The sequence below is a fragment of the Nicotiana sylvestris genome, chromosome 2 (assembly GCF_000393655.2).
Source record: "Nicotiana sylvestris chromosome 2, ASM39365v2, whole genome shotgun sequence".
NCBI lineage: Eukaryota > Viridiplantae > Streptophyta > Magnoliopsida > Solanales > Solanaceae > Nicotiana > Nicotiana sylvestris.
Window position 1 is genome coordinate 82,142,801 of NC_091058.1, and position 72,089 is coordinate 82,214,889.

Genomic DNA, 72,089 nt, shown 5'->3' on the forward strand with positions numbered 1-72,089 from the left:
TACCCAGTAAGCATCCCGTCTAATCTCGGAGAAGTAGAGACGAGAGGTCGACTTGATACTTACTAAGGTCAAATAATATGAGAAAAGAATTTATAATAAGCATGGATATCACAATCTAATAACATTGTATGGCAGGGAATAACAGTTCTTCTTCCAAATAATATCATGGGTATCCATTTACGTTTCAAGGCATACATGAAGTTCAGCCCACAGAGAAATACTAAGTAAAGCATGTGCAAGTAACACCAAGGGACGTACGACCCGATCCAACATAAAAGTAAATTGTGCACTGCCGAAGGTCGAACGGCTCGAACCATAGATGCATCTATTACCCCGCTCGTTAATGACACGTGTGACACGGTCAAATATAAATAAACTCATCAACAAGCAGACAATAATGTATATCTGGGGAGTAGTTATTCACAGGAATATTCATGTTTTCTTTCAAACGACCAAGCAGGATAAAGTTCCTCTACTAGTCTCATTTACCTTAATCAACATGATTTATACGAATCCGAATATAACATCAAGTTACAATAATATCACATAGAACAGGCTTTTGGGCCTTAGACTATCCGGACTTAACATAATAGTAGCTACGCACGGACTCTCGTCACCTAGTGCGTATGTAGCCCCCACATATAATAGCAATTAATTTAATTATTATACCTATGGGGACAATTCCCTCTTACAAGGTTAGAAAGGCGACTCACCCCGCTCCACAGTGCACTTCCAATATCAAGAACGAGTCCAAGACCTCAGTTCGGATCCGAACGATCCCAAACTAGTTAAATGAGGTAGGAACTAGTCAATATAAACTCACAAGATCGAATTCTAACTATTTAAACAATTTCCCAACCTTTAACACAAGTTTCCAAAAATCCGACCCCGGGCTCGCATGCCCAGATTCTGAAATCTTTTGAAGGAAGTTGTTCTCTATAACCTAAGGATCAATAATATATGATTTCTAATTCATTCCATAACAAATTTTGTGGTTAACTCTAACTTTTATTAAAAACCCAAGGTTTTGCTCTAACCCCTTGATTTACCTAAATTCTAGTGTTTAATCTACCTAAAACACAAGTATTAAACTAAGAATTAGTGGGATAGACTTATCTCAAGATGCTAGGTGAAAGTTTCTTCTCAAAAGCTCCCAAAATCGCCAATGGAGGAGTGAAAAGTGGTAAAAATTGACTTAGAATCGTATTAAATGAAGCTCACTGCTTTAGCGATTTCTGCATCTGCAGTCAGGGGACTGCATCTGCGAGAAAGGACCGCATCTGTGAAAAGGGTCCTAAAGGGTGGGATCGCTTTTGCGGTTTGGCCTAGCCTTCCCTGGGCCGCATCTGCGATAGATGGACCGTATCTGCGGTCTAGCACCTGCTGTCCACCAACCGCAGGTACGGTTATGACAGAAGCAGCTTCAGCACTTCTCAAAAATTTCAACTTCACTCGAGCTTCGTCCGATTGACGCTCGGGGTTTCCAGGTCCCGCCCGAACATACCGACGAGTCTGAAGTCACAAAACGGACCTACTCGAACCTTTGGAACGCCCGAAACAACGCTAAATCTAAGAATCACCCCCTAAAACCAATTGAATCAAACATATGAACTTCAAGTTCTTAATTTTCCTCTAACGGGCCAAAACGCCCTTAAACTACTCGGATTGACACCAAATTTTGCGGGCAAGTATTAAATGTTATTTTGGACCTATACCGGGCTTCAGAACCAACATACGAGCTTGATACCCATGGGATCAATTATTAGTTAGTTTCTTTAAATCCTTTAAACTTCAGATTAATAATTTCTAATAAAAAATTCGCTACTCGGGCTAAGGACCTTGGAATTCGATTCCGGGCATACTCCCAGGTCCCATATTTTCCTACGGACCCTCCGAGACCGTCAAATCACGAATCCGGGTCCGTTTGCTCAAAATATTGACCAAAGTCAAACTTAGCCTTTTAAGAAAATCCTAAGGAATCAAATGGGCATATTTCACTCCAGACTCTTCCAAATCCCGAACCAACCATCCCCACAAGTCGGAAATTAGCTATAGCAAGTGCGGGAAGTTTTATTTTAAGGGAACGAGGTTCTAAAAGGCAAAACGACCAGTCAGGTCGTTACATTCTCCACCTCTTATACAAATGTTCGTCCTCGAACGGACATAGAAAAGTACCTGAGCTGTTGAATAAATGTGGATATCTGCTCCGCATGTCCTCCTCAGACTCCCAGGTCGCCTCCTCGATTGGTTGGCCCCTCCACTGGACCCTCACCACAGAAATCCTATTGGACCTCAACTGGCGATCCTATCTATCAATAATGGCAACTGGCTCCTCCTCATAATCCAAACTCTCATCCAGCTAAATAGTACTAAAGTCTAACACGTGGGATAGGTCGGCATGATACTTCCGAAGCATTGATACATGAAAAAATGGATGAACTCCCGATAAGCTGGGGGGTAAAGCTAGCTCGTAAGCAACCTCCCCAACTCGGCTCAACACCTCAAATGGGTCAATAAACCTTGGTCTCAGCTTGCCTTTCTTCCCGAATCTCATAACGCCCTTCATTGGCAAGACTTTCAAGAGGACCTTCTCGCCAACCACGAATGATACATCACGCGCCTTCTGATTCGTGTAGCTCTTCTATCTAGACTGAGCTGTGCGAAGCCTTTCCTGAATCAACTTTACCTTGTCCAAGGCATCCTGGACCAAATGTGTACCGTATAACTTAGCCTCACCAGGCTCAAACCACCCGATAGGAGAACGACAACGTCGACCATATAAAGCCTCGTATGGAGCCATCTCTATGTTAGACTGATAGTTGTTGTTGTATGCAAACTCCGCCAAGGGCAATAATTGATCCCACTGCCCTCCAAAGTCAATCACACATGCTCTGAGCATGTCCTCCAAAATCTAAACTGTCCGTCCCAACTGCCCGTCGGTTTGTGGATGAAATGCCGTGCTAAGCTCCACACGGGTTCCCAACTCACCCTGAACAGCTCTCTAGAAATGCGAGGTGAACTAAGAGCCTCTATCTGATATGATGGAAACAGGAACACCGTGCAATCGGACTATCTCCCGAATGTAGATGTGAGCATACCTCTCTGCTGTATAAGTAGTCGCCACCGGAATAAAGTGGACCGACTTGGTCAACCTGTCAACAATGACCCACACTAAATGAAACTTTTGCTAAGTCCGGGGCAACCCAACTACGAAATCCATTGTAATGCGCTCCCACTTCCACTCTGGTATAGGTATCTACTGAAACAGGCCAACCGGCCACTGGTGTTCATACTTGACCTGCTGACAATTCAAACACCTAGCTACATACACCACTATGTCTTTCTTCATCCTCTGCCACCAATAATGCTGCCTCAAGTCACGATACATCTTTGTAGCTCCCGGATGAATGGAATACTGCGAACTGTGTGCCTCCTCTAGAATCCTCTTTCTTAGACCATCAACATTAGGAACACATAGACGACCCTGGAGCCACAAACCACCATCCTCGCCAATAGAAACCTTTGTGGCACCTCCCTGAAGCACCGTCTCTCTAAGAATTGTCAAATGTGGATCATCGAACTGTCGGGCCTTGATCTGCCCCAATAATGAAGACTGAGCAACCACACACGCAATAACTCGTCTGGGCTCTAAAATATCCAACCTTAAAAGTCTGTTAGCCAAGGATTGGATGTCCAGAGCTAGTGGCCTCTCCTCCGCTGGAATGAATGCCAAGCTACCCATACTCTCATCATTCCTGCTTAAGGAATCCGCGACCACATTAGGCTTGCCCGGATGATAAAGAATGGTGATGTCATAATCCTTCAGTAACTCAAGCCACTTGCGCTACCTCAAATTAAGATCCCTCTATTTAAACAAATGTTGTAAGCTACGATGATCCGTATAAACCTCACATGACACCCCATACAGATAATGCCTCCATATCTTAAGGGCATGAACGATCACGGCCAACTCTAGATCGTGCACAGGATAATTCTTCTCATTAACATTCAGCTGGTGCGAAGCATAGGCGATAACCCGCCCCTCCTACATCAATACACATCCCAATCCAACGTGCAAAGCATCACAATATACCGTATACATCCCTGAACCGAAAGGCAACACAAGAACTGGTGCTGTAGTTAAGGCTATCTTGAGCTTCTGAAAGCTCACCTCACAATCATCGGACCAATGGAAAGGAGCACCCTTCTGGGTCAATCTAGTCAGAGGTGATGCAATAGATGAAAATCTCTGCATGAATCGTCTGTATTAACCTGCTAATCCCATGAAACTCCTAATCTCGGTCACCGAAGTAAGACGTGGCCAACTCTAAACTGCCTCAATCTTCTTGGGGTCTACCTTAATACCCTCTCCTGACACAATATGCCCTAAGAATGCCAATGACTCTAGCCAGAACTTACACTTGGAGAACTTAGCATATAGCTTCTGCTCTCGCAAGGTCTGAAGCACTACCCTCAAATACTACTCGTGCTCCCCCAGGCTACGGGAGTATATCAAGATGTCGTCAATGAAGACGACAACAAATGAATCAATGTAAGGCCTGAATACCCTGTTCATCAAGTCCATGAATGTTGTTGGGGCATTGGTCAAGCCAAATGACATTATCAGGAACTCATAGTGGCCATATCTAGTCCGGAATGCAATCTTCGAAACATCCGAGTCCCGAATCTTCAGCTGATGATACCCTGACCTCAAGTCAATCTTGGAGAACACCCTAGCACCCTGCAACTGGTCGAACAAATCACTGATACGAGGCAACAGATACTTATTTTTTATGGTGAATTTGTTCAACTGGCGGTAATCAATGCACATCCACATAGTTCCATCCTTCTTCTTCACAAAAAACATTGGTGCACCCCAGGGCGATACACTGGGTCTAATAAACCCCTTTGCTAACAACTCCTCAAGCTGCTCCTTCGGAGCCATACGGTACGGTGGGATAGATACAGGCTGGGTGCCTAGAGCCAAATGCAGAAATCAATATCACGATCTGGTGGCATGCCAGGAAGATCAGAAGGAAACATATCAGTGAACTCTTGAACTACTGGAACTGAATCAATTGTCGGAGACTCTGCGGTGGTGTCTCGAACATAAGCCAAATAAGCCAAACACCCCTTCTCGACCATTTGCCGAGCCTTCAGGAAAGAGATAACTCGACTAGATGTATCAACTGTGGAACCCTTCCACTCCAAACTCGACAACCCTGGCAGCTAAAATAACAATCTTGGCATGGCAATCTAGGACGGCGTGATATGGGGATGACCAATACATGCCCATGATGATCTCAAAGTCGATCATATCAAGCAATAGGAGGTTTGCCCTAGTCTCAAAACCACAGAATGTGACCACACAGGACCGGTAGATCCAATCCACAACCACAGAATCACCCACTTGAGTGGACACATGAATAGGAGTGCCCAAAGGCTTAGAAGAAATAACCAGGAAATGAGCAAACAAAGATGATACATATACATATGAATAAGTAGACCCTGGGTCAAATAAAATCAAAGCATTTCTACCGCCGACAGAAATAATACTATTAATGACTGCATCTGACGCCAATGCATCTGGCCTGGCCGGAAGGGCACAAAATCTGGCTGAAGCGCCAGCTGGCTGGCCTCCACCTGACTGAGCACTAGCTAGCTGACCTCTCCCTGCCTGGCCTCCACCTCTAGGATGGCCCTTACCTGTCTGCCCTCCACATCTAGGTGGTGGGGAAGTTGGTGCTAAAATCATAAACTGTTGACCCTGCTGCACTACCTTTCCCTGAAGTTTGGGGCAGGTCCTCTTCAGGTGACCCCCGATCTCACACTCGTAGCATACTCTCAGTACCATAGCCTCTACCTTGAAGTCTGATCCTGTTGACCCGAATACCCACTGGAAGAGCCTTAGATGGCCGGTAGGCGATACAAACTCTCTGTCACATCACTGAAGTGAGTACTGGGAGAATCCTGATGACCAGCATACCCGCCGGAGGAACCCTGAACAGCTAGTGGGCGGTAAGAACTCTCCGGCATTGCATTGAAATAAGGCCTCACTGGAGCAGCTCGGGAAGGGGGTGGTGGTGCTGAATACGGGGGCCTAGCTGGGGCACCTCTGAACTCTCCCGAAAATCGGGCCCTCTTGTCCTGCTGAATCTGCTCTCTACCCCTCTGGTGATACCCCTCAATCCTACGAGCAATCTCTACCACTAGCTGATAGTCAGTACTCATCTCCACCTCTCGGGCCATGCTAGCTCGAATAACGGGGTGCAATCCCGCAACAAATCTCTACACTCTCTCTATATCTCTGGGAAGTATCAGGAGTACATGGCGAGACAACTCAGATAACCTCACCTCATAATCGGTCACAGACATCTGACCCTACTCAAGATGCTCAAACTGGTACCGTCGCTCTTCCCTCTCAAAGGGTGGAATATACCTATCCAAGAATAACTGGGTGAACTGACCCCAGGTGAGGGAAGGAGAACCTGTTGGCCTGCCGAGAACATAGGACTGCCACCATCGACGGGCCCTGCACTCCAACTAAAAAGTAGTGAAGTCAAGTCCATGCGACTCCAATATCCTCATGTTGTGCAGTTTGTCCTTGTATCGCTAGTGCATCTAGGGCCCCGGCGCCCAAATCAGCTGGAGAGGCCTAGCCTGATCTAAGAAGTGCTAATTCGGTTCGGATAGACTTTATTCAAGAATTCCACTGCCCCGGGAATCAATAAGAAAACAAGTGCTAAGTTTCAGATCGGTGAATAAACCGAAAGGAAAGAAGAGACCTTTCTCGCTCAGCGCCTGTCAATGAAATCCTGGGCATCCTCATGACGCTCACCCCTAAAGATAGGGGGTGAAGTCTAGTCCATCTATCCAATAACTTCTACGGGTCACCGTCCGCAGCTGGTCTGAGCTGGGGCGCCACTGGAGCAACTGGCTGGGCCCCATCTGCGGGTAGTGAACCCGAAGTCTAATACACTGCAGCTGCAAATCTGGGAGCCTGAGCAGTAGTGGTTTGTGCTCCCCCTCCTGCCTGTGATGTAGCTGGATCTGCTGGAAATAAACCAGCCTGAGTCATAGAATCCATGGACCACAGCATACGGCCTATGACCTCCTGGAATCTCGGTACTGTCATAAAGTCCGTCGGAGTAGGCTCAGCTACGGGTACCTCGCCCTGCTCCTCGATGATAGGATCTCCCACGGGATCTATTGGTGGTAATACTGGGACAACTCTAGGACGCCCTCGTCCCCTACCATGGGCTGGTGCCCTCTCCCGGCCTCTGCCTTGGCCTCTAGCAATGGGGGGAGCAGCTCTGCCCAGGTCTAGAACATCAGCCATTCGTGTCCTCACCATCTATGAGAGAATAGAAGAGGGAAATTTAGTATACCAACCACTGTACGATAGGAAATGAATAAAGAGTAGTTTTCCTAACACCCTACAGCCTCTCGAAGATAAATACAGACGTCTTCGTACTTATCCACAAGACTCTATTAGGTTTGCCCATGACTTGTGAGACCTACATGAACCTAGTGCTCTGATACCATGTTGGCACGACCCATTTCCATAATAGGTCATGATGGCGCCCAACACCATTACCGGGAAAGCCAACACGGAAAATACTAAATAAGCTCTCATCTACTTTTATCCAAAAATAGATTCAATGATTCCTTAAGTTGCAATAAAATCAGAAATGATCAGTAAAGCCGAAAATAATCATGCAACCCCAAAAATAATACGGTCTACTAATGTGTGTGCCAAGACTTGGTGTCACAAGCTATGGGCAACTAGTAGAATATACAAAAAATCACACTATCCTACTGTCCGAAACAGAATAGACAGCAAAAATACATAAGAGAGACTCCTTCAGGATGCTGACCAGCATGGGAAGGGAAGCAGCTCACCGTAGAAGTCTCAGAATCTGCTCAGTGATGCGCACTAGACTGATAGCCAGATACACCTACCTCAGATCCTGTACAATTAAGTACAAAAGTATGGTATGAGCACATAAATAATATGTACCTAGTAAGTATCCCGTCTAATCTCAAAAAAGTAGAAACAAGAGGTCGACTTGATACTTACTAGGGTCAAATAATATGAGAAAAGAATTTATAATAAGCATGGATAGCACAATTTAATAACATTGTATGGCAGGGAATAACAGTTCTTATTCCAAATAATATCATGGGTATCCATTTACGTTTCATGGCATACATGAAGTTCGGTCCACAGAGAAATACTAAGTAAAGCATGCGCAAGTAACACCAAGGTACGTACGGCCCGATCCAACATAAAAGTAAATTGTGCACTGCCGAGGGTTGAACGACTCAAACCATAGATGCATCTATTACCCCGCTCGCGAATCACACGTGCGACGCAGTCAAATATAAATAAACTCATCAACAAGCAGACAATAATGTATATCTGGGGAGTAGTTATTCACAAGAAAATTCAAGTTCTCTTTTAAATGACCAAGCAGGATAAGGTTCCTCTAGTAGTCCCATTTACCTTAATCAACATGATTTATACGAATCCAAATTTATCATCAAGTTACAAGAATATCACGTAGAGCATGTTTTTGGGCCCTAGACTACCCGGACTTAACATAATAGTAGCTATGCACGGACTCTCATTACCTAGTGCATACGTAGTCCCCACATATAATAGCAATTAATTCAATTATTATACCTATGGGGACAATTCCCTCTTACAAGGTTAGAAAGGAGACTCACCTCGCTCCACAGTGCACTTCCAATATCAAGAACAAGTCCAAGCCCTTAGTTCGGAGCCGAACAATCCCAAACTAGTTAATGAGGTAGGAACTAGTCAATATAAACTCACAAGATCGAATTCTAACTATTTAAGCAATTTCTCAACCTTTAACACAAGTTTCCTAAAATCCGACCCCGGGCCCACGTGCCCGGATTCTGAAATCTTTCGATGGAAGTTGTTCTTTATAACCTAAGAATCAATAATATATGATTTCTAATTCATTCCATAAAAAATTTCGTGGTTAAATCTAACTTTTATTAAAAACCCTAGGTTTTGCTCTAACCCCTTGATTTATCTAAATTCTAGTGTTTAATCTACCTAAAACACACGTATTAAACTAAGAATTTGTGGGATAGACTTACCTCAAGATGCTAGGTGGAAGTCTCTTCTCAAAAGCTCCCAAAATCGCCAATGGAGGAGTGAAAAGTGATAAAAATTGACTTAGAATCGTATTAAATGAAGCTCACTGCTTCAGCGATTTCCGCATCGTCGGTCAGGGGACCGCATCTGCGAAAAGGGGCCTAAAGGTTGAGACCGCTTTTGCGGAGCCGCTTCTGCAATTTAGCCTGGCCTTTCCTGGGCCGCATCTGTGATAGATGGACCACATCTGTGGTCTCGCACCTGCGGTCCACCAACCGCAGGTGAGGTTATGACAGAAGCAGCAGCTTCAGCACTTCTCAAAAATTTCAACTTAGCTTAAGCCTCGTCCAATTGATGCTCGGGGCTCCCGGATCCTGCCCGAACATACCGACGAGCCTGAAATCACGAAATGGTGGACCTACTCGAACCTTTGGAATGCCCGAAACAACGCTTAATCGAAGAATCACCCTCTAAAGCCAATTGAATCAAACTTATGAACTTGAAGTTCTTAATTTTCCTCTAGCGGGCCAAACTGCCCTTAAACTACTCGGATTGACACCAAATTTCGCGGGCAAGTCTTAAATGTTATTTAGGACCTGTACCTGGCTTTGGAACCAACATACGAGCTTGATACCCATGTGATCAATTATTAATTAGTTTCTTTAAATCCTTAAAACTTCAGATTAATAATTTCTAATAAAAAAAATCGTTACTCGGGCTAGGGACCTCAAAATTCAATCCCGGGCATATGCCTAGGTCCCATATTTTCCTACGGACCCTCTGAGACCGTCAAATCACGAATCTGGGTCTGTTTTCTCAAAATGTTGACCAAAGTCAAACTTAGCCTTTTAAGAAAATCCTAAGGAATCAAATGGGTATATTTCACTCCAGACTCTTCCACATCCCGAACCAACCATCCCCACAAGTCGTAAATTAGCTAAAGCAAGCGCGAGAAGTTATATTTTAAGGGAACGGGGTTCTAAAAGGCAAAACAACCAGTCGGGTCGTTACAAGTAGAGAGTTTTAAAATTATCATAATAGAAGTTATATCATGGATAAGATCAAAGAACCAAAATCTTATGGAATATTTATATAATATCTGGTGTGATGACCCAAAAGGCCATCACTTGTGTTACAAGTAAATTCAGTGTTCTGAGGCCTAAAAACCTCTTTTTTACCTCACCTTGATTTGCGTGTGTGATCCGAACCCATATCTGAAAAGCCTTCTATGTGAAAAGATGAGAAATAGAAATTTCTAGAGTTAAAAATTTGATATTTTGGGTTACTTTTGTCAATATTTTGAGTAAACGAACCTGGATCCATATTCCGATGATCCCGAGAGGTCTGCAGTAAATGCCCAGAAATGAATTCTGAGGTCCCAAGCCTTAGAAATCATTTTTTGAAAAAAATTATTTTGCTGAATTATTTAAGAAATGAAAAAATAATTAATGTTTGAAACCATTGGTATCAAGCCGATATTTTGGTTCTGGAGCCCAGTACATACTTGTTATAATATTGTAAAGATAATTGTGAAATTTGGTGAAAAACATAGTTTATTTGACGTGAGTTGGACTTCCGGTTGAAGAGTTATGAACTTTGAGAGTTCTTGATGAAAATATTGAGTTTTGAGGTTTAATTCATGATTTTACATGTTATTTTGATGATGTGATCGCACAAGTAGGTCCATATGATGTTTTTGAGCTAGTATGCACGTTTGGTTTAAAGTCCCGAGGGCTCGAGTGAGTTTCGGGTAGGTTCCGGGATGTTTTAGGCTTAAAACATAGCTGTTGCAGGTCCAGAAATGTTGCAGATCTCTGAACCTGCCATTGCTGACCGCACTGATCTTGTGCTGATCGCGGAGGGGCCTTTGTGGTTGCACTCCTTTTTGTGCGGTCTGCGGTGAGGAAGAATTTTATTGGTCTGACTTCGGAAGCTTATATCGTTTGATCTACAAAGAATTTTGAGATGATTCAAAAATGAAAGTTGTGTAGCCCTTCATGTCTAGTTTTTAGAAAGGAAAAGAAATCAAAATTTGGATATCTGTAAAAAACGTTATGGCCAAAACACTAAAGTATGTCACTGCAGTCAATATTGTGAGCTCCACGGTCGCACTCCTTTTTGTATAGTCAACACAGAGGGTCTGATATGGGTATATTTAAACGGGATTTTAGTTATTTATCATTTTTAATAATCCCAAAAACATAAGAGGCAATTTTTCAAACAACCTTTCTTCTCCAAAACATTAGTAAGTGATTTCTAACTCATTTACGGACCGGATCCGTGTTCCGATGATCCTGGGAGGTCCGCAGTAAAATATAGGACTTGGGCGTATGCCCGAAAATGAATTCCGGGGTCCCAAGCCTTAGAAACAAAGTTTTGAGAGAAATTGTTTTGCAGAATTATATAAGAAATGAAGAAAAGAATAAATGTTTGAAACCATTGGTATCGGGCCCATATTTTGGTTCCGGAGCTTGGTACAAACTTGTTATAGTATTTTAAAGATAACTGTGAAATTTGGTGAAAAACGGAGTTTATTTGACATGAGTTGCACTTCCGGTTGAAGAGTTATGAACTTTGAGAGCTCTTGATGAAAATGTTGAGTTTTGAAGTTTAATTCATTATTTTACAGGTTATTTTGATGATGTGATCGCACGAATAGGTCCATATGATATTTTGAGCTAGTATGCACGTTTGATTTAAAGTCTCGAGAGCTCGAGTGAGTTTCGGGTAGGTTCCGGGATGTTATAGGCTTAAAATATAGCTGTTGCACATCCAGAGATGTTGCAGATCTCTGAACCCGCCAGTGCTGACCGCATTGATTTTGTGTTGACCGCGTAGGGGCCTTTGCGGCCTCACTCCTTTTTGTGCGGTCCGCGGTGAGGAAGAATTTCACTGGTTTGATTTTGGAAGCCTATATCTTTTGATCTACAAGGAATTTTTAGATGATTCAAAAATGAAAGTTGTAGCCCTTTCGTGTCTAGTGTTTAGAAAGGTAACGAAATTATAATTTGGACATCTGTAGAGTAAGTTATGGCAAAAATACTAAAGTATATCACTGCAGTCATTGTGAGCTCCGCGGCCGCACTCCTTTTTGTGCGCCCGCACAGAGGGTCTGAGAGGGGTATATTTAAATGGGATTTTCAGTTATTTATCATTTTTCAAAACCCCAAAAATATAAGAGGCGATTTTTCAAACAATGTTTCTTCTCCAAAATATTAGTAAATGATTTCTAACTCATTTTCTTTACTCCTTAACTTCCTTTTACAAGATTTCATCCTAGAATCTAGGGTTTTCATGGTGGAATTGGGGAATTTTGGGTAAAACCTAAGAATATTGAAATTTGTGGATTTAGGCCTCAAATTGAGGTCGGATTCCAAAACCAATTATATATTTGGGCTCGGGGTGAATGGGTAATCGGGTTTTGGTCCGAATTTTGGGTTTGGACCAAGCAGGCCCGGGGTCGATTTTTGACTTTTTGGGAAAACTTTAGAAAACTTATTTCCATGCATTAGAAATGTTTCATTTAGCACTTATTAATATTATTAAGTAACTTGTGGCTAGATACGAGTGAGTTGGTGGTGGAATCAAGAGGTAAAGCAATAGTTGAGGCTTGAGTTGTGTTCGTGGCATCGAGGTAAATAATTGGTCTAACCTTAGCTTGAGGGATTAGGAGTTATGTCTTATTTTCTATGTGCTAATTGTGGAGTACGACGTATAGTCATGGTGATGAGTATCTATACGTCTGTGTCCAGCATGCCCGTGAGTCTTATATTGTAATTGTTGTGATCCATAGAGATTTATTGTGCTTCATATGAGGATTATCATTATTGTTCCCTTTCCGGGATGTTGTTGTCATATTGTTGTTCCTTTGCCAGGATGTTGTTGATATATTATTATTCCCTTGCCGGGATTCTATTATGATTGGTATTGATAAATGAAAAGGGAGCGGGTTGCACGCTTGCAACAGTAACATGAAATGGGAGCAGGTTGCACGCCTGCAATAGTAACATATGAAATGGGAGCGGGTTGCACGCCTACAACGCTAACATATGAAAAGGGAGCGGGTTGCACGCCTGCAACAAAAATATATGAAGTTGGAGCGGGTTGCACGCCTGCAACAAAAATATATGAAGTAGGAGTGGGTTGCATGCCTGCAACGGTAATATATGAAATGGGTGTGGGTTGCACGTCTGCAACGGTACAATATGAAATGGGAGTGGGTTGCACGCCTACAACGGTACTATATAAGATGGGATCGGGTTGCACGCCTGCAATGATATTACATGTGTACTTGTTCTTCTTCATTCCGTGTCTTTACTGGTAATTGATTTATAGCATTCCTTACATTTTTCTAATGTTGTTCTGTTGTTATCTGTTACTCCCCGCAACATGTTTCCCCTGCCCAACTTTAGTCATAATTATTTGCTTCTATTTCCATTGTATATGATTTAACTACACAGGTTTATTTGGTAGTCTGGTCCTAGCCTTGTCACTACTTCACCGAGGTTAGGTGAGGTACTTACCAGCACATGGGGTCGGTTGTGCTGATACTACACTCTGCACTCTTTTGTGCAGATCCCAGTGCTATAGATTTCGGACCGCAGTGAGATTGCTATTTTTTGTTCATCAGGCGACCCGAGGTAGTCCTGCAGGCGTCCGCAGGCCTTAACGTCTCATTCTATCTACTATTCCTATTTCTTTTATGTATTTCCATAGACTATGTTGTATTTATTTCTTTCAGACCTTTATTTATAGTACTCCTAGATAGTGTGTGATGTTGTAACACCAGTCTTGGGTAGATTTGTTATGGAATGGTATTTGCAGTATTATTAAACTTGAAATTTAATTTTCCGCCTAGTAAATTTTATTGATTGATAACTGTTGGTTCTTAATTGTTAATGGATTTAGAATGGAAACAAGGTAAATAATTCAATTAGTTTTCTTACCTAGCTTTCACTAGTAGGCGTCATCATGACTCTCGATGGTGGAAAGTCCGGGTCATGACAAGTTAGTATCAGAGCTCTAGGTTACATAGGTCTCACAACTCACAGACAAGCTTAGTAGAGTCTGAGGGATCAGTACGGAGACGTCTGTACTTATCCCCAGAGGCTACAGAGTTAGGAAAAGTTTCACTTATATTCTTCTCCGTCTTGCGATTTTGTTCTCTCAATGCTAAATTGAAACCTCTACTCTTGTCCTTTCGCTAATGGTGAGGTCACGTACGACTTCTTTTGCCAAGTAGCAGCACAGGCTAGTGATAGATCAACTACGTCTTTGGAGGCTTTGTAGAGGTTGGATAAGTTTCACCAAGCTCTTCACTACCACTTTCAGCGATGCATCTTGTAAGGATCCCCAGGATTATCTAGACAACTGTCATGTGGTTCTCAGGAACATGGGGATAGTGGAGACCAATAGGGTCAACTTTGCTACTTTTCGCTTATTTGGATCCGCCAAGACTTGGTGGAGAGACTATTGCTTGGCTAGACCATCCGGATTGCTAGCTTTGACTTGGGAGCAGTTTACTCAACTATTTCGGGAGAAGTTTCTCCTTATCACTCTGAGAGAGATCTACCGGAGGTAGTTCGAGCTTCTCCAATAGGGTTTTATGACTGTCACTCAGTATGAGACTAGATTCATCGACTTGGCCCGTCATGCTCTTATCATATTTCTCACCGAGAGAGAGAGGGGGTGAGGAGGTTCATTGAGGGACTTATTCAGCCTATTTTACTTCAGATGGCTAAGGAGACAAGGAGTAAGATTTCTTTCCAAGAGGCGGTCAATGTGGCCAGGAGAGTTGAGATGGTTCTGTCACAGGGAGGTGGTCAGGGGTCTGACAAGAGGCCTCATCGTTCAGGCAGATTCAATGACTCCTCGTCTGGAGGCAGAGATTCTTTTGGTAGAGGCCATCCTCCTAGGCCTTTTCAGTCAGCACTTCAGGCCTCTCACAGTGCCCTAGGTGGTCGTGGTTCTCACATGCAGTATTTCGATCAGCAGTCCTACAATGCATCACCAGCTCCTATCAGTGCACTTCTGATTCAGAGTTTTCAGGGTTGCCAGCCCCAGCAGCCGAGGGCTTGTTTTACTTATGGCGACATGAGGCACATTGCTAGATATTGTCCTCGAGCATCGAGCAACTCTCAGCACCCTGGTTCTCGTACCATGGTTCAGGCACCGAGTATTCCACTACCCGCCCAGCCAGCTAGAGGTAGAGGTAGAGGAGCTAGAGGTAGAGGTAGAGTTGTTAGAGGTGGAGCTCAGACCGCTTGAGGTGGAGACCAGCCACTTGCAGGCCATCCCAGAGAGGTAGTCCAGGGTGGTAGGGCCCAGCCCCAATGTTATGCTCTTCTAGCCAGGCCTGAGGCTGAGACTTCCGATGCAGTTATCATAGGTACTGTTCTGGTTTGTAGTACGGATGCATCAGTGCTATTTGATCCATGGTCTGCATACTCTTATGTGTCATCTTATTTTGCGCCGTATCTGGTCATGCCTAACGATTATTTGAGTGCTCTTATTTATGTGTCTACACCGGTGGGTGATTCTATTGTAGTAGATCGTGTTCATCACTCTTGTGTAGTTGTGATTGGGGGTCTTGAGACCCGAGTAGACTTATTATTGCTAGACATGGTTGATTTTGATGTCATATTTGGGATGGACTGGTTATCACCTTACCATTCTATCTTGGATTGTCATTCCAAGATTGTGACCTTAGCCTTACCGGGTCTACCTCGTCTTGAGTGGAGAGGGACTCCTGGTCATTCTACTCGTAGAGTTATCTCATATATGAAGGCTCGGCGTATGGTTGAAAAGGGGTGTTTGGCTCATTTAGCATATGTTCGTGATTCTAGCATTGAGGTCCCTTCTATTGATTCGGTGCCAGTAGTTCATGAGTTCCCTAGGGTATTTCTTTTAGACCTTCCAGGTATGCCACCCAATAGGGATATTGACTTCTGCATTGATTTGGCTCCGGGCACTCAACCCATTTCTATCCCGCCGTATAGTATGGCCTCGCCTGAGTTGAAAGAGTTGAAGGAGTAGTTGCAAGACTTGATTGAAAAGGGTTTCATTAGACCTAGTGTTTCGCCTTGGGGTGCACGGGTGTTGTTTGTTAAGAAGAAAGATAGGTCAATGAGAATGTGTATAGATTACCGACGGTTGAACAAGGTTACAATCAATAATAAGTACCCATTGCCGAGGATTGATTATTTGTTTGATCAGCTTCAGGGTGCCAAGGTATTTTCGAAGATTGACTTGAGATCTGGCTACCAGTTGAGGATTAGGGCATCCGATGTCCCTAAGACAGCTTTCCGCACTCGGTACGGACATTATGAGTTCTTGGTGATGTCATTCGGGTTGACAAATGCTCCAGCAACTTTTATGGATTTGATGAACCGATTGTTTAGGCCTTACTTGGATTCATTTGTGATAGTCTTCATTAATGATATTTTGATCTATTCCCGCAACCGGGAGGAGCATGAGCAGCAGCTTAGAGTAGTTCTCTAGACTTTGAGAGACAGTCAGTTGTATGCCAAGTTTTCAAAGTGTGAGTTCTGGTTGAGTTCAGTTGCATTCATGGGTCATGTTGTATCATTAGAGGGTATTCAGGTAGATCCGAAGAAGATAGAGGCAGTCAAGAACTGGCCTAACCAGAATTAGCTGCAGAGATCCAGAGTTTCTTGGGATTGGCGGGCTACTATCATCGGTTTGTGGAGGGGTTTTCATCTATCGCAGCCCCGATGACCAGGTTGACCTAGAAGGGTTCCCAGTTCAGGTGGTCGGACGAGTGTGAGGCGAGCTTTCAGAAGCTCAAGACATCCTTGACTACAGAGAGTGTTGGTTTGCCCGCAGGTTCAGGGCCTTATACAGTTTATTGTGATGCATCTCATATTGGACTTGGTGCAGTGTTGATGTAGAATGGCAAGGGTATTGCATATGCTTTGCGTCAGTTGAAGATTCATGAGAAGAACTATCTGGTTCATGATTTGGAACTAGCAGCCATTGTTCACGCATTGAAGATTTGGAGGCATTATCTATATGGCGTGTCATGTGAGGTGTTCACGGATCACAAGAGTCTGCAAAACTTGTTCAAGCAGAAGGATCTAAATTTGAGGTATAGAAGGTGGTTGGAGATATTAAAGGACTATGATATCACCATCCTATATCATCCGGGAAAGGGAAATGTGGTGGCCGATGCTTTGAGTAGAAAGTCAGCCGGTATAGGTAGTCTTGCATATATTCCAATCAATGAGAGACTGCTTGCCTTGGATGTTCAGGATTTGGCCAATCTGTTCGTGAGGTTGGATGTTTTTGAGCCCAGCCGTGCGTTAGCTTGCACAGTCGCTTGTTCTTCATTATTGGAGTGTATCCGAGATCGGCAGTTCAATGATACTCATTTGTGTGTCCTTAGGGACACGGTGTAGCACGGAGGTGCCAAGCATGTTACATTAGGAGATGATGGAGTTTTGAGGCTGCAGGGTCGAGTTTGCGTGCCTAATGTGGATAGGCTTCTAGAGTTGATTTTAGAGGAGGCCCATATTTCCCGGTACTCTATTCATCCTAGCACCGCTAAGATGTATCAGGATTTGCGGCAGCATTATTGGTAAAGGAGGATGAAGAAAGATATCGTTGCATATATGGCTCGGTGTTTGAATTGTCATCAGGTTAAGTACGAGCATCATAGGCCTCGTGGTTTGTTTCAGATGATTGAGCTTCCCGAGTGGAAGTGGGAGCGGATCACTATAGATTTCGTTGTTGGACTCCAATAGACCCAAAGGAAGTTTGATGCAGTATGGGTTATTGTTGAAAGGCTGACCAAGTTAGCACATTTCATTCTTGTGGCAGTCTCCTATTCTTCCGAGAGGTTAGCTGAGATCTATATCTGGGAGATTGTTCGTCTTCATGGTGTGCCCGTGTCTATCATTTCGGACAGAGGTACGCAGTTCACCTTACATTTATGGAGGGCAGTTCAGCGAGAGTTGGACACACAGGTTGAGTTAAGCACAGCATTTCATCCTCAGATGGATGGGCAGTCCGAGCGTACTATTCAAATTTTGGAGGATATGCTCTAAGCGTGTGTCATTGACTTTGGAGGCTCGTGGGATTAGTTTTTGCCTTTAGCAAAGTTTTCCTACAACAACAGCTACCAGTCGAGTATCCAGATGGCTCCTTATGAGGCTTTGTACGGTAGGCGGTGTCGATCGCCGGTTGGATGGTTTGAGTCAGGAGAGGCTCGGTTATTGGGTACGAATCTAGTACAGGATGCCTTGGACAAGGTCAGGATTATTCAGGATAGGCTTCGTATAACTCAGTCCAGGCAAAAGAGTTATGCCGACCGTAGGGTTCGTGATTTGGCTTTCATGGTCGGTGAGCGGGTATTACTTCGAGTGTTACCTATGAAGGGCGTGATAAGATTTGGGAAGAAGGGCAACCTTACCCCTAGGTTCATTGGCCCGCTTGAGATTTTTGATCGAGTGGGGGAGATGGCTTACAGACATGCATTGCCACCGAGCTTATCAGCCATGCATCTAGTGTTCCATGTGTCCATGCTTCGGAAGTATCACGGCGATCCATCTCATGTGTTAGATTTCAGCACTGTCCAGTTGGACAAGGACTTGTCCTACGAGGAGAAGCCGATAGATATTCTAAACCGGCAGGTTCGTTAGTTGAGATCGAAGAGTTTCCCTTCTGTTCGTGTTTAGTGGAAAAGTCTGCCTGCTGAGGCATTGACCTGGAAGTCCAAGTCTAATATGCGAAGCCGTTATCCCCATATTTTTCCCGACTCAGGTACTTCCTTCTTATGTCCGTTTGAGGATGAATGGGGTTTTTAGAGGTGTTGAAAGTAAATTCAGCGTTCTGAGGCCTAAAAACATCCTTTGTACCTCATCTTGATTTGCGTGCATGGTCCAGACCCATATCTTGAAAGCCTTCTATGTGAAAAGATGAGAAATAGAAATTTCTAGAATTAAAAATTTGATTTTTTTGGGTGACTTTGTTAACATTTTGAGCAAACGGACCGGATCCGTGTTCCGATGATCCTGGGAGGTCCGCAGTAAAATATAGGACTTGGGCGTATGCCCGAAAATGAATTCCGGGGTCCCAAGCCTTAGAAACAAAGTTTTGAGAGAAATTGTTTTGCAGAATTATATAAGAAATGAAGAAAAGAATAAATGTTTGAAACCATTGGTATCGGGCCCATATTTTGGTTCCGGAGCTTGGTACAAACTTGTTATAGTATTTTAAAGATAACTGTGAAATTTGGTGAAAAACGGAGTTTATTTGACATGAGTTGCACTTCCGGTTGAAGAGTTATGAACTTTGAGAGCTCTTGATGAAAATGTTGAGTTTTGAAGTTTAATTCATTATTTTACAGGTTATTTTGATGATGTGATCGCACGAATAGGTCCATATGATTTTTTGAGCTAGTATGCACGTTTGATTTAAAGTCTCGAGAGCTCGAGTGAGTTTCGGGTAGGTTCCGGGATGTTATAGGCTTAAAATATAGCTGTTGCACATCCAGAGATGTTGCAGATCTCTGAACCCGCCAGTGCTGACCGCATTGATTTTGTGTTGACCGCGTAGGGGCCTTTGCGGCCTCACTCCTTTTTGTGCGGTCCGCGGTGAGGAAGAATTTCACTGGTTTGATTTTGGAAGCCTATATCTTTTGATCTACAAGGAATTTTTAGATGATTCAAAAATGAAAGTTGTAGCCCTTTCGTGTCTAGTGTTTAGAAAGGTAACGAAATTATAATTTGGACATCTGTAGAGTAAGTTATGGCAAAAATACTAAAGTATATCACTGCAGTCATTGTGAGCTCCGCGGCCGCACTCCTTTTTGTGCGCCCGCACAGAGGGTCTGAGAGGGGTATATTTAAATGGGATTTTCAGTTATTTATCATTTTTCAAAACCCCAAAAATATAAGAGGCGATTTTTCAAACAACGTTTCTTCTCCAAAATATTAGTAAATGATTTCTAACTCATTTTCTTTACTCCTTAACTTCCTTTTACAAGATTTCATCCTAGAATCTAGGGTTTTCATGGTGGAATTGGGGAATTTTGGGTAAAACCTAAGAATATAGAAATTTGGGGATTTAGACCTCAAATTGAGGTCAGATTCCAAAATCAATTATATATCCGCGCTCGGGGGTGAATGGGTAATCGGGTTTTGGTCCAAATTTTGGGTTTGGACCAAGCAGGCCCGGGGTCGATTTTTGACTTTTTGGGAAAAACTTTAGAAAACTTATTTCCATGCATTAGAAATGTTTCATTTAGCACTTATTAATATTATTAAGTAACTTGTGGCTATATACGAGCGAGTTGGTGGTGGAATTAAGAGGTAAAGCGATAGTTGAGGCTTGAGTTGTGTTCGTGGCATCGAGGTAGGTGTTTGGTCTAACCTTAGCTTGAGGCATTAGGAGTTGTGTCTTATTTTCTATGTACTAATTGTGGAGTACGACGTATAAGCATGGTGACGAGTATTTATACGTCGGTGTCAAGCATGCCCGTGAGTCTCACAACCCAAAATCCACTAAGGGTCGTGATGGCACCCAACACCATTGTCAGGCAAGCCAACGCGGAAGTATTAATAAATTCTTATTTTACTTACCCAAATCGGTTACAACATTTCTTAATTTGCAATTAAAACAGGTGATTATAAGCAATATTTAATAATAATTATACAACCCAGAAGAACTGTCTACTAATGTGTGTGCCAAGACCTGGTGTCACAAGTAGTGCGCAACTAGTAGAATGTACAAAAGAATAATACTATCCTACTTTCCGGGATAGAATAGACAACAAAAGTAAAGAGAGACCCCATCAAGTTGTTGAACGGCACAGGAAGGGAGCAGCTCACCGTGGAAGTCTCGGTCTATGAATCAGGGGCGCGGACCAGTCTGATAGCCAGATATACCTGCCTCAGATCCTGTACAATTAAGTACAGAAGTGTAGTATGAGTACATAAACAATATGTACCCCGTAAGTATCCCGTCTAATCTCGAAGAAGTAGAGACGATAGGTCGACTTGATACTTACTAAGGTCAAATAATACAATGAAGTGTTACACTAAGCATGGAAGTCACAAATAATCAACAGTTTTTAGCAAGAGGTAATATGTCATGTTCTTAACAATTTTACAATTAGCCATTTACATTTCAAATATTTAGCCGGTCAAGTCATGGATAAGATTTCACATAGATATCATGCGCACACTATGTCGAGGTCGACGACCCAATCCAACAGAAAATAAATTGTGCACTGCCAGAGGGTCGAATGGCGCGAACCATAGATGCATCTATTTCTACCGAGGCGATTGGCCCGATCCACAAATATCAATTAATATTAAGAAAACACATGAATGTGCATTTAATTCCAAGTAAATTCATACAAGTGTCCAACAAGTGTATACATTCGCTTATATTCCTTTCCAAGTCTCTAGCATGCCCTAAGGGATCACATTAGCAAGAAAATATAGAGACATTCACAAATATAACATGATACGGGTCATAGACTACCCGGGCAGTTAACATAATAGTAGTTACGCACGGACTCTCGTCACCTAGTGCATACGTAGCCCTCGAATTTAGTGGCAAATTACTCAATTATTACACCTATGGGGACAATTTCCTCTTACAAGGTTAGAAAGGAGACTCACCTCACTCCAATGTGCACTTCCAATATCACGAACGAGCCCAAACCCTCAATTCGGAGCCGAACGATCCAAAACTAGTTAAATGAGGTAGGAACTAGTCAATATAAGCTCACAAGATTGAATTCTAGCTATTTAAGCCATTTCCCAACCATTAATACAAGTTTCCTAAAATCCAGCCCCAGGCCCACGTGCCCAGATTCCGAAATTTTCCGAAGAAAGTTGTTTTCTATAACCTAAGGATCAATAATATATGATTTCTGATCCATTTCATAACCAATTTCGTGGTAGAATCTAAGTTTTATTAAAACCCTAGGTCTTGCTCTAACCCCTTGATTTCTCCAAATCTTTAGGTGTTAATCTACCCAAAACTCAAGTGTTAAACTTAGAAATAAGGGGGATGGACTTACCTCACGATGTTATGTGGAAATCCCTTCTCAAGACCTCTAAAATCGCTTAATACCAGAGTGCTAAATGGTCAAAAATGGCTAGAGCTCGACTTAAATGAAGCTCACTGCTTCAGCAGTTTCCGCATCTGCTGTCAGGGGACCACATCTGCGAGAGGAGAACGCATCTGTGGAATTGGCTTCTGTGGTTTGACCTGGCCAGCTCTGGGCCGCATCTGCGAGGCTTCGACCACTTCTGCGGTCTCACACATGTGGTCGACCAATCGCAGGTGCGGTTATAACAGAAAGAGGTGCTTCAGCACTTCTCCAAATTCTCAACTTCACTCGAGTCTCGTCCGTTTGACGCTCGGGGCTCCCAGGCCCCGCCTGAACATACCGACAAGTCTGAAATCACAAGAAGGACCCACTCGAACCTTGGGAACACCCAAAACAGCAGTAAATCTAAGAGTCACCCCCTAAAACCAAATGAATCAAACTTATGAACTTCAAGTTCTTAATTTTCCTCCAACGAGCCGAAACGCCATAAAACTACTCGGATTGACACCAAATTCTGCGGGAAAGTCTTAAATGATATATCGGACCTGTACTGGGCTCCAAAACCAATATTAATTAGTTTCTTTAAATCTTTAAAACTTCAGATTAACAATTTCTGATAAAAATTCATTACTCTGGCTAGGGACCTCGGAATTCGATTACGGGCATATGCCCAGGTCCCATATTTTCCTACGGACCCTCCGGGACCGAAAAATCACGAATCCGGGTCCGTTTGCTCAAAATGTTGACTAAAGTCAAACTTAGCCTTTTAAGAAAATCCTAAGGAATCAAATGGGCATATTTCACTCCAAACTCTTCCAAATTCCGAACCCACCATCCCCGCAAGTCATAAATTAGTTAAAGGAAGCACGGGAAGTTTTATTTAAGGGAACGGGGTTCTAAAAGGCAAAATGATCAGTCGGGTCGTTACATTCTCCACCTCTTAAACAAATGTTCATCCTCGAACGGACATAGAAAAGTACCTGAGCTGCTAAATAAATGTGGATATCTACTCTGCATGTCCTCCTCGGACTCCCAGGTCACCTCCTCGACTGGTTGGCCCCTCCATTGGACCCTCACCGCAGAAATCCTGTTGGACCTCAACTGGCGATCCTGTCTATCAATAATGGCAACTGGATCCTCCTTAGAACCCTAACTCTCATCCAGTTGAATAGTACTGAAGTCTAACACGTGGGATAGGTCGGCATGATGCTTTCGAAGCATCGATACATGAAAATCTGGATGAACTCCCGATAAGCTAGGGGTATAGCTAGCTCGTAAGCAACCTCCCCAACTCGCCTCAACACCTCAAATGGGCAAATAAACCTTGGGCTCATCTTGCCTTTCTTCCCGAATCTCATAACACCCTTGATTGGCGAGACTTTCAAGAGGATCTTCTCGCCAACCATGAATGATACCTCACGCGCCTTGTAATCCGCGTAGCTCTTCTGTCTGGACTGAGCTGTGCGAAGCCTTTCTTGAATTAACTTCACCTTCTCCAAGGCATCTTGTACCAAATCTATACCGTATAACTTAGCCTCACCAAGCTCAAGCCACCTGATAGGAGAACGACAACGTCGACCATATGAAGCCTCGTATTGAGCCATCTCTATGCTGGACTGATAGCTATTGTTGTACGCAAACTCCGCCAACGGCAAGAACTGATCCCACTGCCCTCTAAAGTCAATGACACATGCTCTGAGCATGTCCTCCAAAATCTGAATTGTCCGCTCCAACTGCCCATCGGTTTGTGGATAAAATGCCGTTCTAAGCTCCACGCGGGTCCCCAACTCACCCTGAATTTCTCTCCAGAAATGTGAAATGAACTGAGGGCCTCTATCTAATATGATGGAAATAGGCACACCGTGCAACCAGACTATCTCCCGAATCTAAATCTGAGCCAGTCTCTCTGAAGTATAAGTGGTCACCACCGGTATGAAGTGTGCCGACTTGGTCAATCTGTCGATAATGACCCACACTGAATCAAACTTTCGCAAAGTCTGCAGTAAGCCAACTACGAAATCTATGGTAATGCTTTCCCACTTCCACTTTGGTATAGGCATCTGCTAAAGTATGCCACCCGGCCTCTGGTGTTCGTACTTGACTTGTTGGTAATTCAAACACCTAGCCACATACTCCACAATGTTCTTCTTCATCCTCCGCCACCAATAATGTTGTCTCAAGTCACGATACATCTTCGTAGCTCCCAGATGAATGGAATACCACGATTTGTGTGCTTCTTCTAGAATCCTCTCCCTCAGACCATCCACATTAGGAACACATAGACGACCCTGGAGTCGTAAAACACCATCCTTGCCCATAGAAACCTCCTTAGCACCTCCCTGAAGCATCGTCTCTCTGAGAACCGCCAAATGTGGATCATCAAACTGCTGGGCCTTGATTTGCCCCAATAATGAAGACTGAGCAACAACACATGCAAGGACTCGGCTGGGCTTCGAAATGTCCAACCTCACAAGTCTATTAGCCAAGGATTGAATGTCCAAAGCTAGTGGTCTCTCATCTGTTGGAATGAATGCCAATCTACCTATACTCTCTGCCTTTCTGCTTAAGGCATCCGCGATCATATTTGCCTTGCCAGATGATAAAGAATGGTGATATCATAATCCTTTAGTAACTCAAGCCACCTGCGCTGCCTCAAATTACGATCCCTCTATTTGAACAAATGCTGTAAGTTGTAATGATCCATATAAACCTCATATGGCACCCCATACAGATAATGCCTCCATATCTTAAGAGCATGAACGATCGCGGCCAACTCTAGATCGTGCATAGGATAATTCTTCTTATGAACCTTCAGTTGTTGTGAAGCATAGGCAATAACTCGCCCCTCCTGCATCAATACATATACCAATCCAATGCGTGAAGCATCACAATATACCGTATACATCCCTGAACCGGAAAGCAACACAAGGACCAATGTTGTAGTCAAGGCTGTCTTAAGCTTCTGAAAGCTCGCCTCACAATCATTGGACCACTAGAAAAGAGCACCCTTCTGGGTCAATCTAGTCAGAGGTGATGCAATAGATGAAACGCCCTACACGAATTGTCTGTAGTAACCTGCTAACCCCAGGAAACTCCTAATCTCGGTCACCGAAGTAGGACATGGCCAACTCTGAACTACCTCAATCTTCTTGGTCCACCTTAATACCCTCTCCTAACACAATATGCCTCAAGAATGCCACCAACTCTAGCCAGAATGCACACTTGGAGAACTTAGCATATAGCTTCTGCTCTCGCAAGGTCTGAAGCACTACCCTCAAATTCTGCTCGTGCTCCCCCAGGCTACGGGAGTATATCAAGATGTCGTCAATTAAGAAAACAACAAATAAATCAATGTAAGGCCTGAATACCCTGTTCATCAAGTCTATGAATGTTGCTGGTGTGTTAGTCAAGCCAAAGGACATCACCAAGAACTCATAGTGGCCATATCTAGTCCGGAATGCAGTCTTTGAAACATCCGAGTCCCGAATCTTCAGCTGATGATACCCTGACCTCAAGTCAATCTTGGAAAACACCCTATCACCTTACAAATGGTCGAACAAATCATCAATACAAGGCAACATATACTTGTTCTTGATAATGACTTTGTTCAACTGGCGGTAATTAATGCACATACGCATAGTTCCATCCTTCTTCTTCACAAATAACACAGGTGCACCCCAAGGTGATACATTGGGTCTAACAAACCCCCTTACTAACAACTCCTCAAGCTGCTCTTTCAACTCCTTCGGAGCCATACGATACGGGGGGATAGATACAGGCTGGGTGCCTGGAGCCAAATCAATGCAAAAATCAATATCACGATCCAGTGGCATCCTAGGAATATTAGAAGGAAACACATCGACAAACTCTCGAACTAATGGAACAGAATCAATCGTCGGAGACTCTGCGGTGGTGTCTCGAACATAAGCCAAATTAGCCAAACACCCCTTCTCGACCATTTGCCAAGCCTTCAGGAAAGAGATAACTCGACTAGATATATCAACTATGGAACCCTTCCACTCCAACCTCGGCAACCCTGGCATTCTAAAAGTAACAGTCTTGGCATGGCAATCTAGGACGGCGTGATATGGGGATAACCAATCCATGCCCAGGATGATCTCAGATTCGATCATATCAAGCAACAAGAGATCTGCACTAGTCTCAAAACCACAGAATGTGACCATATAGGACTGGTAGATCCGATCCACAACCACAGAATCGCCTATATATGTGGACACATGAACGGGAATGCCCAAAGGCTTAGGAGAAATAACCAGTAAATGAGCAAACAGAGATGATACATATGAATAAGTAGACCCTGGATAAAATAATACTGAAGCATCTCTACCACCGACAGAAATAATACATGTGATGACAGCATCTGAGGCCAATGCATCCAGCCTAGTCGGAAGGCATAGAATCTGGTTGGAGCATCGGCTGGTTGCCCTCCACCAGACTAAGCAGTAGTTCGCTGACCCCTGCCCGTTGCCCTTCACCTCTAGGACGGCCCCTACCCATCTGCCCTACACCTCTAGGTGGCGGGGCAGTCGGTGCTAAAATTATAGGCTGCTGAAACTGTTGTACTGCCTTGCCCCAAAGCTTGGGGCAGTACCTCCTCATATGGCCAAGATCTCTACACTCGAAACAACCCCATGGTACGGCAGCCTGCTGTCTTGATGGTTGACCCTGATGGACTGTAGACCTACTGGAAGAAGCCTGAATAGCCGGTGGACGGTATGAACTCTCCAGCATAGCACTGAAATAAGAATTAGAAGAGCTTGAGGACTTGAATACCCCCGGAGGAACCCTGAATAGCTGACGGGCGATATGAGCTCTCTGACATGGCACTGAAATAAGGACGCGCTGGAGCACCCCGAGCAGGCGGTGGTGCTGAATATGGGGGCATACTGGGCTGACCCCTCCCAAACTGACCTCTACCCCTAGTCGGGGCACCTCTAAACTCTCCAGAGAATCTAGCCCTCTTATCTTGCTTCATTTGCTCTCTACCCCTCTGGCGATATCCCTCAATCCTGCGAGCAATCTCTACCACTAGCTGATACTCTGTACCCATCTCCACCTCTCGGGCCATGTTTGATCGAATACCGAGGTGTAACCCTGCAACAAATCTCTGCACTCTCTCTGAATCGTGGGAAGTATCATGAGTGCATGGCGAGACAACTCAGAAAACCTTGCCTCATAACCGGTCACAAACATCTGACCATGCTCAAGATGCTCAAAATGTTACCGTAGCTCTTCCCTCTCAGAGGGTGGAATGTACCTATCCAAGAATAACTATGCAAACTGACCCCAAGTGATGGGAGGAGAACTTGCTGGCCTACCTAGAATATAGGACTTCCACCATCTACAGGCCCTGCCCTCAAGCTGAAAAGTAGTGAAGTCAACTCCATGCGACTCCAATATCCTCATGTTGTGCAATCTGTCCCTGCACTTATCTATGAAATCCTGGGCATCCTCATGACGATCGCCCCCGAAGACTGGAGGGTAAAGCCTAGTTCATCTATCCAATAACTTCTGCGGATCGCCATTTGCAACTTGTCTGGGCTGGGGTGCCACTGTAGTAACTAGCGGAGCCCCATCTGCGGGTAGTGCAGTCGGAGTCTGATACACTACAGTTGCATGTCTAGGAGCCTGAGCAGTAGGGGTCTATGCTCCCCCTCCTGCCTGTGATATAGCTGGATCTGCTAAAAATAAACTAGCCTGAGTCATAGAATCCATGAACGATAATATACGGGCCATGACCTCCTGGAATCCCGTTGTTGTCATAAAGTTCGCCGGGGTAAGCTCAGTTGCGGAAACCTCGCCCTGCTCATCAATGATAGGATCTCTCATGGGATCTGCTGGTGGTACCACTGGGATAACTCTAGGACGCCCTCATCCCCTACCTCGGGCCGGTGCCCGGCCTCTACCTTGGCCTCTCGCAATGGGGGGAGCAGCTCATCCCATGTCTGGAACATCAGCCGTGCGTGTCCTCGCCATCTGTAAGAGAATAGAAAAGGGAAATTTAGTATACCAACCACTGCACGATAGGAAATGACTAAAGAGTAGATTTTCCAAACACCCTATAGCCTCTCGAAGATAAATACAGACGTCTCTGTACCGATCCGCAAGACTCTATTAGGTTTTCCCATGACTTTTGAGACCTACGTGAACCTAGTGCTCTGATACCATGTTGTCACGACCCAAAATCCACTAAGGGTCATGATGGCGCCCAATAGAGTTATCATGCAAGCCAACGCAGAAGTATTAGTAAATTCTTATTTTACTTACCCAAATCGGTTACAACATTTCTTAATTTGCAATTAAAATAGGTGATGATAAGCAATATTTAATAATAATTATACAACCCAAAAGCATTGTCTACTAGTGTGTATGTTAAGACCTGGTGTCACAAGTAGTGGGCAACTAGTAGAATGTACAAAAGAATAATACTATTCTAATGTCCAGATAGAATAGACAGCAAAAGTAAAGAAAGACCCCATCAAGCTGGTGAACGGCACAGAAAGGGAGCAGCTGACCATGAAAGTCTCGGTCTATGAATCAGGGGCGCGTACCAGTCTGATAGCCAGATATACCGTCCTCAGATCCTGTACAATTAAGTACAAAAGTGTAGTATGGGTACATAAACAATATGTACCCCGTAAGTATCCCATCTAATATTGAAGAAGTAGAGACGAGAGGTCAACTTAATACTTACTAAAGTCAAATAATACAATGAAGTGTTACACTAACATGGAAGTCACAAATAATCAATAGTTTGTAGCAAGAGGTAATATGTCATGTTCTTAACAATTTTACAATTAGCCATTTACATTTCAAATATTTAGCCGGTCAAGTCATGGATAAGATTTCACATAGATATCATGTGCACACTATGCCGAGGTCGACGGCCTGATCCAATAGAAAATAAACTGTGCATTATCAGAGGGTCGAATGGCACGAACCATAGATGCATCTATTTCTACCGAGGCGATCAACCCGATCCACAAATATCAATTAATATCAAGAAAACACATGAATGCGCATTTAATTCCAAGTAAATTCATACAAGTGTCCAACAAATGTATACATTCGCTTATATTCCTTTCCAAGTCTCTAGCATGACTTAAGGGATCACATTAGCAAGAAAATATTGAGAATTCAAAAATATAACATGATACGGTTCCTAGACTACCCGGACAATTAACATAATAGTAGGTACGCACGGACTCCTATCACCTAGTGTGTAGCCCCCACATTTAGCAACATATTACTCAATTTTTACACCTATGGGGACAATTCCCTCCTACAAGGTTAGAAAGAAGACTCACCTCGCTCCAAAGTGTACTTCCAATACCACGAACGAGCCGAAATGCTCAATTCAGAGCCGAACGATCCAAAACTAGGTAAATGAGGTAGGAACTAGTCAATATAAGCTCACAAGATCGAATTCTAGCTATTTAAGCCATTTCCCAACCATTAATACAAGTTTCCTAAAATCCGACCCCGGGCCCACATTCTCGGATTCCAAAATTTTCCAAAGAAAGTTTCTCTCTATAACCTAAGGATCAATATATATTATTTCTAATCCATTTCATGAGCAATTTCGTGGTAGAATCTATGTTTTATTAAAACACTAGGTCTAGCTCAAACCCCTTAATTTCTCTAAATCTTTAGGTGTTAATCTACCCAAAACTCGAGTGTTAAACTTAGAAATAAGGGGGATGGACTTACCTCACAATGCTAAGTGGAAATCCCTTCTCAAGAGCTCCAAAATCGCACAATACTTGAGTGCCAAATGGCCAAAAATGGCTGGAGCTCGACTTAAATGAAGCTACTGCTTCAGCAGTTTCCGCATATGCGGTCAAGGGACATGTAACCACCCGACCGGTCATTTTGAGATCTAGCACGTCCATCAGTGGTTTGAGGCCATGAGCAGCATCACTTCAGGTATTATGACTTGTGCGCATAGTCGGAATTTCATTTCGGGTAATTCGGAGTTGATTTGGAAAGAGAATTTTCATTTTGGGAGCTCTAAGTTGAATGAATTGACTAAGATTGGATTTAAGAGTAAACGACCTCGGAATCGGGATTCGAAGGTTCCAGCAGGTTCGTATGATGATTTCGAAGTTGGGCGTATGTCCGGATCGGGTTTTGGAAGACCTGGGAACGTTTTGGCGCCTATTGTGGAAGTTAGCATTTTGGAAGAAATTTCATAAGTTTGGGTTGAATTGCATTTTAGTGTTATCGATGTTCGTTTGGGATTTCGAGTCTGGGAGTAGCTCCGTATGATGATTCTGGAGTTGGGAGCGCAATCGGAAGTGAATTCGAAGGTACGTAGGTCATTTTGGAGTCATTTGGCTAAAGATAGAAATTATAAGGTTTTTTGAGAAGTTTGACCAAGATTTGACTTTTTGATATTAGGGTCGGATTCCGATTCCGGAAGTTGGAGTAGGTTCGTAATATCAAATATCACTTGTGTGCAAAATTTGAGGTCAATCGGATATGATTTAATAGGTTTCGGCATCGAATATAGAATTTTGAAATTCTAAAGTTCATAAAGCTTGGATTGGAGGTCGATTCATGGTTTTAGCATTGTTTGATATGATTTGAGGCCTCCAGCAAGTCCGCAATGTGTTTTGGGACTCGTACGTATGATTGTCTGGGGTCCCGGGGGCCTCGGGTGGATTCCAGGTGGATAACGGATCAAAAATGGAATTTTTTAAAGGCTGAAGTTGCTGGTTGCTGGTATAACCGCACCTGCGAGAATTGGGCCGCAGGTGCGGAGCCGCAAAAGCGGCTAGAGGCGCCGCAGATGCGGTTTGGGCCAAAAGTTAAGGGGATCACAGATGCGGTCGAGCAGCCGCAGAAGTAGGACCGAACCTGTGGCGGTTGAGTCGCAGAAGCGGAAGGGAGGGCCTGGTGTGATATCCACAGAAGCGGTAGAAGTGTCACACCTGCGGAACCGCAGAAGCGGTCGAGGGACCGCAGGTACGGAAGTGCTGAAGGCAGAATGGTTCTTTTAAAAATCGGGATTTGGCCATTTTCTCTCATATTTTTTGGCTTGGGCGATTCTTGGAGAGTTTCAGGAAGGGATTTTCATCATCAAAGATAAGGTAAGCTAATCCCACATATCTTGAGTTAAATATATCGACTATGTATGGATTTTAGCATGTAAATTGGTAGAACACTTGGGGTTTGAGGGAAAACCTAGAAAATTCAAATTCTTGGAAGTTCACCACGATTTTGGGTATGAAATTGAGAGTAAATTATATATTTGAGTTCGTGAGTCTATGGGTAAACTTTATCTTCAAAAAAATTGAAATCCGGGCAGGTGGGCCAGAGGGCAATTTTGTCAACTTTTCGATCGGTGTTAGGGATTGTTATAAATTGGATTGTAATGAGTAATTGAACACATATTAATGGATTCGCATAATTATTGGCTAGTTTTGGAGCATTGTGCATCGATTCGAGTCTTCGGAAGAGCGTGGAATGCCAGTTATGAATCTTTAGAGCGAGGTGAGTCTCCTTTCTAACCGTGCAAGAGGGAATTATCCCCATAGGTGAAATAATTGGTTATGTGCTCCTATTTGTGGGGTCTACGTACGCACGAGGTTACGAGAGTCTGTGCGTAGCTACTAATATGTGTAAGTCCGGGTAGTCTAGGACCCAAAAGCATGCTATACTTGGAATATCTGTAATCTTATTGACAGTTGAATTGCTTAAATCCTATCGAATTGGTAAATAAATTTCTAAAAGGATTAAACTTTATTTCTTAAATCGTTAAAAGTGAATTGGCTTTTATTTGGATAAATGTTCCCCGATAAATTCTTTATTTGATGTTTGAGCATGTATTTCTATGTGTACCTGCATCGCATGTATGATTCGCGAGCAGGGTGATTGTTTATTTAAATTTGACCACGTCGCATGTATGGTTCGCAAGCGGGGTAATAGATGCATCTACGGTTCACATCGTTCGACCCTCGGCAGTGCACATTTTACATTTTTGTTGGATCGGGTCGTACGACCTCGGCATGATTTTCGCATGCTTGTATTGCTTGCCTTGAAACTTATCGAAGTTGTTGTTGCCTCGTCCTGGCTTAAGAATATATGTATGAACGATGAAAATAAATTTGAAAATTTCCTCTAAAAGAGAGAATTGTTTACTTGCTTCAACCTATCGGATTGTAATCATGTTTATAAAAATTCACGATTAAATTTATTATTGGTATAACATTATTGGACCACTAGTAATTGCCGAAGTCAACCTCTCTCTCTACTTTTTCGAGAGTAGACGTGATACTCATTGGGTACACGTTGTTTTCGCACTCATACTACACTTGCTGTGCATTTTTGTTGAACAGGTTAATATGTGGCTAGTGGCTTAGTGGTATAGCGGCATGGTTGATACGGAGACTCAGTTGAGTTGCATTTATCGAGACGACCGTAGCCAGAAGAGTCTCCTTTAGAGTATTGTACTATATTTTTATTTCTGTCCATTTGTATTCCAGACAATTACTGTATTTTATTTCATTCCTAGTAAATGCTCATGCACTTGTGACACCGGTTCTGGGATGATTATGGGGTATCTTGTATTAACTTCTTAATATTTATATTAGATTTGAAACGAATAACTTTTACTGGTAAAATTGAAGGAAAATCATAGTTTTCAAAATTATTAAAATAAGAATTTAATTAAGTATTTTGGTTGGCTTGCCTGATAGCGGTGTCTGGCGCCATCACGACCCTTAGTGGATTTTGGGTCGTGACAACATGGTACCAGAGAACTAGGTCCCCTTAGGTCTCACGAGTCATGAGCAAGTCTAGTAGAGTCTCGCGGATCGGTACGGAGACGTTTGTACTTATCTTCAGGAGGCTACAGGGCTGTTAGGAGTACTTCCCTTCTTGATTCCTCATCGTGCGATTTGATTCCTTAAGGCTTATGCCCTTATTTCCTTCCTACTCAATCTTACGCGACGCGAACCACTTGTTATAAATCGAGAATTGGAGAATTGTAATGGTATTACAGATGTGGTGCAGGATGTTTCTCCCGGTATAGTTGGTTGGGTTATTGTCCTCGCTTGCGGAAGGATTTTTCTATTATTTTGGCTCGGTAGTGGTGCCTCTAAGAGCTTGGAGGCTATGCACAGGTTGCTACAATGCTCACGATTGGTTATCGCACAGTAATTACTTGATGGTAGGATACTTGCCTATGTGTTGGGTGGTGAATGATTTGAAAGTAAGTCTACTCAATGCACGATTCGGAGATCTGATATTTCATTTTTGGCGGAGGAAAAACAATTGGCCTATGAATGTCCGGATTTGGGGTGATGGAGTAACGAGACTTGGTATTTTTGAGCATGGTAGAATTTTCATCTGCGATGTAGTATCGTCGTCTCGATTGTATGTGTTAAGTTTGCCGTTGTTATGGTCTTCTGCAATTCGCCTTTGGGGGTAAGATATTATGAAATAATATGGTAGAGACAACTGTCAGAGATCGCGGGGTACGGTGGTTCATGATTGAACCGGTGTTTCTAATGTTGACGGCTCGAGAAAGATTTTCTTCAAAAAAGTTTAAGGTTAGTAGCGATTGGGGGTTCAAGTGCTACGTAGGTAGATTTTATTAAGGCAACAACTGAGCAGCAAAGCATGAAGAAGGACATGTGGGAAGTGTCAGGCGGTGGTTAAAATTTCTAGAAGGTCAGGTATAAGAAGCAAGGGTCGAGTAGTCTATTAAAGGGATGAGTTCCACCAAAGTGGGAGAGTGGCGGAGTTGTATATGGGCATTGTGGTAGGATGAATATGCACTTTAAGAAGAGTTTGGAATGACTTGGGAATTTTTAGTGATTGTGATTGGGGTCTACGGATTTAATTGGAAGTATGAGCTATTATGCGGTAGTAGATTTGATATAACGGGAAGGAGCTGCTTGAAATGAAGAGGGATACAACATTACTTTGAATTGGAAGGATATTGCCACACATTTAATTGATGTCCACGAGGGGTGAATGGACTTGTGCAGCTAGAGAGTGATCTCGGACTTAGGATGGGTTATTGATGTCGTATTGATTGCACCCCGTGCAGCAGCGTTAGAAGATGTCGGGAAGTGATTTCCATGGGTGGGTTATTCCCTGTGAGCAGTTTAGCGGTCGCTTGGTTGGCGAATCTTCTGCGAAGAATTCTATTGGTTATACAGCAAGGAGATCGACCGTGCGAATGTGATTGATGATTCAGAGTATAAAAAGGGGTTTTATAGAAGGATTCTGAGAATTTTGGCAGTTGATTGCGCAAGGTCATGTCAATAAGAGATGAAGAATCCTGGTGAATTTCAGAGTTGTGTAATAGTGGCTTCGAGCTAAGTGGGAGAGTCCCACCGCCTATGATTAGGTTGCATGGTTAACTACTTGCGAGGTTTCTAGTTATTAGCATATTGATGGGATACATCCGCAACGGGAAAAGGCACATAAATGGTAATTTGAGAAAAAGAATTGTTAAAGGTGTGTTATGGTTGGCCTTATTGGCTCACGTTCAGGCTTGGGGAAGGATTCGGGATTTATGCCTTGTATTCATGGGAGGGTATTCATGTGCTAGAAGATTCATGGAGTTCATTATATTTGGGGCCAAGTTAGAGCGGGTGGCTCTCAACAACGGTCCTAGTGGATTCAAAGGGGTAAAGTTTGGTGCCTAATGATTTCGAGCCTTTAGGTACGGTTAAGAATCACGCTTTTGTAGCAGCTTATGAGAAAAAGCTTAAAATGTCCTATGATGTTTTGACTTGCAGTGTAGCAATTGGGGGGTGTGAAATGGTTTGTGGGATTTGAGACAGCATGGTCTCGTGATTCAAGGTTACTCAGGATGAGTGCGGATGGAGTGTGTTATGCGTTGAATGGAGTTATTATTATTTCTAAGGCAATCAAGGATAAATTGGAAGAAGATAGATTGGCCAGCCATAGTTGAGTTGGCATATTGGTGGTAGTGATCAGTTCCTTCAGCGTGATCAAGTTATGCAAGTGATTGTGACGGAACGTGTGAGGCTTGTCGGCTGCCGTAATTGATGTTATACAGAAACATTCTACGGTTATGGCCTGTTATGTAGAGGCGGATCCCGGAAGGGCTATGGTGGCTTAGACCACTACTTAGGGATTTGTATATTCTATGATTATGAGAATTCACCTGAGTGTTACTATGGTTCTCCTGAAGTGAGTTAGGTGAAAAGTTTTTATATGATGAAGCATTAACCTATTAGTGGTTCCGGAGTTATGATGAAAATCGTGTTCTATCACATATTGGCATGATGGGTGCAGTAAGTGGTATAGAAATTGAAGTAAGGATCAAGGTTGCGGTTTGGTGTTGACAAGGATGTCACAGGCTCGGATGAGTAGGAAGGGAGTTTCGATGTTTAAAGTAAGTTGGTATTGTCCTCAGCGTCACTTGAGATTAGTGCTTTGTGAAAAAGGCTTTGCATCCTGGTTAAGGATTCTTGATTGCTTTTCAGCGTTAGTATGGCCGGTGGTTTGGATGTGCAGACCTGTTATCTGTTACGGAAGGTTATGGGAGCGTGCCCCACGGGAAGGTTGTATAAGTGTGGCATGTAGTCACTTGATTTATTGAAGAGTTAAACCAAGTATGAAGATTGTAGTGATGTTGTTAAATAATGAATTGATGCTTGGAGGCACTCGGTTTATTGGGTTGTGGACTATGGAGGATTACTCCGGTCATGATGGTAGTTCTCGGGTGTTATGAGAAAAAAAGAAGTTATTATGGACCTTTGAAAGGTTATTAGACTAGTTCAGTGTGATCTGAATCAGCTTGAGGTCTGTGGATGGATCTAAATGTGAATATGGGCTCTATATCAGGCCAGATGTGTTCATTTCAGCAATGCGCTCCTTATGGAAGAGTAGTTGGGGTACTATTTCGCCATCAGCTATTTTATGTAATGATACATTATGTCGTATGAGTTGTGAGACGGCTTGGTGAATTTCTTATGTGTTGAGGTTCCGCGCAGAGATGATTTTATATGAGCAAGATGGCTCTCGAGATTCAGATCGTATATCGCACCTCAGTTGTGCTTGAGTTTTGTAGCCTATGGCGCTATATGTCTCCCCAGGGATGGTATTATGCACTTAGTGTGCTTGTGACCGATATTCGGTATTTTGTTGTAATGATCAATCTAGATCGATGTCTAACTCCTTTGTGAATTTTATGCGTGGATCGGGTGGCACGCCGCCATATGTATGTTGTTTGGATCGGGTTGCGGCTGCAATAGTGTGATGTTGAGTACAGTTCTTCGTGTCTGTTTTTATGTGTTTTGTTTCCTATTTTTTTCTGAGGAAAGCTCATATTAGTTGTGTGCCCGCGTCGCATGTATGATTCGCGAGCGGGGTGTCTATTTACTTATGTTGACCGCGTCGCATGCATGATTCGCGAGCGGGGTAATTGGATTTCCTTTTCAGAGTTCGTTTTCCTTTTGTATCGCGTTCGAATTGGTAGCTTATTGGCGCATTATGGCATCATATGAGACTTTTGGTCATGTCCGGGTGGCTTATTGCCTGAGCAGTTCGTACTGGGTGAGACGAGATCATTGGATTTAGGATCAGTGCAATATGATTATATGAAGTATATTAAGGAGATAAGACCATTATATGGTTCAGAATGAGGTGATGGTTCTTGTCAGAAGTATAGGCCTAATGATTTGTCGATTTGGCAGTTGGTTATGAATTTCTACACATCTCTTCCGTCGTGGCAGTATTGTAAGAGTTAGAGCAAGACCTATGTATGTCATGAGATGCAATGGGAGCATCAGATTCATGGAATTTCAACTAATTTGGTCAGAGAATGTTATTGTGGTCCTGTTAGTAAAGTGGTGCAAGGTGTGAATTCAGCAAAATTTTGCAGTCATCTTTGGGTATAGCGTGTAGTGATTGATATGGTGATCGTATGTTGGAAACGGTCGTGGCAGAGAATTCTGAATGCTGGAATTGGGATCCAAGCTTATTTGCTTGAAGGAAAGAGAATATCTTCAGATTGATCGAGCTAATGTGCTCGACTGAGTTGTGGCAGCACGGGTAAGTGCACGAGGTGTTAAACAGTGATTTCGGACAACTTCGTTGTGGTTCTTAGCACGTTCGAGGACGAACGTATGTTTAAGTGGAAGAGAATGTAATGACCCGGCTGGTCGGTTTGAGCTCTAGCACATTATTCAGCGGTTTGAGGCCATGAGCAGCATCACTTCAGGTATTATGACTTGTGCGCATAGTCGTAATTTCATTTCGGGTAGTTCGGAGTTGATTTGGAAAGAGAATTCTCATTTCGCAAGCTTTAAGTTAAAAGAATTGACTAAGGTTGAATTTTTGAGTAAACGACCTCGGAATCGGGATTTGAAGGTTCCATCAGGTTCGTATGATGATTTCGGACATGGGCGTATGTCCGGATCGGGTTTTGGAAGACCCGGGAACATTTTGGCGCCTATTGTGGAAGTTAACATTTTGGAAGAATTTCATAAGTTTGGGTTGAAGTGCATTTCAATGTTATCGACGTCCGTTTGGGATTCCGAGTCTAGGGTAGCTCCGTATGGTGATTCTAGAGTTAGGAGCGCGATCGGAAGTGAATTCGGAGGTTCGTAGGTCATTTTGGAGTCATTTGGCTAAAGATAGAAATTCTAAGGTTTTTTGAGAAGTTTGATAGAGAGTTGACTTTTTGATATCGGGGTCGGATTCCGATTCCGGAAGTTGGGGTAGGTCCGTAATATCAAATATCACTTGTGTGCAAAATTTGAGGTCAATCGGATATGATTTGATAGGTTTCGGCATCGAATATAGAAGTTTGAAATTTTAAAGTTCATAAAGCTTGGATTGTAGGTCGATTCGTGGTTTTAGTGTTGTTTGATATGATTTGAGGCCTCAAGCAAGTCTGTGATGTGTTTTGGGACTGGTAGGTATGATTGGTTGGGGTCTCGGGGGCCTCGGGTGGATTCCGGGTGATTAACGGATCGAAAATGGAATTTTTGGAAGGCTGAAGTTGATGGTTGCTGGTATAACCGCACCTGCAAGAATTGGGCCGCAGATGCGGAGCCGCAGAAGCGGTTAGAGGAGCCGCAGATGCGGTTTGGGCCAAAAGTAAAGGGGACCGCAAATGCAGTCGAGCAGTCGCGGAAGCGGGACCGCACCTGCGGCGGTTGAGTTGCAGAAGCGGAAGGGAGGGCCTGGTGTGATATCCGCAGAAGCGGTAGAAGTGTCGCACCTGCGGAACCGTAGAAGCGGTCGAGGGACCGCAGGTGTGGAAGTGCTGAAGGCAGAATTGTTCTTTAAAAAATCGGGATTTGGCAATTTTCTCTCATATTTTCTTGGCTTGGGCGATTCTTGGAGAATTTCAAGTAGGGATTTTCATCATCAATGATAAGGTAAGCTAATCCCACATATCTTGAGTTAAATATATCGATTATGTATGGATTTTAGCATATAAATTGGTAGAACACTTGGGGTTTGAGAGAAAACCTAGAAAATTGATATTCTTGGAATTTGAACACGATTTTGGGTATGAAATTGAGAGTATATTATATATTTGATTTCGTGAGGCTATGGGTAAACTTTATCTTCGAAAAATTTCAGAATCCGGGCGCGTGGGCCCGAGGGCAATTTTGTCAACTTTTTGATTGGGGTTAGGGATTGTTATAAATTAGATTGTAATGAGTAATTTAACACATATTAATGGATTCGCATAATTATTTGCTAGTTTTGGAGCATTGTGCATCGATTCGAGTCTTCGAAAGAGCGTGGAATGCAGGTTATGGATCTTTGGAGCGAGGTGAGTCTCCTTTCTAACCTTGTAAGAGTGAATTATCCTCATAGGTGAAATAATTGGCTATGTGCTCCTATTTGTGGGGGCTATGTACGCACGAGGTGACGAGAGTCCATGTGTAGCTACTAATATGTGTAAGTCCGGGTAGTCTAGGATCCAAAAGCATGCTATACTTGGAATATCTGTAATCTTATTAATAGTTGAATTGCTTAAATCCTATCGAATTGGTAAATGAATTTCTAAAAAGATTAAACTTCATTTTCTTAAATCGTTAAAAGTGAATTGGCTTTTATTTGGAAAAATGTTCCCCGACAAATTCTTAATTTGCTGTTTGAGCATGTATTTCTATGTGTACCTGCGTCACATGTATGATTCGCGAGAAGGGTGATTGTTTATTTAAATTTGACAGCGTCGCATGTATGGTTCGCGAGCGAGGTAATATATGCATCTATGGTTCGCGTCGTTCGGCCCTCAGTAGTACACATTTTACATTTCTGTTGGATCAGGCTGTACGACCTCGGCATGATTTGCGCATACTTGTATTGCTTTCCTTGAAACTTATCGAAGTTGTTGTTGCCTCTTCTTGGCTTAAGAATATATGTATGAACGATGAAAATAAATTTGAAAATTTCCTATAAAAGAGAGAATTGTTTACTTGCTTCAACTTATCGGATTGTAATCATGTTTATAAAAATTAACGATTTAATTTATTATTTATATAACATTATTGGACCACTAGTAAGTGTCGAAGTCGACCTCTCGTCTCTACTTCTTCGAGATTAGACAGGATATTCATTGGGTATACGTTGTTTTAGTACTCATACTACACTTGTTGTGCATTTTTGTTGCACAGGTTCATATGTGGCTAGTGTCTTAGTGGTATAGCAGCATGGATGATACAGAGACTCAGGTGAATTGAATTTATCGAGACGACCGTAGCCAACAGAGTCTCCTTTAGAGTATTGTACTGTATTTTCATTTCCGTCCACTTGTATTCCGGACAGTTACTGTATTTTATTTCATTCCTAGTAAATTCTCATGCACTAGTAACACCGGGTTCTGGGATGATCATGGGGTATCTTGTATTAACTTCTTAATATTTATATTTGATTTGAAACGAATATCTTTTACTGGTAAAATTGAAGGAAAATCATAGTTTTCAAAATTATTAAAACGAGAATTTAATTAAGTATTTTGGTTGGCTTGCCTGACAGCAGTGTCCGGCCCCATCACGACCCTTAGTGGATTTTGGATCGTGACACGACCGCATCTGTGGTCCCACATCTGCGAGAGGAGACCGCATCTGCAGAATTGACTAAAAGGGCTGGGACCACTTCTGCGGTCTTGAAGCCGCATCTGCGAAGCCGCTTCTGCGGCTAAGGAGCCACTTCTGCGGTTTGGCCTGGCCAGCTCTGGGCCGCATCTGCAAGGCTACGACCGCTTCTGCGGTCTCGCACCTGCGGTCGACCAACCGCAGGTGCGGTTATGACAGAAGCAGGTGCTTCAACACTTCTTCGAATTCTCAACTTCACTAGAGCCTCGTCCGTTTGACGCTCGGGGCTCCTAGGCCCCTCCTGAATATACCGACAAGTCTGAAATCAAGAAACGGACCCACTCGAACCTTCGGAATGCCCGAAACAATGCTAAATCTAAGAATCACCCCCTAAAACCAAATGAATCAAATTTATGAACTTCAAGTTCTTAATTTTCCTCCAACGAGCCGAAACACCCTAAAACTACTCAGATTGACACCAAATTCTGCGGGCAAGTCTTAAATGATACATCGGACTCGTACCGAGATTCGGAACTAACATACGAGCCCGATACCCATGGAATCAATAATTAATTAGTTTCTTTAGATATTTAAAACTTCAGATTAACAATTTTTTATAACAATTCATTACTCGGGCTAGGGACCTCGGAATTTGATTCCGGGCATACGCCCAAGTCCCATATTTTCCTACGGACCCTCCGGGACCGTCAAATCATGAATCCGGGTCCGTTTGCTCAAAATGTTGACAAAAGTCAAACTTAGACTTTTAAGAAAATCCTAAGGAATCAAATGGGCATATTTCACTCCAAACTCTTCCAAATCTCGAACCCACCATCCGCGCAAGTCGTAAATTAGTTAAAACAAGCGCGGAAAGTTCTATTTAAGGGAACGGGGTTCTAAAAGGCAAAACGACCAGTCGGGTCCTTACAAGTCTTGTATTGTAATTGTTGTGACTTCGTTGGGATTTATTGTGCTTCATATGAGGATTATCATTATTGTTCCCTTTCCGGGATGTTGTTGCCATATTGTTGTTCCCTTGTCGGGATGTTATTGACATATTATTGTTTCCTTACCGGGATTCTGTTATGATTGGTATGGATAAATAAAAAGGGAGCGAGTTGCATGCCTGCAACAATAACATATGAAATGGGAGCAGGTTGCACGCCTGCAACGGTAACATATGAAAAGGGAGCGGGTTGTACACCTGCAACGGAAATATATGAAATGGGAGCGGGTTGCACGCCTGCAACGGTAATTATATGAAATGGGAGTAGGTTGCATGCCTGCAACGGTACAATATGAAATGGGAGCTGGTTGCACGCCTGCAACGGTACTATATGAGATGGGATCGGGTTGCATGCCTGCAACGGTATTACATGTGTACTTGTACTTCTTATTTCCTTATCTTTGCTGGTAATTGATTTATAGCATTCCTTACATTTCTCTACTATTGTTATGTTGTTATCTGTTACTCCCCGCAGTATGTTTCCCCCGCCCAACTTTAGTCGTAATTATCTGCTTCTATTTCCGTTGAATATGATTTAACTGCACAGATTTATTTAGTAGTCTGGTCCTAGCCTCGTCACTACTTCGCCGAGGTTAGTCTAGGCACTTACCAGAACATGGGGTCGGTTGTGTTGATACTACACTTTGCACTCTTTTGTGCAGATCCGAGTGTTGTAGATTTCGGACCGCAATGAGATTGTTGTTTCTTGTTCATCAGGCGACCTGAGATAGTCCTTCAGGCGTCCGCAGGCCTTGACGTCTCCTTCTATCTACTATTCCTATTTCTTTCATGTATTTCCAGAGACAGTGTTGTATTTATTTCTTTCAGACCTTTATTTATAGTACTTCTAGACAGTTTATGAAGTTGTGACACCAGTCTTGGGTAGATTTGATATGGAATGGTAGTTGCAGTATTATTAAACTTGAAATTTAATCTTCCACCTCGTAAATTTTGTTGATTGATAACTGTTTGTTCTTAATTGTTAATGGATTTAGAATGGAAACAAGGTAAATAATTCAATTGGTTGGCTTATCTAGTAGGCGTCATCACGACTCCCGAGGGTAGGAACTCCGGTCGTGACATCCGGCCATATTTATTGTTTACTTTTTATAACTAATATAAATAGATGATATGCCGATAACACACGATTATACACATATTATATATGGATTATATATAAGTTACACATCATTCAATTTTTTATTTAAGTGGTCGGGTGAGCACCTATTTAGGCTGATTAGATAAAGCCAAAAGAAAAATATGAAATAATTTCAACCTTTAAGTAGACAATTTTTATTTAAGTAGACAATTTTTATTAAAATACATCCTTTTATAGTATAATAAATTAATTTTTTTTAACAAAAGAAATAATGACATAAAAATAAGATAAAATAAAATAAATATTGAAACAAAATGTTAGAAATATCTAAAAATGAGAAATAAAAGATGAACAATAAATTTCTTCTTATGTTTCATCTTTGTTGAGTATAAAAAATTTGAAAGTTAATCTCACCGATTTCAATTTTTTTTTTTTAAACTCGAATACATAGAATATAAGATAAGGATATCTTAGAATATATTTTTTAATTTACATTAGGTGTCGTTTTTAAAAAATCACTATTACTAAAAAACTGATATGATATTCGCATTTGAATTAGAATACAATTTGAGTAGTTTGCATTGAGGTTAAGCCAAGTATGGTGTCGAAAAATAAATTACGTGACAATTTTAAGATAATATATGCAATGTTTTATAATAATAATCAACTAATTTAACATTTAATAATTCAAAGAATAAAATTTTTGTATACATAGGATATGTAAAATTCAAATTCTAGGGCTAGAGATATCGATAAACTTAAAGTGGAGTCATGCTGAAATAAATCCGGCCAAAGAATCATTTAAATTTTTAAATAGCCGATTAAAGTGAATTTTAAATTAACAATAATATCTTCACTTGCATCATTATAAAGATAATTATTATAATATATATATATATATATATATATATATATATATATATATATATATATAATTTACGAAATTTAAATTTCAAAATAAAAATATGTTTTGAAAGATAAAATCATACCAAATAAGAGTTCAAATCGTAGTATAAGAGTCACGTCGTAATCAAAGAATTGTTTATATCGTGTCAACCTTTGTGCTTTGCTATAAATATGAGTTATTATTTTACTTTGTGGCTATTTTTAGGTTCCAATGATACCTACGAGAATAGTGTAAAAATAAAATTATCACTACGAGAATAGAGAAAATGTTAGTCTTTTTTCATGTAGTATTTCTTAATTAATATCTGACGATTATTTATAATTATTTAGAAGGTTTAAATGTTAAGGTTATTTACATATAATTTAAATAACTCACATATTTTAACATGGTTAATGTCAAATAACTAAATAATTTTTTATATTTCTAGATAGCCAACTAAAATGAGTTTTAAATTAAGAATAATATTTTCAATTACATTATTATAAAAATAATTATTATTGAAAAATAATGTTTTAGAAACTGAAATTTTAAGAAAGAAATATTTTTAAGAGATATCAACACACCAAATAAGAGTTCAAGTAGTACTCCCTCCGGTCCAAAATAAGTAATTTTTTGGCCTTTTTTTGTGGTCCAAAATAAGTGATTTTTTCAGATTTCAAGAATGAATTAATTATTTTTTACCTACATTGCCCTTGGAGTAAATAGTATTGGAGTATGTGTTAGGAGTGTTTATGTGAAGAGATAGTAAAGGTTAATATGGTCAATTTTATTGCTAATTAATGTTAAAAGGTGAATTTCTTAATCTGTATGAAAAGAGCTAAAAAATCACTTATTTTGGACCGGAGGGAGTAGTAAAAAAGAGTTAAGTCTTATCCAAATAGTCATTCATTGTCTCAACATTTGATTGTTTTGCCATAAATATGAGTTATTATTTTACTTCCTGGCTATTTTTAGGGTCCAATGACACCGGCAAGAATGGTATAAAAAAAATAGAAGAAATGGTTAATTTTTTTCATTTAATTAATATCCAATTATTATCTATATTTACTGAGAAAGTGTAAATTTTAAGATTATTTACATACAATCCAAATAACTTAAATATTTGACATGATTATTGTTCGCACATCCGCGCGGGATACTAATACTAGTTATTCATCAAATCATTAAATGTAGTGGTAAAAATATATTTATATTATTTATTTTCAGTACAATTATCTTAAAGATTTTCATAAAGTCCTCAAAATCACAATAAGGCATTTGCTGAATTTAATGGGACATGATTTCTTCCTTTATTGAGCTATAACTGGATAGGGTCAACATTCATTATTTTTAGGAACTTATAAAAATTTTTAAAACTTTATAACTCAAACACATTATTTGATACTCCCTCCTGTCCACTTTAATTAATTTTTTGGCCCTTTTTAACGGTCCACAATATATAATTTTTTCGGGCATCAAGAAGGAATTAACGTTTTTTTTCTTCAAAATTGCAGTATTTGTTGTATTTGAACAAATAAATATTAATATGGTCAATTTTATTGCTAATTAATGTTCAAAGGTGAATTTCTTAATATCTAACAATAAAAAAAATCAATTAAAGTTGACCAAAGGGAGTAATATCTATGTGATATTTTAAACTTATGTACTTATCAACGTGGGTACACGTGCAAAGCGCGTACCCTATCCATAGCGAAATGTTCTCCGTCTTTTTTACCCTTTAAAATAGAGTTTACACTCGATAAAATCATCATTTAAATTTTCTCCTAATATTTAGGAGTTTTAAATCAACTAAAACTTTGAAGTGCTATATAGGAAGTCCTAATACGTAGGATATTAAAATTAATTAAATCTTTACCTTATATAAATTAAATATTCACTTATTCTTTTATTTACGTAGACCTACAAATTACGAACATACATATATGACTTTGATAACCATTTCAAAGTTCCAATTGGATGTACACTTCTTTTCTAATATTTAAATATTTAAATTATTGTATATATGTAAAATTATATAATTATTTTCTCAAAAAATATACTTCTATCGTTAAATATTTAAAGTGTAGTCAATATTTTGATTACCTATAACTTCAATATTTTCTAATGGTAAAAAATTATATCATACTATGAATAATTGTAAAAGATAATATTTTAAACAATATGGGAGAAAAAGATGAAAAAATAATAAAAAATTGTATATACAACCTACTACAGTCTATCATTAAAGAATTAAACATATAATTCATAGTTTGACTACCTATAACTCTTAACTGACCATAACAATTTATACTACTATGAATAATTCTAAAAGTTTAGTTTTGTGAAGAATGATGAGAAAAGAATGGAAAAAATATGAAACATAAATATACAACTCACTGGAAACAAGGTAAGATATTCTTAATTTGGTCATCTATATTAATATAACTAAAATAATGTACAATTTCTCAATATTCTTCTTAATTCTAACCAAATATAAAGATTTTTTCAACGTTAATTCTAACAAAATATAAAAGATAAATAAATTATTATTATTATAATCTTATTATTACTTTCTTTATAATAATTCCGCTAATTAATCGCACAAGAAATAAGATAATCACTTAACTTCGTGAATTGGAGGTAAAACTTAAATAAGATATCTGAGGTAGTTGGACCGAAATTTATTCTTTTATTAAGCTTGCTAAATCGATTAACTTCAATATTGTCAAAAACTTACCCTTATTTATATATTTATTTATTTTATAGCTCAAAATAATATTTAATAATATTTACGTAATCTTTTAAGTTGTATACTCAATGGTATGGAATATACGTATAATAATTTGTTACTTTTTATACATATTTTTTTATGAATTGACGTGATACACACGTGCAATGTGCGTACACTAAAACTAGTCTTCTTAATAACAAAAAGTTTCATGATCGATGAAATTCATTGCATTGCACCATTTCTTCCATCCTCGGTTCCTCATCGCATACTTCTTTTCTTTTTTTCACGATTTAAAGTACAGTCAAATTTTTTTTATAATTACTTTTTTTTTAAAATATTTTTTGTTTGTTATAGCGAATCAACTTGTAAGCATGTGATATCAGAATCGTTGCATCATTTACCATATATTGGTGTTGCTTTGAACCAAAATATTACCTTAAAGTGTTTTGAAAAACAGAAATTTCAAAAAGAACTAATTGCCGCCACACTACATCTTTAGGTTAGATTTACCAAATAGTCATATAACTATAAATTTTTTTCACCAAAGTCATATAATTTTATTTTCTCACATAAAAATCATAAAATTTTTACTAACTCACATAAAAATTATAGTGATTGAAAAAATACAAGGTAATATTTTCTTATTCCAGGTTTTTCTATTTTTTATTTTTATTTTTATTTTTAGTCTAATAAATAATAATCCAATTAAAATCGGAGTGACTCAACCCAACTAACCCAATACCCGTATACATATATTCAAATAATACAAAAAATGAATCCTTCTCCCCATAAAAAACTTAGTTTGGAATGCAAGAAATTCTTATCAAAAAAAATAGAAATAGAAATAAAAGGTATATAAAATTAGAGAGCACTTGAAACAAAAATGCTATAAATTTGATTGAAAATCTTGAAAAGAAAAATAAAAGAGAGAAGTATCGTGTATTAAAGGATTCACTTTTAATATTATTTTAATTTATATATATGGGTATTAGGTCGGGGGTCGGGTCGAGTTGGGTCATTCCCATTTTAATTGAATTATTATTTATTCGACAAAAATAAAAAAATAAAAAATGGTGGAATAAGAAAATATATTGAAACGTTATATTTTTCTGTTACTATGATTTTTGTGTGAGTTAATAAAAGTTTTATGATTTTTTTTGTGACAAAAGAAAGATATATGACTTTGATAAAAAAAAACCATAGTTATATGACCATTAGTGAAATTTACCTACATTTTTAACGTGCAAACTGTGTGCACTGGAATTAACCAAGTAGGACATTTGATGTAAAGATAACTTTGTTATATGCTCTTTAGGAAGATTTTCTAGTCAACGATATTATTGGAGCGAAGAAAAATTAATGTGTAATGAGTCCGGTGGTGATGTGAGGATGCATGCATTAACTAATTCCTTTTGCATTTTCCTTTTATGTATTAAAATAGTGTAGTTGTTTACTTAGGCGTTATGCTTAATGTGATAACAAGGTATATAAACCTCTTAGGATTGCCTTTTTTTCATGGACGTCTTTTTTTTTATTTAGCACTCTTTTTTATTTAGTTTACTTAGAGCTTGGATTGTAGTTACTATTTTTGGATCTCTCAAAAATGCTAAAAACAGTTTGTAATCCCAAAAAAGCTTCTAACCTGATGCTAAAATGGCTTGGGGAATACTAGATGTTAGTAGTGTGCTATCAATCCAACAATTTAAAAAATAACAGATCTTTCTTTTGAATTTTTCCTCTCAATTCTTAGTTCAAGGTTTTAAAACCATAGCATCACCAACAACTGCCACTTCCTATTATTTTCACGTCTCACCATTGAATAATGTAGAGGCCACTGAAGTCAATTGCAAAAAAATTTATTGATGTCTATATCCTTCGAGATGCGTCTGTTCCAACACTGGATAAGGATATACCCTCGGATAGGCCGTATAAAACTTCTTTAAGTGTCTTGGATCTATACACTATCTATCCAAGAAGTTAAATGTCACGATCCGAATTTTTCACCGTCGGAGTCGTGATGACGCCTACTAATAAAAGTTAGGCAAGCCAATTATTCCAATTATTTTACCCTTTTCATTTTTAATCCCTTAACAAATGTGAATTAACATTTTATAAACAGCGAAAATAATAAAGCGGAAGAATGAAATATAACAATTTAAGATAATACCGATACGAATCCATACACATAAGCCACCCAGAACTGGTGTCACAATCTCACAGACTATCTAAGAGTACTACAAATAGGGTCCGAACAAAATAGATACATGTCTGTGTCTGAAATAGTAAAGAACAGAAGAAAAACTAGACAAGACCTGCAGTACTATCTCGAGTCTCCTGATGGACTGAAGGCAGCAACCTCACTGTGGTCCAAAAGCTCCAGCACCGGGATCTGCACACAGTGCAAAGTGTAGTATCAGCACAATCGACCCCATGTGTTGGTAAGTGTCCAGTCTATCCTCGGCGAAGTAGTGACGAGGCTAGGACAAGACTACCAAATAAACCTGTGCAGTTATATCATATACAACAAGTAATAATGACAGAAACTAGCAGTTAAAGATGGGAAGGGGAAATATCATGTACAAACAGAAATTCAGTAAAAAAGCATGTGGAGCACCAAAATTCAACTATAAGCAAGAATAGGGAAAACAATCACAAGTGCACGGCATCACCCTTCGTGCTTTTACTCTCATCCTCACCATAAGAATCAATATATTCGACATGGCATCACCCTTCATGTTTTTACCTTACATAATCATGGCACGGAATTATCCTTCGTGCATTATCACTCATATCATGGCACGACATTGTACATCGTGCGACACGGCATCACCCTTCGTGCATTAAAATCACAATATCGACACGACATCACCCTTCGTGCTTTATCACTCTCTCACAAATATCATGCACGACATCACCCTTCATGCTTTTACACTCTTCCTTACCCAAGCAACAATCACAAAGCAATTCACGCAAGGGAATCAATAAAATCATAATAGAATCCCGGCAAGGGAAAAATAGTGTAATAATAATATCCCGGAAAGGGAACAATATCATGAGCAATAACATCCCGGCAAGGGAAACAATATCAAAGCAATAACATTCCGGTAAGGGAGACAATATCATAAACCTTTTCTCTTTTCAACAATTACTTCACAACTCAATTCTCAACTTGAGCCAATGCTCTACAACGTTCAATTACCAAGAATACATCCATAAACCTTGTCCAACAATAGAAATCATCACATTAAGCATGAAAATTACAAAACGGAGTCACATCAATCATCGTATAAGACTCACGGGCATGCTTGACACCGACGTATAGATACTCGTCACCACACCTATACGTCGTACTCAACAATTAACACATAGCAAATAAGACTACAACTCCTATTCCCTCAAGCTAAGGTTAGACCAAACACTTACCCCAAAGCCACGAACACAATTCAAGCCTCAACTACCGCTTTACCTCTTGTTTCCACCAGTAATTCGCTTGTATCTAGCCACAATTTACTTAACGATATCAATAAATGCTAAATGAATCAATTCTAATGCATGAAAATAGGTTTTCCAATGATTTCCCCAAAAAGTCAAAAATCGACCCTGGGCCCACATGGCTAAAAACCCGAGGTTCGAATCAAAACCCGATCACCCATATACCTACGAACTCAAATATATAATTTATTTTTAAATTGGACCTCAAATCGAGGTCCAAATCCCCAAAACTTTAAAACCCTAAGTTCTACCCAAAATCACCCAATTTCCCATGAAAACCCCTTGATTTTGAATTGAAATCATGTAAAAAGATGTTACAGATTGAAGAAAGTGAGTTAGAAATGACTTACAATTGATTTGGAAAAGAACTTTTCTTTATAAAATCGCCCAAGAGAGCTTAGGGTTTGAGAGAGTTTGAAAAATAAAGAAAATTTCGTCTAAGTCCCAATTAACTGGTCGCAGATGTCGCAATTGCGATGGGAGCTTCGCAAATGCGAACCAGGCCTCACATTTGCAAACTTGTGCATGGTCTTCTTACCTCGCAACTGCGAACAAATCACTGCAATTGCGATACTGGCCCTCCCTTTATGACTTCGCATTTGGAAAGAAAGGTTCGCAATTGCGAACACTGGCAAGCCTAGGCTTTCTTCGCAATTGCGATCAAGCCTTCGCAATTGCCAAGCCTGTTGGGCTCGCAATTGCGAAGCCTGACCTCGCAATTGCGGAATCAGAGCCTGCAACACAACTGAATTTGCAACAGCCATCTCTCTAAGTTCAAATTCACTCCGTGGCCTATCCAAAACTCACCCGAGCCTTCGGGGCTCCAAACCAAACATGCACGCAAGTCCAAAAATATCATATGGACTTACTTGTGTGATCAAATCATCAAAATAAAATCAACAAGAATGAATTAAACTTCAAATTCATATAATTACTCAAGAACATCAAAATTTCTATTTTCTCAAACATACGTCCTTTTTATACCAAATCAATTCCAATCTTTACTAAATTTTGCAGATTCAATGTAATTATTATTTTAAACTTGTACAAGGCTCCAGAACCAAGATACAAGCCCGATATCATCAAGAAAATGCATCAACTCACTTCTAAAAACTTTTATATTTTCCAGCAAACAATTTTCTTTAAAAAGTCATTTCTCGGGCTTGGGACCTCGGAATTCGATTTCGGGCATACACCCAAGTCTCATATTTTACTACAGACCCTACGAGACCGTCGGATCACGGGTCCGGGTCTGTTTACCAAGAATATTGACCAAAGTTAACTTTAATTAATTTTAAAAGTCAATTTCCATATTTTACTTAGATTTCACATAAAAGCTTTGTGGAAATGCGCCCGGATTGCGAACACAAATCGAGGTGAGACAAAAAGAGGTTTTAAGGCCTCAGAACACATAATCAACTTGTAAAACAAGTGATGACCTTTTGGTTCATCACATTCTCCACCTCTAAAACAACCGTTCGTCCTAGAACGGACATAAAAAAAGTACTTGAGTCGGAGAAAAGATGGGGATATCAGCTTCGCATATCGGACTCGGACTCCCAGGTAGCTTCCTCGACAGGCTGACCTCTCTACTGAACACGAACAGAAGGGAAACTCTTCGATCTCAACTGACGAACCTGCCGATCTAGAATAGCTACCGACTCCTCCTCATAGGACAAATCCTTGTCCAACTAGACAGAGCTGAAGTCTAACACATGAGCTGGATCGTCGTGGTACTTCCGAAGCATAGACACATGAAATACTGGATGCACGGCTGATAAACTCAGTGGCAACGCAAGTTTGTTAGCCACATCTCCCACTCGATCAAGAATCTCAAACGGGCCAATAAATCTAGGGCTTAGCTTGCCCTTCTTTCCAAATCTCATCACGCCCTTCATAGGCGACACCCGAAGCAACACCCGCTCGCCGACCATGAATGCCACATTACGAACCTTATCGTCGGCATAACTCTTTTGCCTGGACTGAGTTGTCCGAAGCCTATCCTGAATAATCTTAACCTTGTCTAAGGCATCATGTACTAGATCCGTACCCAACAACCGAGCCTCTCCCGGCTCAAACCACCCAACCAGTGACCGACACCGCCTACCATATAAAGCCTCATAAGGAGCCATCTGGATGCTCGACTGGTAGCTGTTGTTGTAGGCAAACTCCGCTGAAGGCAAGAACTAATCCTATGAGCCTCCAAAGTCAATGACACAAGCTCGGAGCATATCCTCCAAAATCTGAATAGTACACTCGGATTGCCCATCCGTCCGAGGATGAAATGTTGTGCTCAACTCGACCCGTGTGCCAACTCACGCTGAACTGACCTCCAGAAATATGAGGTAAATTGCGTACCTCGATCCGAAATGATAGACACGGGAACACCATGAAGACGAACAATATCCCGGATATAGATCTCGGCTAACTTTTCAGAAGAATAGGAAACTGCCACAGGAATGAAATCTATCAACAATAACCCACATTGCATCGAACTTCCTCTGAGTCCGTGGGAGTCTAACAACGAAGTCCATAGTGATACGCTCCCATTTCCACTTAGGAATCTTAATCTTATGGAACAAACCACCAGGTCTCTGATTCTCGTGCTTTACCTGCTGATAATTCAAACACCGAGCCACATATGCAATAATATCCTTCTTCATTCTCTTCCACCAATAATGTTGTCACAAGTCCTGATACATCTTAGTGGCTTCCGGATGAATGGAATACTGGAAACTATGGGCCTCCTCTAGAATCAACTCTCGAAGTCAATCCACATTAGGCACACAAACTCGACCCTGCATCCTCAAAACTCCATCATCTACCAATGTAACCTGCTTGGCATCACCGTGCCGCACCATTTCCCTAAGGACACACAAATGAGGATCATCATACTGTCGATCTCAGATACGCTCAAATAATAAAGAACGAGTGATTGTACAAGCTAACACACGGCTGGGCTCAGAAACATCCAACCTCATGAACTGATTGGCCAAAGCCTGAACATCCAAAGCAAGAGGTCTCTCACCGACTAGAATATATGCAAGACTGCCCATACTGGCTGACTTTCTACTCAAAGCATCGGTTATCACATTGGCCTTCCTAAGATGATATAAGATAGTGATATCATAGTCTTTCAATAGCTCCAACCACCTTCTCTACCTCAAATTTAGCTCTTTCTGCTTGAACAAATGTTGTAGACTCTTGTGATCCGTGAACATCTCACATGACACACCATATAAATAGTGCCTCCAAATCTTCAACGCGTGAACAATTGGGTTGCTGCTAACTCCAAATCATGAACTGGATAATTCTTCTCATGAATCTTCAACTGTCGCGAAACATAAGCAATGACCTTGCCATCCTGTATCAACACCGCACCAAATCCAATACGAGATGCGTCACAATAAATTGTATATGGCCCTGAACCTGTGGGCAAAACCAACACTGGTGCCGTAGTCAAAGCTGTCTTGAGCTTCTAAAAGCTCGCCTCACACTCGTCCGACCACCTGAACTGAGCACCTTTCTAGGTCAACTTGGTCATCGAGGCTGCTATATATGAAAACCCCTCCACAAACCGACTGTAATAGCCTGCCAAACTAAAGAAGCTCTGGATCTTTGTAGCTGATGCGGGTCTAGGCCAATCCTTGACTGCCTCTATCTTCTTCGGATCCACCTGAATACCCTCTGTTGAAACAATATGACCCAAGAATGCAATTGAACTCAACCAGAACTCATACTTTGAAAACTTAGCATACAACTGACTATCTCTCAAAGTCTAAAGAACAACCCTCAGATGTTGCTCATGCTCCTCCCGGCTGCGGGAATAGATCAAAATATCATCAATGAAGGCTATTACGAGTGAATCCAAGTAAGGCTTGAACAGTCAGTTCATCAAATCCATGAAAGCTACTGGGGCATTCGTCAACCAAATGGCATCACCAAGAACTCAGAATGCCCATACCGAGTGCGGAAAGCTGTCTTAGGGACATCAGATGCCCTAATCCTCAACTAATGGTATCCATATCTCAAATCAATCTTCGAAAATACCTTGGCACCCTGAAGCTGATCAAACAAATCATCAATCCTCGGCAATGGATACTTGTTCTTGATTGTGACCTTATTCAACTATCGATAATCTATACACATCCTCATCGATCCGTCCTTCTTCTTAACGAATAACACCGGCGCACCCCAAGGTGAGACACTAAGTCTAATAAAGCCCTTATCAAGCAAGTATTGCAACTGCTCCTTCAATTCTTTCAACTCTGGCGGGGCCATACGATACGGCGGGATAGAAATGGGCTGAGTGCCTGGAGCCAAATCAATACAGAAGTCAATATCCCTGTCGGGTGGCATACCCAGCAGGTCTAAATGAAATACCTCAGGAAACTCACAAACAACAAGCACAGAATCCATAGAAAGAACCTCGGTACTAGAATCACGAACATATGCCAAATAGGCCAAACATCCCTTCTCGACCATACGTCGAGCCTTCATATATGAGATAACCCTACGGGTGAAATGACCAGGAGTCCCTCTCCACTCTAAATGAGGTAAACCCAGCAAGGCTAAGGTCACAGTCTTGGCATGACAGTCCAAGATAGCGTGGTAAGGTGATAACCAGTTCATCCCCAATATGACATCAAAATCAACCATATCCAAAAGTAACAAATCTAATTGAGTCTCAAGACCCCCAATCACAACTATACATGAATATTGAACACGATCTACCACAATAGAATTACCCACCAGTATAGACACATATACAGGAGCACTCAAAGAATTACTAGGCATGACCAGATACGGTGCAAAATAAGATGACACATAGGAGTATGTAGATCCTGGATCAAATAAAACTGAAGCATCTCTACTACAACCCAGAACAGTACCTGTGATAACTGCATCGGAGGCCTTAGCCTCAAGCCAGGCTGGGAGAGCATAACATTGGAGCTGGACCCCACCACTCTGAACTACATCTCTAGGACGACCTCCTGCTGGCTAGCCTCTACCTTTAATACCTATACCTCCACCTCTAGCACTTCTACCCCCACCTCTAGCTGGTTGGGTGGGCGGTGGAACCCTCGGTGCCTGAACCATGGCACGGGAACCCTGATGTTGAAAGCTGCTCGGTGCTCGAGGGCAAAATCTAGCAATATGTCTCGTATCGCCACAAGTATAACAAGCCCTCAGCTGCTGAGACTTCTGACCCTGACAACCTGAATAACCACTCTAAAAACTCTGGAGCAGAGGTGTACTAATAGGAGTTGGCGGTACACTGTAGGGCAGCTGATCAGAATACTGCATATGAGAACCACGGTCACCTGGAGCACTGTGAGAAGCCTAAAGTGCTAAATAAAACGGCTTGGAAGAATGGCCCTTACCAAAAGAATATCTGCTTCCAGATGAGGCACCACTGAACCTGCCCGAATGATGAGGCCTCTTGTCAGACCCTTGACCACTCCCCTGTGATAGAACCATCTCAACTCTCCTGGCCACATTGGCTGCATCCTGAAAAGAAATCCCGCTCCCTATCTCCTTAGCCATCTGCAATCGAATAGACTGAACAAGTCCCTCAATAAACCTCCTTACTTTCTCTCTTAGTGGGAAGTAGAAGAAGAGCATGACGGGCCAAGTCAATGAATCTGGTCTCGTACTGAGTAACAGTCATAGAACCCTGCTAGAGATACTTAAAGTGCCTCCGATAGTTCTCCCTCTAAGTGATAGAAAGAAACTTCTCCAGAAATAGCTGAGAGAACTGATCCCAAGTCAAAACCGGTGACCCAGCTGGTCTAGCGAAACAATAATCTCTCTACCAAGTCTTGGCGGATCTAGAAAGTCAAAAAGCAACAAAGTCGACCCCATTGGTCTCCACTATCCCCATATTCCGTAGAACCTCATGACATATGTCCAAATAATCCTAAGGATCCTCAAAAGATTTACCACCAAAAGTAGTATTGAAAAGCTTGGTGAACCTGTCCAACCTCCACAAGGCATCAACAGACATAGCTAGCCCCTCACCGGTCTGTGCCATAACACCCGGCTGAACTACTCCAACTAGCTGAACTGCTAGAGTCTGAAACTGGGGAGCCATCTGCTCCGGAGTGCGAGTAGCAAGAGTTTGGGCTCCTCCTCCAACCAGAGAGATGGATGGTGCTGTAGGAATAAGCCTGCCTGGGTGACACTCTCCATAAGGCCCACTAGATGGACGAGAACATCTTAAAGTACCGGGGTGGCGATGAACCCCTCTGGGACCTGAGCTGGTCCTGCTGGAAATGTTTGGGCTGGAACCTCATCGTCAAACTCAACTAGAGGCTCCACTGCTGGTGCTGCTGCTCGAGCTCTAGGCTAAGCCCTGCCTCTGCCTCGGGCCCTAGCACGGCCTCGGCCTCTGCCCCTCGCAGGAGCTACTACTGGGGGCTCGGGCTGCTGGTCAGCTGATGAAGCGGTACGTGTTCTCACCATCTGTGAAAGAAAAGATGTAAAGTTATTCCAAACTCTGTAGCCTCTGGGGGATAAATACAGACGTCTCTGTATCTATCTCTCAGACTCTACTAAGCTTATCCGTGAATTGTGATACCTAAGAAACCTAGAGCTCTGATACCAACTTGTCACGACCCAGATTTCTCACCCTCGGGGGTCATGATGGCACCTACTAGTAAAAGCTAGGCAAGCCAATTATTCCAATTATTTTACCTTTTCATTTTTAATCCCTTAACAAATGTGAATTAACATTTTATAAACAGCGGAAATAATAAAGCGGAAGAATAAAATATAATAATTTAAGATAATACCGATACAAATCCATAAACATAAATCACCCAGAACTGATGTCACAGTCCCACAGACTATCTAAGAGTACCACAAATAGGGTCCGAACAAAATAGATACATGTATGTCTCTGAAATAGTAAAGAACAAAAGAAAAACTAGATAGGGAGGGGATGCCAAGACATGCGGACGCTTGTAGGACTACCTCCGGTCTCCTGATGAACTAAAGGTAGCAACCTCACTATGGTCCAAAAGCTCCAGCACCGGGATCTGCACACAGTGTAGAGTGTAGTATCAGCACAACCGACCCTATGTGTTGGTAAGTGTCCAGCCTAACTTCGGCGAACTAGTGACGAGGCTAGGACAAGACTACCAAATAAACATGTGTAGTTATATCATATACAGCAAATAATAACGACAGAAACTAGCAGTTAAAGATGGGAAGAGGAAACATGCTCGGGGGAAATATCATGTACAAATAGAAATTCAGTAAAGAAGCATGCAGAGCACCAAAATTCAACTATAAGCAAGAATAGGGAAAACAATCACAAGTGCACGGCATCACCCTTCGTGCTTTTACTCTCGTCCTTACCGTAAGAATTAATATATTCGGCACGGCATCACCCTTCGTGCTTTTACCTCACATAATCATGGAAAGGAATTATCCTTCGTGCATTATCACTCATATCATGGCACGACATTGTACATCGTGCGACACGGTATCACACTTCGTGCATTAAAATCACAATATCGGCACGGCATCACCCTTCGTGCTTTATCACTCTCTCACAAATATCACGCACGGCATCACCCTTCGTGCTTTTACACTCTTCCTTACCCAAGCAACAATCACAAAGCAATTCGGTCAAGAGAATCAATAAAATCACAATAGAATTCCGGCAAGGGAACAATAGTGTAACAATAATATCACGGCAAGGGAACAATATCATAAGCAATAACATCCCGATAAGGGAAACAACATCAAAGCAATAACATTCCGGAAAGGGAGACAATATCATAAACCTCTTCTCTTTTCCACAATTACTTCACAACTCAATTCTCAACTTGAGCCAATGCTCTAGAACGTTCAATTACCAAAAATACTTCCATAAACCTTGTCCAACATTAGAAATCATCATATTAAGTATGAACTATACAAAACAGAGTCACATCAATCATCGTATAAGATTCACGGGCATGCTTGACACTGACGTATAGATACTCGTCACCACACCTATGCGTCGTACTCAACAATTAACACATAGCAAATAAAACTAAAACTCTTATTCCCTCAAGCTAAGGTTAGACCAAACACTTACCTCAAAGCCACGAACACAATTCAAGCCTCAACTACCGCTTTACCTCTTGTTTCCACCACCAATTCGCTTGTATCTAGCCATAATTTACTTAACGATATCAATAAATGCTAAATGAATCAATTCTAATGCATGAAAATAGGTTTTCCAATAATTTCCCCAAAAAGTCAAAAATCGACCTCGGGCCTACATGGTCAAAACTCGAGGATCGAACCAAAACCGGATCACCCATTCACCCACGAACTCAAATATATAATTTGTTTTGAAATTGGACCTCAATCGAGGTCCAAATTCCCAAAAATTAAAAATCCAAAGTTCTATCCAAAATCACCCAATTTCCCATGAAAAACCCTTGATTTTGAATCGAAATCATGTAAAAAGATGTTATAGATTGAATAAAGTGAGTTAGAAATGACTTAAAAAATATTTGGAGAAGAACTTTTCTTTAGAAAATCGCCCAAGAGAGCTTAGGGTTTGAGAGAGTTTGAAAAATGAAGAAAATTTCGTCTAAGTCCCAATTAACTGGTCGCAGATGTCGCAATTGTGGTGGGAGCTTCGCAAATGCGAACCAGACCTCGCATTTGCGAACCTGTGCATGGTCTGCTTACCTCGCAATTGCGAACAAATCGTCGCAATTGCGATACTGGCCCTCCCCTAATGACTTCGCATTTGCGAAGGAAGGTTTGCAATTGCGAGCACTGGCAAGACTGGGCTTTCTTCGCAATTGTAATCAAGCCCTCGCAATTTCTAAGCCTATTGGGCTTGCAATTGCAAGGCCTGACCTCACAATTGCGAGATTAGAGCCTGCAACACAACTGAACCTGCAACAGCCATCTCTTTAAGTCCAAATTCACTCCGTGGCCTATCCAAAACTCACCCGAACTCTCGGGGATCCAAAACAAACATTTACGCAAGTCCAAAAACATCATACGTACTTGTTCGTGCAATCAAATCATCAAAATAACATCAACAACCATGAATTAAACCTCAAATTCATATAATTACTCAAGAACGTCAAAATTTCTATTTTCTCAACTATACGTCCGTTTTATACCAAATCAATTCTGATCTTTACCAAATTTTACAAATTCAATATAATTATTATTTTAATCTTGTACCGGGCTCCGAAACCAAGATACAGGCCCGATATCATCAAGAAAATACATCAACTCACTTCTAAAAACCTTTATATTTATCAGCAAATAATTTTCTTTAAAAATTTATTTCTCGGGCTTGGGACCTCGGAATTTGTGAGCATGTGATTTTTTCCCACATGGGTTACTCCTACAGAGTTCCAATAATTAGGTTTCTTCCTTTAATTATTTGTTATTTTAGGGATTTTGTAGGATTTTTATTTAATTATTTGCATTTCTGTGCATGTTTAAGTTTATTTTCAATCATGAAAATACCAAAATATCATGCATTGCATTTAGGATTTATTTTTATATTTTTAGGATTAATTGGTTAATTATTTTCTTTATTGTAAAATGAAAATCACGAAAAATGGCCGGTTTCTACATTTCTTCCTTTTATTGATTTTTTTTTCTAGAATTAGAGTAGCTTTTATAATTTTGTAAATAATTAATTAGTTTAATTTTTCATATTTTAGGTAATTTAGGATTTTTAATTATTATGATTTTTAATTTTTTTTTAAAAAAAAATAAGAGGAGAAAAGAAAGAAAAGAATTTTGAAAGAAATTGGGGAAATTAGATTTTGGGCCAAATTAATTGAAATTGCCCAAGCCCAATTGGATTCCTTTGAAACCCGGATGACCATACCCGCTCCAGCACCTCCCCTATCATCCTAACGACCCCGTTTTGTAAAGATTTGATCTCAGCCTTTGGATCTCATCAATCCAACGGCCCGGAACTAATTTGTACTCTGCTATATAACTGTCCGAGAAAGACCTACCCCCCATCAGACCCCCTCCCTCACTTCGCCTCTCACCCTTTCAAAGACCAGAACCCTAGCAGCCCTTATACCTCATTGTCTCCGCCGCAGACCACCCACTGGAAATTGCCTCACGGCGGTTTCGGTGGTCCAATCGACCCCAAATTTACACCCTGAACTCTCCTTCACGACCTCATTCCAAATCCCCGTTCCTCTTTCCTCGAATCCCCGCCGAGCTCTTCGAATCTTGAATCAAAAGAGCCGGCCAAAACCCTAAGTCGTCCAAAATTCCCCAAATTGGCACCATGGGAGCCCCGTCCTATCCTCATCCTAAATTCCCAACCAATTTTCTTTGAACCCCCACTGAATGACTCGAATTTTGGATCTAAGATTCAAACCAAAAAAAAAACTAAACCCCTGTTTCCTCTTTCGCCGGTCGGAGTTTGGTCAAATGGACTTCAAAACCTTCATTAATTGACTGATCTCTTCAAGAATAGTCAAGTAATGTTGGTCCAAAGTCCATATTACTTCCAGAGTTCTGGACGAGACCCTGTTTTGATCCTGGGCCGATTTTTGATCGGGTAAACCCCTTTTTCTTCCTTTCTTTTAATCGTTAGATTTTGGTTTCTGTTTTGTCCCTTCGTTACATGTTTAATTTTTCTTTTTTTTTTTGCACAATGATTAGGCCTTTCTTCTTTTGTTTGCCTTTTTTGTGTTAGTTGATTAGTTCCTGAAGTTCCTATTAATTAAAGCCTGTTTAAAAGTTCGGACTCGTCTTAAGTTTATATCTATTAGTTTCCTTTCCTCTTCTTTTGCTGGTTTGATTTTGGTTTCTGTTTCCCCTCTGCATACTTGACTGTTCTTGTTTTAGCAACATGTTTAGATTTTTCTTTAATTTCTAATTGTTTCCTTTTCTTTATCTAATTCATTTTAGTTTCATAAGTTTAGATATTGGGTTAATTGTTAACTCTCATTTGCTTCCTTGTTTATTGCTAATTCTGTCTTTAATTCGTGTTTGAATGCAATTTTCCTTTAAAGACAATGCATATTCATTCACTAATTAATTTACTCTTAGCCTTAAATATTGCATCAGCACTTCTCTTTGAATCATTTCAGTTTAGGTTTTATCTTTTGAATAAACATTAGTAGGAGGACTTAAGGGACCTAAGTAAACACTGAAAGAACCTGAAATAATTGATAGCCTAAGGGGTAAAAGTGGACTTTCACTTAGGCTAAATCAAAAAGTTCTAGAACTTAGTACAGTTGTCCCTATCCTTAGCAAAAATGCTGATATTGGATAAGAAAAAGGACATACAACTGTCAAAAGGTGTTGTACTATTCTGAAATTTTAAAATTAGATCAGAATATTATCTTTTTAGATGCTCTTTAGGCACTCTATATAAAGAAAATATTCACTAACTCACAAGGGGGAGATTTTTTTTTCATCAAAAAATTACTACAAAACATTCCTTGCTTTGAAAATTCCAGAAAAATTCTAAAAAAGAAAACTAAAAAAAATCTTTTCTGATTTTTCTGATTCTGTGCAAGTCAAGAACATGGTTTGAATAGAAATTTTTTCCTAGTTTCTCTAGCTGAATCTTCTGGTTTGAAGCTGGTTTTGGGTCTATTTTTGAATCCCTGGGCTATTTCTGGTTTTGCTATTGTTGGTTTGCTGTTTTACTGTTGAAGTTTGGGTTTCATTTCTCTTTTGGCTTTCTTGACTTCTATTTGGTCATTCTTTAGTCATATTTTTCAGTTTCAAGGTATGTACAATGCTCCTCTTAAATAGAATCAATTTCTATGTTTAAAAATCTGCATTTGAAACTTGTTTGTTTAGCTGATCTTTGGTATTTGGTTTGGGAATCATGATTTTTTTAGACTAAATGTTTGCTTGAGCTGAAACCATGAAATCTATAAGGTTGTGTTATATTCATATGTAAAATTCACATTTTTCGAATTGTTAAATTAGTATACATATGCACCTTTGAAACCATGTCCAAAGTTTTTCTCCTATGGCATCACAAAAGGAAGTGAATCTAACCCTTTAAATGGTCAGATTCATCCCTTAATAGTGCATGATAACCTGGATGTTCAGTATATGTCTATTTTATTCCCCTCCCCTCTCTTCTCCTGTACTTAAATGAGAACCATGGATCAAATCATGGTTTGGGGGGTCATTGTTTGTCTATAAGGCTGACCCTCACTATGGTTAGACTTATGGACACATTGTCTTTTCCCTTATACCCATTTCTGTATTAGGATTAATTTGGTTACACTGTAGGTCCCTACATTTGAAGATGACTTGTGAATCTGACCCCTCCTCATGGTCAAATTCATGAGAATCTCAACTGATTTGAAGTTGGAGCAGCAGCTGTTTAGAAAGTTCTCTTTACGTATTTAGTTTAAGGCAATCATGTAATTTATATCTTTATCTTACTCAATTTTAGATTTGTAACAAATTGCACTGAACATTATAAATTCATAAACTGATCAATGTAGTTCCATATAGTATATTCAGATGTTTTCAAAGGTGTGAAGTAATAGGTTGGTCTAGATTTTGTTATATCCTGGGTTTGTAAGAATTGTAAGGGGACTTGTATGATTTTGAAGACTCAGTTTCATTTTTCTGATTTTGTGTATGTATTGGGTCAGTACGGTTGAGACCCCATTGTTCATAACAACGACTGGGTCAGGCTCACAGCCAGGCCCAACTTGAGATCCGTTTGAACAGATTCGAAGGCCTAGGCTGTTTGAGTCTGGGCTTTAAGCCCAACAATTTAATAGTGTGTTTGGAGTCGTATGATTAATAACTCACGCCTAGATTTTTATTTTGAGTTGAATGATTAATGATGATTGTTCTTTGTTAATTAAAAATCCGTGAAAAAATAATGAATGATGGCCCCTTTAGGAAAACGATTATTCTGAAGTTAAGTATAACTAGGGACTAGATATGGATTTGTTTAAATGCCATTTGAATTATTCATTTTTTTGGGCTTAGTAATAAAATGTGAATTTCATGTTGCTGGACGTGTTCCATCATTTGAATTGGATTTGTTGTTTACTCTTTTAGTAGTGGACGTATTTTCTTACATGTTGCTTCATCTGTCGGTATTACCCTTTAGGCAAATGATTTCAAATCCCTTGCTTTTCTAGCAAATTGTAATATTTACTTTACAAATGGACAAAATCATTGAAATAATCGTAGTTTGCTTTAGACACGATTTAGATTAGTATTGTGATTATATATACGTTCGCGTAATATAATTGCAAATTTAACTCCAAAAGACTCGAGGGATGTGTTCGCGTACCTTCAACCAAACACTCTTAATAAATCAACAAAGCGTTATTAATCATGGACACGTTCGCGTGACATGATTTTGATGCGCCAAAAGAAAAGATTATATGTACGCGTAACTCAATTCTTTAATTATGAATAATCAAGTGATTTAAAAGCGGTTAAAAAGATAATTGTGTATAGGTCCTAAAAATGAGTAGTTAAACAATTAAGCCAAGTATAAATTGCTAAGCGATCGTGCTAGAACCACAGAACCCGGGAATGCCTAACACCTTCCCTCGGGTTAACAGAATTCCTTATTCAGAATTTCTGGTTTGCTGACTTCAAAAGGAAAGTCAAATTTCCTCGATTTGGGATTTAAAATAAACCGGTGACTTGGGACACCGATTAAAATATTTCAAGTGGCGACTCTGATTTAATAAATAATCTCATTTCGAATAATGTCACTTAAATTGGAAAAACTTCCTTGTACTACCTTTCGGGGTGTGTAAAAAGGAGGTGTGACAGCTCTGGCGACTCTGCTTGGGATCGAACTCAGAATCTCTGGTTCAGAGTTCAAGAATTCGAGCTTAGAATAGCTGTTATGATTGGCTTTATCTATTATTTGATTTTCCTACATGTTTGAGCCTAATATGCTAAATGCTTTTACCACTTTGATATTCTGTGAACTGTGTATAAACTGCTATGAAACCCTTCCTCTCTCTAAGTCTTCTAAATCATGGAGAAGGGTGCATTTCGTGTGACTTCTCTTCTGTCTAGAGTCTTATCCTGTTTTAGAATAAGGTTCGGACAAGTTTCTAAGTCGGTGAAGCTTCTGTATTCCCGGTAGGCTGCCCCCCCTCGGCTCGAGTTGTCTGCTCGGGTAAGCCAGGTCTAGAATAATAAACCTAGGTTTTAAACCTAGTATAACAAAGCCTCATGCATGATCCCTAGTAGGAACATTTGTTTGCATCACGTGCATTTGACTTAGGAGGCTCAACACAGGGGTTGGGTCTGTCTAGGACAGGTGTACCTGAAATGAAAAGACCATCCTGATGCATTCTACTTGCTACTTGTGCATTTATTTGCTTCAAATTTGCATGTTGACCGGCTTATAGGTAATAGAAGAAATTGGAAAAAGAAAATATCAGTGTGAGGGCTCAGAAAGATAGTTACTGGTTTTGAGAAACCAATGTCCAAAATATACCGAAACTCTGCCAAAGTTTTAAAAAAAAGAAAGAAAAAGAAAGTTTTGTCTTTAGAATTAGTTGGTTTTCATTTTTTTCAAAACTGCTCGAACTACACCAGTTTGATTCTTACCGGATATGGGATACGTAGGCAACCCCCATCGGGTCCAACTTCCCTTTTGCAAAAATAGCCCAAAAACAACAAAATTTTATTTTTGTCAGAAATAAGCATGGTGATGACATTCTTGTTTAAAATAAGCCGAATGTCCCCAAAAGGGCGCCGGAAGGCTGTTTTTACAATAACAACCACCTTTGGTCATTTTTTTTTATTTTTCGCCCGGTTAGCAGGCACAACCTTAAAATCTTCTTCCCCGAAGTGTTGAAAGGTCATATCTGCAAAATCGAGTTTTATTTTTTTTAAGTAAAATTTTGAAAAAGGGTGTTATTCTTTTGGGTCAAAATGAGTTATTAAATCACTTTAATAAATGTGCAGGATGAGCACAAATGAAATTGAACCCTTCACAACCCTTAAAGAGATCCCCTTACAGCTCCACATGTGGTGGAATGATCTAGGAAAAGGCAGTAGAGAAACTATGGTAAAGGTTCTGGGAGGCCTTGTCGGACTGTTGAACGTCAAGCCAAGGTTGGACATAATTGAAGCTTTAGTACCTTTTTGGGACCCAACTCGCAATGTGTTCCGTTTCTCTGACTTTGAGCTCCCACCCATGTTGGAGGAAGTTGCGGGTTATGGGGGCCTTAATGGAAACCTTAGAAGTCGATATCTAGTGTCACCAAGACCGGTATCTCCTCACAGATTTCTGGATTTGCTGAGTATTAGTCGGGCTATCCAGGATGGAAATTTATCTGAAGGTTATTGCACTCTCCAATTCTTGTATCAATGATATGGTAACCCCCGAGGTTTTGAAGAGCCGAACACTGGTCTGACCCATGCCGGAAATAAAGACAGATGGGAGGAAAGGCAGGGTTTGGCTTTTATAGTAGCCTTTTTGGGTGTTGTAGTCTGTCCGTAAAAAGATGGTAATATAGAGGTAGGTCTCGTAGGAATGTTCGATGTTGCAATCAAGAAAGCCAACAGCACTGTGATTCCCCTGATCTTATCTGAAATCTACCGAGCCTTGACTATCTGTCGGGAAGGAGGAAAGTTCTTCCAAGGCTGCAATCTATTACTACAATTATGGCTGCAAGAACATCTCTGCCACCGGGTTGGGTATATGAATTACAGTATGGACGGTTTGAGTTGCATTGAAGAATTTGAAAGCCGAGTAGTGGGTATTGAATTCCCCGAGGGTACTGAAGCTTGGCTTGCACATTTGATCTCCTTGACCGCCGATAAAATTGAGTGGGCATTCGGATGTCTTCCTGTCACCGAAGCAGTATACATGTCAGTTGAAGTGTGTTATCTCCTCCTGATGGGCATCCGGAGCATCCAGTCGTATGCTCCCCACAGGGTTTTCCGCCAATTAGGAAGATTTCAAACCGTCCCCCATGACGAAGATTTGAGTAAACATGTCATTGAATTGGGTCCAAAAGTCGTATTTCCAGAAGGGAGAATTTGCCAGGTGTGGAATGAATGTAGATTTCTTAAACCTAAGACTATGGTGCAGGATCTAGCTAGAGGTGAAGTAGACCCCAAGTACATTATTTGGTTCGGTAAAAGGTTCCAGATTCCGGAGAGACCTGCTAAGAGAGCTCATGCTCAGTAATTTACCAACGACTCGCAAGAGCAGTGGGGCTAGTTGGCAAAAGAAGAAAGCTATAAGGCCAAAATAAGTAAATTAGAGGGACAAATTAGGGACCTCAAGTTTGGCAACAGTATCCAAGCTGCTGCAAATGAAGGGGAAAAGAAAACACTAACTCAGGAAAATGAAGCCCTCAAAGCTCAAAATCGGAAGATGAAAATAGCTGCTAGAAACCCGGAAAGAAGCCGAGCGGATGAAAGGCTTATAAGAAGTCTGAGAAAGAAAGCACTTGAGTGACAAGATGACTTAGAAAAGTCTGAAGCCAGTCTAGCAAAAGCCTGGGCTCAATTAGCGGAAAATGCAAAGGGTCGAACACAGTTTGTGCAACAACTGAAGAGAAAGTATGAAGGGAAAATCACCAGCCTGAGAAGAAAGGTAACTACTCTTGAGAATGAAGCAGCCAAGCAGTCTAAAGACTTCAAAGCTGACAGGGAACACTGTTATGATTTGATGGCTCAGATGGAGGAAGGAATACAACAATTGCAAAATCAACACCTTCACGACTCTCAAGTGTTGGAAGCCCAGAATCAGCAGATAGGGCGATTGCTTCAGGAAAAGGGAAGAATCCGAGAAAGGATCAGAGCCATTGCTGACTACATTACCGTGAAGTGCCAAGCGTGCGAGGACATGACTCGTACCACTTTCTTCGCTGCAGTGATGACTTTCGTTCGCCAGATAATGAGTGATTTGGAGCGGCTGCAAGGGGATCTCGCATATAGGCCCGCAGCGAGACCGAATGATGTCCCGAGGGCCCTAGGAGCATTAATGTATTGCTGATTTTCACTTGAGTCTGTTTCTATTGGAGTCTGTCAGTTTATTTTCGAGTCTGTATTTTCTTTCTGTCAGAGTCTGTTAGTCGGTTCTTGAGTCTGTATTGTCATCTTACTATTAGAGTCTGTTGATTTCCTTTTCAAGTCTGTTAGTTTTGAGTCATTGTAATCAAAGCATTTTCTTTTTATAAAAATTTGAAATCCCAAAATATTTTGATATTTCTTCCAGAACTACGCTCAGTCTGATTCATGCAGGGTCATGATACGTAGGCAATCTCTATAGGATTTGACCATAACCAAAAGAAAGAAAAGGGAAACAAGGAAAGAAAAAGAAAAAAGAGAGAGAGAAAAACAAAGAAAAAGAAAAAAAAAGAGAAAATAAGAAACCGTGAGGAGGAAACAATGGCAAAAAAGAAAAAAAAAGAAATGAAAAGGAAAGAGTGGAAATGGAAAGAAGAAAATGGAAGGAATAAGTAAAGCCGGGATGAAGCATGCAGCCGTTGCAAAACATGTAGAAACACTTTTAACGGTTTAGGTGCATCACATCCCAACGTGTGATTACCTATCTGTTATTTGTTTCAAACTAATCGTCTGTTGCTGTTACAATCAGTACAGGTTTTTATAGAACGTGGTTGGCTTTTGTGGTAATCTGGCTTCGCACCCATACTTTACGAGATCAAAGGGGAGCGTCAAAATGTCTTCAGAAATGACTCTGCCAACAGTTCCCATCATGGATGATAGTCCAATCTCAGGTATCCCGACCTCAGAATCGGCAGCTGCCGAAGAAAACAGAATCCTATGTCTTCGGTTTATGGAAATGTGGGACGCCTGGACAAACGGAAGAGAACTACCAAGTGCAATCCCTGGATTTCCTGAGCTTTTTCCGAGGGCAAGTGGGATTTCCAACATCCCCATAAACTATCCAAATACCCCACTAGGATACCCTACTATTTCCGCCAATTTTGTGGGAACACCTTCTGAGGCTCGCCCCCAGGTGTTAGCTTCAGGTGCAACTTCGAATATCTTCACTGCTCCGCCTTGCTCGGCTACGGTACAGCCTACATTGCCCAGGCCCATCTTTGACCCATCATCCTTCACCTTCCAAACACTATCTTTCCCACTGGAACCTACACAATTTCCCACCAATACTTACTCCCAACCACCCTGGTATGAGTCCACCGCAGGGAAAGAGAAAGCCACCAAAACCCCTAAGCAAGAAGAGATTGCGAAGAAGATGAGGAGTATGGAACAGAGTCTCAAAAGCATACAAGTCTTGAGTCGACAGAAAAGTGTATCATATACCGACTTATGTATGTTCCCTTATTGCATCTGCCATTGGGATTCAAAACCCCAAAATTTGAGAAGTATGATGGACACGGTGATCCAATTGCTCATCTCAAGATATATTGCAACCAGCTGCGAGGAGCCGGTGGGAAGGAAGAACTCCTCATGGCCTATTTCGGAGAAAGTCTGGTCGGCATCGCATCTGAGTGGTACATGGACCAAGATATATCCTGCTGGCACATCTGGGATGACCTAGCTAGAGATTTAGTCAGGCAGTTCCAGTACAACATTGATATTGCTCCAGATAGGAACTCATTGACAAACTTGAAGAAGAAATCCTCGGAAAGCTTCCGAGAGTACGCAATTAAATGGAGTGAACAGGCCTCCAGGGTAAAGCCTCCGATGGATGAGATTGAAATGGTCACAGTATTCCTCCAAGCTCAGGAGGCTGACTACTTCCAAAATATGATGTCCGCAATGGGCAAACCGTTCGCTGAAGCCATCAAGATTGGCGAAATGGTTAAAAATGGGTTGAAAACGGGTCGAATTCTAAGTCAATCCGCCATCAAAGCTACCTCCCAAGCCATTCAGGGTGGGTCTGGAGGAGTAGCAAAGGTCAAGAAAAAGTAAGAAACATCCATGGTAGTGTCGGGTGCAAGAAAACACTGTACTCCCAGATCCCTTTTCTCAGAAAGGACCCCGCAGCACTATTACCCCCACGAAGACATGGCATATGCTCCTCAGCCATACACAGTCATGAATGATCAACCTTATGTCCGGCCACAACAACAAGCCAACCGAAATCAAGCTCCATTTCCTAGAACCAGCCTCCTTACCAAACCCACTACAACCCCCGACCTCCACAAAATAATTTCCACCCTCGTGAACCACCAAAGAGGGTAAACTTCATACCCATAGGTGAATCCTATTCCAGCTTATTCCCCAAACTTGTTCAGATGGGTTTGTTGCAGCCTGTTCTCCATACCAGACAGAACTCAGCATCACCCGCTTATAGAGTTGGTACCCGATGCGCCTATCACTCAGGGGCATAAGGGCACTACACGGATGAATGTTGGACTCTAAAGAGGGCCTTGGAGAACTTTATAGAACAAAGGAAAATAGTACTAGGGGATGAATATATTCCCAATGTGACTAACAACCCACTACCGGCCCACAACAACGGATCGGTAATCGGAATGATTTGTGAGGATAAGGAATTTGACCCGGCGTTGAAGGCTATCATTGCCATCGCTGATGTAGAAAAGAAATCAAAAGCTGCCCCGAAGCAAGAAAAAGGGGAGAAAAAGAACAAAACCACCCCTCCAAAGTCAGAGAAGAAAATTGAAGTTGAAACTGGGGCAACGCCTCCTAAAGATGTTGTTCTCTATGTCCCTCGAGGCTGCAAAGAAAAGCAGATGACTTTAAGTCCTCCCAGGAGGTTCGAGATGAACAAGACAACCCAAATATATGTGCCCAAGGAAGCTTATGTGATGCGGGGACCAATTAATCCACCAAGGCTAAGTGAGCCCGTGGTTATTGGCCGTGCGCCATAAAAGCCCATGACAGATCCTGCCGCTGTGCCATGGAATTACAACAAATCGGTGGTGACTTATAAGGGAAAAGAAATCTTAGGAGAAGTTCAAGAAAATAACCCGGTTGAAAAGTATTTCAATTTGGAAGAAGTGAACAACGCCACTAGAAAGCGCTTCCCATCTAAGAAGCCCGTGAGTGCCGAAGAAGTGGAGGACTTCTTTCAAAAGATGAAAATGGCGGATTATGAGGTGATCGACCAGCTTCAAAAATCTCCCGCACAAGTCTCCTTGTTATCTCTGTTGATGAACTCCGCTGAACATCAAAAGGTATTGATTAAGACCCTTAACGAAGCATATGTGCATGTAGAGACTTCTATAGAGCAGTTGGAGAGAATGGCAGAAAGATTTTTCGCAATCAACCAGATCTCCTTCAGCAAAAATGACTTGCCCCCAGAAGGGGCCGCACATAACAAAGCCCCGCACCTGATAGTCAAATACGAAGGGTACTACGTGAAAAGGGTTATGTTGAACGGAGGATCTAGGGTAGACAATTTCCCACTCTCAGCTCTGCACCGTATGGAAATCAGTACCGAAAGAATCCGACCCAACCATGTCTGTGTACGTGCCTTCGATGGTAAAAGGGACACAATTGGTTCTGACCATCGGCCCAGTGGACTTTGAAGTAACCTTCCAGGTTCTGGACATGGACACATCCTACAACTTTCTTTTGGGGAGGTCGTGGATTCATGCAGCAGGGGCTGTACCCTCTACTCTTCACCAGATGGTAAAGTTCGAGCATGAGGATCAAGAGATTGTGGTCCACATGGAAGATGAACAATCAATTTATCGGGACCCATCAGTCCCATGTCTTGAAGCAAGAGAGGGGAGTGAACACATAGTCTATCAGGCCTTTGAAATTGTGGTCGTAGATCAGCGCGAAGAAGGAAAACCTTGCCCTCAACCCTTTCTTTCAAATACATCAATCATGCTCGCTAAGGAAATGATTAGGCGCGGCTTCAAACCGGGGAAGGGGCTGGGGAAATCATTGCAAGGAATAGTTGAACCTATCACCCTGCCTGCCAGTGAAAAGCTCTTTGGGGTAGGCTTCAGACCCACACCAGCAGATATAAAATGGGCGGATGGTAGAAAGAATGATGGATGGGTCTTACCGCAGCCAGTGCCGCATCTATGCTAAACATTTGTCAAGCCCAAATACAATAAAGAAGAAGAGGATGAGTCCTTTACGGCCGAAGAGATTGAAGAGATCCGTAGGGCCATGAGGAAGATACTGTATGAAGCCCACATGGTTTAACCAGGGGAAGGCTCAAGCACCGCTGAGGTGCTGTATATGGGACCTAATGCCAAACTACAGAATTGGAAGGCTACGCCATTCCCAATCAGGCGGGAGTCCCGGTAGACCTGTCCTGCCACTTTTTCTGCATCACGAGTTATTCAGGGTGTAACTTGGATGTTTTCTTTAGTTTTCTGTCTTTTAATTTCCATTGTAAACCATGTTATCTTCAAATCCAATGAAATGAAATCAATATTTCATCGTTCATTGTTCTTTATTCTTTCTGATTTTTGTGATTTTTTTCTTTATTTCTTCTTTCAGTTTTAATGATGCGTCTTTAAATAACATGACATGCTTGCAGACTTCATGCCCAGATCCAAACACGCTGTCTAACTGTGAAATAATGAACCAAGAACCAGACTATGATGAAGAAGAGGATTTTAGGGAAATAAATCGAGAATTGGAGCAATTTGAGAATAAACCTAAGCTAAACTTAAATGATACTGAGCCGGTAAATTTGGGTAATTCAGAAGAGGTCCAAGAGACCATGATAAGCATTCACGCAAATGAAAGAACCAGGGATGCTTTGGTCCAACTTTTGTTTGAGTTCAAAGATGTGTTTGCCTGGTCATTTGACGACATGCCACGACTGAGTGTTGATTTGGTGGTTCATAAGTTGCCAACTTACCCTGATTATCCCCATGTTCAGCAAAAGCAGATAAAGTTTAAAACTGATATCAGTGACAAGATTAAAGAAAAAATCACAAAGCAATTGAAAGCGGGGGTGATCCGAGTGGTTCGATACACCATTTGGTTAGCCAATGTAGTTCTAGTGCCAAAGAAAAACGGGAAAACCCGAGTGTGTGTGGATTACAGAGATCTAAACAAAGCAAGTCCTAAGGACAATTTCTCATTGCTAAACATCCACATCCTCGTTGACAACTGTGCCAAACATGAGATACAATCTTTTATAGATTGTTATGCTGGGTATCATCAAGTCTTAATGGACGAGGAAGATGTAGAGAAGACAGCATTTACGACACCTTGGGGAACCTATTGCTACAGGGTCATGCCTTTTGGTCTGAAGAATGCTGGGGTAACCTACATGAGAGCCATGACTGCCATTTTCCAGAGATTGATCTAGTTCTAACCATCGGCCTAGTGGACTTTGATGTAACCTTCCAGGTTCTGGACATGGACATATCCTACAACTTTCTTTTGGGGAGGCCGTGGATTCATGCAGCAGGGGTTGTACCCTCTACTCTTCACCAGATGGTGAAGTTCGAGCATAAGGATCAAGAGAGTGTGGCCCACGGAGAAGATGAGCAATCAATTTATCGGGACTCATCAGTCCCATGTCTGGAAGCAAGAGAGGGGAGTGAGCACATAGTCTATCAGGCCTTTGAAATCGTGGTCACAGATCAGCGTGAAGAAGGAAAACCTTGCCCTCAACCCTTTCTTTCAAATGCATCAATCATGGTCACTAAGGAAATGATTAGGCGCAACTTCAAACCGGGGAAG

At 41.1% G+C, this 72,089-nt stretch overlaps 1 protein-coding gene across 1 annotated transcript; it reads right to left on the reverse strand.

Moving 5' to 3' along the window:
* Window positions 1–6,970: 6,970 nt before the first annotated feature.
* LOC138885145 (uncharacterized) lies at window positions 6,971–27,303 on the reverse strand. The gene is made up of 8 exons (XM_070166048.1): window positions 27,056–27,303; window positions 26,711–26,970; window positions 25,928–26,595; window positions 25,111–25,206; window positions 24,925–25,062; window positions 24,312–24,802; window positions 23,498–24,047; window positions 6,971–7,354 (listed from the first exon to the last, which is right to left on the reverse strand). The coding sequence occupies exons 1-8, from the start codon at window positions 27,301–27,303 to the stop codon at window positions 6,971–6,973; spliced, it is 2,835 nt and encodes a 944-aa protein (XP_070022149.1).
* Between the last annotated feature and the right edge of the window lie 44,786 nt (window positions 27,304–72,089).

What these genes read in the sequence shown, in the direction of transcription:
- LOC138885145 (XM_070166048.1), bottom strand. Translation starts at nt 27,303, where the DNA reads ATGGCCCGAGAGGTGGAGATGGGTACAGAGTATCAGCTAGTGGTAGAG. An exon ending in CCGGTTCAGGGATGTATACG is followed by an intron (nt 25,063 to 25,110) that starts GTATATTGTGAT and finishes GTATTGATGCAG; the next exon opens with GAGGGGCGAGTTATTGCCTA. An exon ending in TGTTGAGGCGAGTTGGGGAG is followed by an intron (nt 7,355 to 23,497) that starts GTTGCTTACGAG and finishes ATTCTCTCATAG; the next exon opens with ATGGTGAGGACACGAATGGC.